Source organism: Miniopterus schreibersii, assembly GCF_964146895.1.
Source record: "Miniopterus schreibersii genome assembly, chromosome: 1".
NCBI lineage: Eukaryota > Metazoa > Chordata > Mammalia > Chiroptera > Miniopteridae > Miniopterus > Miniopterus schreibersii.
In genome coordinates this window covers 58,532,840-58,604,928 of record NC_138101.1, presented here as the reverse complement: position 1 = coordinate 58,604,928, position 72,089 = coordinate 58,532,840, and the positions used below count along the sequence as shown (strand labels likewise).

General features: G+C 35.8%; 1 pseudogene across 1 annotated transcript; it reads right to left on the bottom strand.

Moving 5' to 3' along the window:
- Positions 1–34,597: 34,597 nt before the first annotated feature.
- LOC308564790 (large ribosomal subunit protein eL30 pseudogene) lies at positions 34,598–46,170 on the bottom strand (annotated as a pseudogene). Its single transcript has 2 exons — positions 46,146–46,170; positions 34,598–34,947 (listed from the first exon to the last, which is right to left on the bottom strand). The product of its transcript is annotated as a large ribosomal subunit protein eL30 pseudogene (transcript).
- Positions 46,171–72,089: the final 25,919 nt, after the last annotated feature.

The window sequence follows — 72,089 nt, the reverse complement described above, 5'->3', positions numbered from 1 at the left end:
TTTCTGAATATGCTTTTCTCCCTTAATTTAAAGTCAGGATGGTTGTGTTTTGCTACTGTTCTCATTCTCAGATTGCTAGCAGGCCCTGGGTTGTAATTTGCCTGAGCCCCCAAACTTTACCTCAGTTAATTCTTACTTTATCCACTCCTCAAATACTTAGGGCTTTGTTTATTATTTTCTTTCCTTATTGAAGATCACTACTATCCTTGCTACAGAAGATGTAAAAAGTATTATATTTGATAGTTATGTGCTCTCTATGCCGTTAGCTTTTTCCTATACTGTATACACAGGACTCAGTGCCTGGCTCAATGCCTGGCAGATATTAGACAACTTGAAAATAAATTTTGGTTGAATGGATTATAAACCTCTTATTATCATCTATCCTCAAATATAGTTTCGTTGAATCCTTATTACCCCAGTTTCAAAGATTTATACTTTTTAAAATTCCCTAACCTCAATTTTTTTTTAATATCTTTATTGATTTCAGAGAGAGGAAAGGAGGGGGAGAGAGAGATAGAAACATCAATGATGAGAGAGTCATTGATCAGCTGCCTAGCCCTCAACCCGGGCATGTGCCCTGACTGGGAATCGAATCCCGATCTCCTGGATCCTAGGTCGATGCTCAACAGCTGAGCCATGCCTGGCTGGGCTAACCTCAATCTTTAACTTGCCTAAAGATAGGTTTTTAGAGAGAGGAAGGGGGAGAGAGAGAGAGATGGATGTGATTGAATAGGTTGCCTCCCATATGAGCCCCGGCCAGGGATTGAACCCTCAACCTAGGTATGTGGCCTTACTGGAAATTGAACTTCCAACCTTTTGGTGTATGGATGACACTCCAGCCAACTGAGCCACCAGGCCAGTGCTCAACCTTAAACCTTTTGACAAGCTTTTAAAATACCATCACTCTGAAATTTTAAAGCTATGTGTCCATTTTTCCCTCTCATGTTTAATAGGTTTTGCTCTAGTAATCTCTGTGAAGATTGACTAGCCTGTGCTAATGCTACTTAGGAGCATTGGTGCTTTGGAAAAGGGGCTGTATTTCCTACCACTATAGGAAGGGCTAAATGCAGTTAAGCTCTATATGTTGGCACATGGGGGGGGGGGGGACAGAAAAGAAGGTGAGGTTCTCATATTACTTTCCATTTTGTCCACATTTTTTAAGGAAAACATGGCATGGTCCACGGAGTTAAGGTCACACTGGGCTACACCAGTCTATGGAGCATATGCCCAAACACTCTACATTTATAAAGCTTTCTAACCCTTACATACTATTGGATTTGTACCAGACTGGCTCAGCTAGGTGCATTCTCCAGAATGGTGCATTATTCATGTGCCTACTTCCCACCAGCCTCCAGAAATGCCATGTTTCCCAGTTCTCGTTGTTTGGATAGTGGAACATCAATTTCCCCCCTTGTCTCCCCTCAATTTTGCCCTCTGTTGCCTGACATCACTCTTCCTAGTGATCATCTCTGAGAACCCTTTTTGTAGAATTGACTCAATCAGAAGTGCAACTCAAATTTAGGTGGCCTGACCTAGAAAACCTTCTTTATCTTAATATAGGTATTAAGGTCAACAGTTGTATGCTTTACTTATGATAGGCTCCCTGGAGCTTCTGGGGACAAAACTGAGGGGAGGGGTTGGTAAGAATGCATGAGGTTAGTTCTTTGTAATGTGGCTTGGTGGGGATTTTTAACTTTTCTCTAGCTCAAAGGCTGATTGCACAACTAATCACTGAAAAAAAATTAATTACAGCCAACATTTGTGCACTGAGTAAGGAATCCCTACTAATTTACAATTATTAAACAGTGTGCTATTTATGACTTTGCTCAATAATCAACTAATGATTGATTATCCAAAGTGGACAATTATTACTTGCTTGGAAACAACAGTGAAATTTCATCCATGATGGTGATACTACTGCTCAACGTATTCTTTTGTTTCACATTACATCTTAAAACAATTATCTTGAAAAATAAAATTTAATGGAGTTCAATAACATTCTGACTCATTCAGGACCCTTTGTTTTTCTCTCAGAATATCAATACCTAAGACAGCACTAACAGAAATGGATATTGGCAGGTACTAATTTGTTTAATGCATGGAGTAAACGTAGGCATGCAAAATGGAATGAAACAGGACAAAGGCATAAGTGCAGTGAATGAAATTTCTAAAGACTGTTATAAATGTTCCTGAAGTATTAAATGTCAGGAATAAAGTACTTTTGGAGAGCCTTTAAAGGCATAATATGTCTCAAAATACTTGAAAGGGATTGAAGAGATGAAAGAAAAAGTGCACCTATAAGAAAAAAAATCAGAAAGTATTATGGATTTGATACATGCATTTTAGAACTGCATTAAAGAACAATACTCATACATAGACCAACTTCTTAATGTTCTCTCTCTCACTTTCTTTCCCTCTCTCTCAATAGCTGTTCCTTCTGTAATTTAAAGGTTAAGTGTAGTTCACTGGGTTGACTTGTAGCCCACACTTTTTATTTTGCTTTGCTTTTTGGTATTTAAGGACAGATTTATTCAAGCATGAACACTATACAGGTGGGGTTTTTTTATAAGGCAAAAGAATAGTTTACCAAGTTGTCTGACAAATTTGTAACTACAAATTTTATAGCTTAACCTAGATTGCTTTTACATTCAGCTGCAACACCAAAAAATGATGTATTATTTAAACCCTCACTTCATTCTTATATCTCTTTCTTAATAGATTCAAAACATGAAGTGAACTACAATTAAGTAGTGCCTCTCAAAACTTCCACATTGAAAAACACACATTCCAATCGTATTATATTGTTATTATAAACTTTATATTAAAATGCATTTCTATAAAAAGTATTATGAGAAATGTGTAAATAATGAAGAATTAATTTTATTAATAGCAAACAACTTACTCACTGGTCAATTTGCAAGTCCATTGATTAGACAGTTCTCATTTGCAGAAAAATAAGTAGATGATGTATATCCCCTTAAACACCTTGCCTAATATTTTGCCAAATTCCCCCAAACTGAAACAGAAATATATCTCTTTTGTTTCTGACAAGAATTCACTTTAGCACTAAACAGTACTTAGAGATGTGGATTTTCTTGCAATTTTTTGCTAAAGGCATATTTACTTATAGCCTTGTTACAAGTTATTTCTCTTTATTCTCGGGATACTTATGAGAAGCTATTTTTCCTTATACTCCTAATATTTATAAATATTTATTACTCTTAATTTACTGGCACTTAGGAGTTGCCTCCACACCCTTATGGAAGAGGTGGTTAAGTCCTCATTTGAAATGCTGGCAATAGTGCCAGAAATCTAACTTCTAGTTCTTTTGGAGTCATATTGACTTCAAATGCAAATCTCCCTGTAATTCATGCTGAGTCTGACATCTCTAAACATATTATTCTTCATTTTCTCATTTGAGAAGTGGAAATAATATTAAAATTATTTTGAGGATTACATTATACTATCTATCTATCATCTATCATCTCACACAATACATGGATGCAGAGTAGACAGATTCAATGATTAATAGACTTTAGATTTTTTTTTATTATTGCTCTTAGTTTGAGTTAATGACCTGGCTAACAAATAAGTTAAAATCCATGCTTCTATCTAGATAAAAACACAACAAAAGCCATTAATTCAGCTGGAAATAGTCCTTTTAACATTAAATGATAAATGTATATATTGATCCCCTTTAGAAATGAGCCAGGAGTTTGCCTATATCATAGAGCAAATCATCGGATTGTCTGTTATTTATTGTAGAGAAAAAAAAAATTTTACCTTTGCAAGGTAAAAGGGACTTGCCCTTTAAAAATTACAGTAATGATGCTTATTGATTGTGAAGAAACTGTGGATTCAAATAAAAGAGATCACATTCTTAATTGGGAGTCAAAATGTGTTGTTATAAGCAAAACGTTTAAAAAATGTTGGCCAGACCAATAAGAATGGGTTCAAAAATCAGGAAGATACAACAGGCCAGCAGAAGGCTAGTAGTAAACAGTGGAAAGAAAACCCAAGCTAGTTCTTTTAGTGGAGTCTATATGAATGAAATTCAGAAAGTAATTCCAAATGTGTAGGCCTTCCTAAGTATAATGAAGTAAACATTGGTGAATATAATAACATTTAATTTACATAACACATTATTAAATTATTTCTCTTTATTCTCAGGATACTTATGAGAAGTTATTTTTCCTTATAGTCATAATATTTATAAATATTTATTATCCTGGTATTTGTGCAAACCAGCTCATGAAATGATAGTCTAAGTAGCCATTTAAAAGTCAGAGTGGAGACAGTTTACTAAATAAAGTTCAGGCAGGTATATTGTCAGAAATAGGCAGGGTCACGAGAAGTATTTTCAGAATTAAAGAAAGAAAAAATATTCACCAGAGAAATAAAATTCATAGGAAGCTAATATAGAGAGGATTGATGGTGCATGGAATTTACCTACTGGCTACCTGCAATGAAGACTAGATTTCTCTGCAGGCAGGTCTGAGCCTATCTATGATAGTCCATTTGGTTGTCTCTCAGAGTTTGAGGACTGTAGCAAGATAGGATCCAAAAGCTACTATAAAAAATACTGTTTGGATTACAGGGTCTTTAGAGGCTTTATCAGCAGTCTAGATGCTAGAGCAGGCCCTTAAGTAGTCCTCAGTAGTCAATCGGCCCCATGGACAGTCAGGTTCTCTTCACCCAGACATACGCACCTCCAGGTAATGAATTCAAAATGAGAATTTCCACCTGGATTGTCTTCATTCTCACCCTCAATCATAGACTGGTTTCTTATGCCATTACTCACAGAAAGTGCCTTTTTCTGTAGGTAGCACTCCCACAGACACTCCCCCTGATGCACTTGAGAAGGGTCAAGTGGGGATAAAAACTGGCATTGTTTACTGCGTTAGTATATAAATAACCCTCTAAAGCCCGCTTTATTTACAACTTGTATGTATAAGTCAAGAAATAGGATATAGGAAAATGCAAGAGCATTGATATTTATGAATTATAAGCTGACTTTTATTTAATTATCTAGATAAAAGCAAAACATTTTGTTATTCACCTTTTTGTTTGTTATCAGAACAACAGAGTGACATCACTCATTATGTGATAACCCTGCAGTCACTTCAGATAAAAGGTGTGTGACCACTGGAATGAAAAAACCCAAACAACTTGTTGAATTAGATGGCTCTCCAAAGTCCATTTCTCTCAGAACACCAGAAGTTTTGACCAAGCAAAATAGACCCTCATAATCCCTTATCTAAGCATTGTAGTTTTTTAAAACCAGTTGTGTGTTCTTTTCCATATATATATAGCTCAGCAGGGAGAGAACATCTCTGCATAACAAGTGTGATGTGTCCAATTGATGTGCATCTGAGGCATCTTATAGGGATTCGGAAGTGACTTTCATAGAGCTGAGATTTTGTTCTCTTACTAAAGGAAATTAAGCACCTTTCTGCCTTTAGATGCAGACACAAATGTATTTACTTATTTAAGCTCTAGAATAGTTGTGGGCATGCTCAGCAAAATCATGCTGTTGTATTTCTATCCTTTATATAGTTTAAAATGTATTAAGCTATAAAACGTCCAGTGCACTTTTGATAACAACTTATATGAATATTTATTTCCATTTGCAAAGGTCCACTGACCATAAAGCCCAGGAAAAATTACTGCTCTAACATGAATCCAAGATATAGTTTGGCTAAAATTTCATTATAGTTTTTTTTTAATGCTTGCTCTTAGATGCAATTTGGGGTAAAACTTCTAAAAACACTATGTAGGGCCAAATCAGATTCCTAAATGGTTGCAGAGAGATTGGATTAAAAGGTTTAAGTTCACTTTTGAAGAGAACTTTAAAAAATAATAAACCTCGATCACATTAGTTATATCTTTTTCATACTTTTATGACAAGTAATATGCAAATGCTATTTATAGTCTAAAACATAAAAGCATGTCTCCATCATCAACTAATAGTTTTGCTGGATTCTCTCAAATTCAATTGTAACAGAGCAAGTACTTAAAATTGTCTGGAATTAAGCTGATGTCTAATCCTTTTATATTTTCCCAAACTAAGAACTAAGGGGGAGGATCTATAATAGTTCAATGAATGTCTGTTTACCTAGTTATAGCTTCTAAATGTGCCAGCCAAAACTGAAATATGTGTGCAGAAAATTAAAAAGTGTTTGTGTCATAGACTCAAATCCTGATCGGAAGCAGGTGCCGCTTCTCTATTTCTTGTTAGTTCATTTGCAGAGTTTCTTTTAAGGATCCATCTCAGAATTCTAAGTGTTGGGTCCACCGGGGTTTACACCATTTGTTCAATCTATTTATACTGAGTTAATTAAGTGATAATCCCAAAGTATCAGAGGACATATGAAGTAATAAATGCCTGCTTCTCTCACAGATATGCTGAGACCACATGGTGAGGAGTCCTAGGATAGAAGACTGTTTTATTACCTAATGCCATATTCTCCTGCATAGGGAGCATTGCTATTAAAAAATCTGTTCTCTTATTTTGAGAGGTTTTATGCCTTTCACTGGATAAATATTCTTTTGCCAACTGATGTGATGCTTCTGAAGGAGGTCCAAGCCAAAGGCATGCATAAATGAAATGCTACAGTTTAAGTAAGAGGTTGGCCCCTATTTAGTAAATCCATTGCCAAAGTAAATCAAAATATAGCTTAATTTTCTAGTCTTCAAAAGATTTCCAGGAATAGATAAAGAAAAATCTCCAAGATGCCTTTCCTTTGAACCCCAAGTTGATCCTACATGTGAGTGCAAACACACCTGTGCACACAGAAACATAAATTTTCCATTTTCTAGTTTAATATACCTGGTTGCCTGGTTAAATGTTTATTAATGTTATCTGTTTTGTTGACTAAGAGGGCAGGAGGTAAAATTCATTGTCATTGAATTAGCACTAAAGATAGTTAGCAGGATAAGAAATATCAAAAGATATCTATGTATTAGAAATCTCATGAGTGATTTTCTGCTATGAACTAGATGGAAACTTATTTACAAAAATTTTTTAAAAATTAAAAAGATTGGTCAATCTAGAAAGTTTACTGTTACATTGAGAGACATTTAGTTTCCTGATAAAATAATTAGGAAAAAGTCTATTCAAAGGCAACCATATAGTAATCCTTCTTTAAAGATGAAGGACTTTCTTCACACCAATTTAAAATGCTGGTAATAAAAAACAAAGGTGCTTAAATGATACTGACAAGTTTATAAATGTGTGAAATTGGGAAATTTGGGAGTGAGTCAAGTCCTGGTTCTGCTGAGACTAGTTTCAAAAATATTAAACATTTTACCAGATAGGTCATAAATATTTCTCTTTATTAAATATGGGGAGGTTACATTATTTGAAATTTGGAATTATGAAAAACACTTCAATCTCATGCTTATGATTATTTGAATTAAGTATGGCTTTTTAAAAAGTAATAGCTATCAAAATGAAGCTCTGAGTGTGCAAAATAACTAAAAATCACTCAGGATTTTCCCCAATGTAATTATGAATACTGGATTATTTAGTTTTAGATGACCAACTAGTTCTGTCCATTTTGATTAATATAAGTTGGCCAGAAACCTCTGGAGCAACATTACAGAGTAAGAACTTTAGAAGTGGTTCATAAATACAATATGTTAACATTGTATCTATTATTATTGTTAATCTCAGAAGGGAATCTTCAATAAAACAAAGACATTTTTACCATAGATAATAAAATTCTATACTAAAATATTAACAAATAAATACCTTTTTGTAAAATAATTATTAGGTATGTTTCCTTGCAATAGGCAATATTGGTTTTTTCCACAATACAGATTTCTGTGTCACATCAATAAATATATTTCATTTGTTGCATGATGAAATGAAATCTGAGGCACAAAATAATGTTTGCTAGGTGAGCAGTACTGAGTACGGATCCACGCTACCTTCATTTCTAATGCGTCTTTGGGAATCTCCCCATCAGAATATAAACTCCATGAGCAGATGTGCTGGTTTATTTTTTCTGTTCTGTTCTTGCTCTCTTCCATGTATACCAAGTATGTTCAGCAGTGCCTGCTACATAGTAGACACTGTTTAATATTTAATGGATAAATATTCCTCTTAAGAATATTGCTGCCAGGCTGGGCGTGGCTCAGTGCTTGAGCATCAACCCAGGATCCAGGAGATCTCGGTTTGCTTCCTGGTCAGGGCACATGCCCGGGTTGCAGGCTCGCAGCCGATCGATCAATGACTCTCTCATCATTGATGTTTCAACTCTGTCCTTCTCTCTCTCTGAAATCAATAAAAATGTATTTAAAAAAAGAATATTGCTGTTAGTTTACCCATGATTAAATATTTTAGAATATTCAGTTAGAGAAAATAAAATTACTGAAAGAAATGGTTCTCCGAATGAAAAACCATAAAAATAAAATAAAATCCCTGATTCGAAGAGTATCATAGCCTTGGATATTGCATGACATGTGTGTACCCAAAGATCATGAAAACATTTTTGTTAGCATCTTAACTAAATTAGCTTATTTAATTCATTAAAGGTAAAAAGGATGAAACCCACTATCTCACTATTATAGAATGCTTTCACACACCAGAATTAGTGCGCCTTCACTCTCACCACATCGCCCTGAACCAGGCTGGGTATGAGCTTGCACTTTAGCAGGAGGGATCCGGATCAGCAATAGCACGTAAACGCCCAGCAAGTAAAGAAACAGGATTGGGATCATCTGAATTACATTTGATGTTATTTACAACTTAAATAAGTAACAAACATAGAATTGCAAACATTTTTTGGTACATTGATGAAATCTCTCTTCCCTGTTCCCAACCAAATTTAATAACTCCAACATTGGGTATTTGACATTTTCTTAATGATGACATTACAAAAATGTTGAACCAAAAACAATGAATAAATTTCTGGCTTCTGAATTTCAAAATAGATTTTGGAAACTTGTGGCCAAAACGGTACCATGGCAAAAAAAATGGTTTCTGTTTCAAGAGCTCTGTTTAGAAAAGACTATCTGATCTAGAAAAACAGAAGCTCAGAAGAAAAGCAGGATAATTAGGTGCTGGGGTCTGTATTTGATGATGTCATATGTAACTATTATCTTTCTAAGTAAATAAAAATAACAGACTGTAAAACAGTTTTTAGAGTATGACCATATTTGTATTTTCAAAAATAAATAAATAGGGCCTCCGTTATCCACTTCAGGGTGCAGGGAGGTGGAGGAGCACACCTCCCACTCTTGCAAGAACAAAGAGCTGCATGATGAAATTTGTATCATGATCCCAATGTAAGAAATATGAAAGCTTAGAGAGGCTAAGCTTATTTAAGGTAGTCCGAGTGTTACATGGGAAATCATTTAATAAATTATTTCTCTTAATTCTCTACTTCTTCTGACTCAGAAATAATAGCAATGAATTATCAATGGTAAATAGTGCGCAGCACAGAAATGCCTCTGGGTGGGAAGCTGAGGCCACCCAGACATAATCATCTGGCTCACCTTGTGTGTTTCCCTTCTCTCCACTATCACAGTTCTCTGCTTAATGTCTCATACTCGAAATGCTTTGTCTCACATATTTTACCCTGTTTCATAGTAGTTTTCATAAAACAATCAAGTCTGTTACCAGTTATTCTGTCATGACTGAAACTAGGGGTCCCACTGTAGTAACATATAACAAACACAAATAGGTCTTGTCTCCTTCTTGATTAAATATTTCACTGAATACCCATTATACTTAGAATAAATCTGTATTTTCTACCAAAGCCTATTAGGTTCTGCTGGTTTATCCCCTGCCTTTTTTCTAGCATCATCAAATAAAAATCTTGCTCACTCGACTTCAGGCATGCTGATTTCGTTCAGACCTTCAACACACTCAGCTGGTCACTATTTCAACGCCTTCACAAAAGATGTTCTGTCTGCCTGAGATGATTTTTCCTGACTCTTTGTTTACTAACTATTACTTCAATTTTCAGTAAAAATGTCATTTTCTTTTTGGAGTCTTTCCTGACCATCTACCTGACCTATATTTCTTTCTCTGATAACATTCTATTTCTTTTCCTTTGTAGTCCTTACTTTTATGTTGTCCAAATAGTTATATGGGTGTTTATCAGTAGATAATGTACACTCAGTGTATTAGTCAGGGTTTTCAAGAGAAAGAAGACCAATAGTGTGTGTGTGGGGGGGTGTGTGTTTATAAGGAACTGGCTCACATCATTACAGAGGCTGGCAGCCCCAAGATCTGCAGTCAGCAAGCTGGAAACCCAGAGAGGTGAAGGTGTTGTCCCAGCCAGAACGCATTAAGCCCAGGAGAGCTGAAAGTTCCCATCTGAGCGCACATCCAAAGGCAGATTTATGTCTCAGCTCAAAGACAGTCAAGCAGCGAGGACAAATTATCCCTTTCTCCACCTTTTGGGTTAATTCGGGCCTTTAATGGATTGGCTGAGAACTACTCACAGTCATCTCAGCAGTCTACTGATTCAAATGTTAATCTCATCTAGACTCACCCTGAAAGACACCCCGGAATAATGTTTAACCAACTATCTAGGGACCCTGTGGCCCAGGAAAGTTGACACATAAAGTTTTATGTGCCATCATGTTCAGTAACTGTTTGTCTAATAAATGAAAGAAGTTGAGATCTAAAGGATGCAGGGCGCTAGTAGTATAAACTGGTAAAGACAGACGAATCTACAGGCAGTGGCTGTACTAAGGAAACGAAGGCTGTCCAAGGCGGGGCGCTGAGGGAGTCAGATGGACAGTGTCGTGTGACAAGTTCTGAGAGGCTGCAAGGGGCCAGATGACGTAGGACTCCACGGTTCCTCCGTGTTCAGTGTGGTTCTCAAACCATATCAGCATTAAAATCTACAGCTTTTGGGTGGTGGGCACACGATGCAATACACAGGTGATATATTATAGAAGTGCACACTTGAAACCTATATAACTGTATTACCCAATGACACCCCAATAAATTTAATTAAAAAGAAAAAAATCAAGTTGAAAAAATCTACAACCTCAAAACTCACCTAAATCCACTTCATCAGGAATTTTAACAATATCCCAATATGATACGTATACCAGATATGCAGATTTGATAGGACATGGTGATGGATTATGCACTGGTGATGATGACTTAAGGACAACTCCCAGATTTTATGCCATGATCAAAGGATTAATAAGCGGGCCAGGTCCTGAGGTGGAGAGCACTACAGGAAGAACAAATTTGGCAGCTGCGTGTGTGTGTGTTTGGTAAAGAATTCAGGTTTTCAGTTTTGCCTTGTTATGCCTGAACTGACAACGACATCTCTGAGGCATGATGTGCAGCCTGCAGGATATCAAGGTCTGGAGCTCAAGAAAGATCACAGAGTCTCATTAATAACAGAGAAGTAAATTAAGAGCGTGTAAATAACTTAGAATATTAAACTGTTCAAGCAAATGCCAGGGAGAATCTACAACTATTACTTAGAAGTAAGAATTTTAAAAATAAAAATTTAACATATTGAACTATAAAAATATAAAACTAATTCAAGGTAGGAAAAAGGGCAGAGCAAATGATCAAAGATGACTTCAAAATGCCCACCTGCATCATTCAGATAAGGATGCGCTAACAGAGAGAAAACACAGAACGTTTGGGAAGTAGCACTAAAATGAGTGGCGTGGAAATTTTCCAAATACTTCATCATGTGCCAGCCACCTTCAATTATGAGGAGATTCTGATAAAAACACACCATGGTGCTTCCACTCGTCATGCATTGTAAACAGCGAATTAGTTACAGGGCATGTTTTAAGCACAATTCCTTGCTTTAGGAATAAAGAATTTCCAAAGGTATAAGATAGAATAAAAGCATAGAAATAAACCATAATAACACCTGGGAAGAAGAAATATTTAATCCAACATTTGCTCCTCCAAAAGCTTTGCTAAGCCCAACATGCTACATTGTTTATGACTTTTATACTCGCGTGTGGAGTATGCAGTTATTTCTTCAACAAATAGCACCTTAGGCGTTAAATTGCTTATCCATTTTCACAGTCCAAATACAACTCTAAAAATACATCATAAGGTTTCATATGTTCATTTTAAGGGAGGAAATGTTGTAGGCTGGATTATGTAGGATAGGAATGAGCAAGCAGAATAAGCCAGTAAAATTTAATTAAGAGGTTTAGACTCCGTAAAAGCAGCAGCACAGGAAAGCGGGGAGTCGCTGCAATTCCCACCTTTCAGGAACCCAAGACGGGGCGCTGACTGCGGCCAACAGACAGGCTATTTCTCCACATAGCAAATTTAAACACGGGAGACACTGAAGCAGCCTGCACAGGTGAAAATCCCGCCCACTGTGTTCTTTAGCTTTGCCTGGTGCAGGTGGGCAAAAACAATAGACAGGGATGTCACTTTGTATACAGCAAAGAAAAGATTGGGGTGCTAAGACTTGCGCTCTTACATCTAGTATAACTAGACAGGAAAATGGAGGAAAACTTCATTCGTTAACCATCCACTTTTCAAAACTATATGTCTGCCACAAGTAATCATGAGCTAATTCCACTGAGAGACTGAAAACGAAGAGGAGCTCAGGGGTGAAAAACATAAGGCACCTCCGCCTTAAAAGAACCTCCCAGGAACAGCATCCTTAGCTCCCACAGCAATCATCTCAGGAAGCTGACCTGCATGTTCCTGCCTCAGGCTTCTTGTGATACCAGGTTTCTTTTAAATAAAACCTGGTTCTCAAGGTGCCTGTAACTTGGCCATTTCTGAACTTATTTCCTATTAGTTTCCAAAACTTTCTCAGAAATTCCCTTCAACTGAAGTTATTTTAATTATTAAAACATTGAAATTCAAACATCAAAATTGAAATCTTTTAATATTTAATCAAGTACTTCATCTTGGGTTATTTTACCTCAATGACATATTCAATAGAAACTGCAAAATTGCATCTTGTTTATATAGGCTCTTAAATGACTTGTTTTGATTTCCTGGTCATTATTTTTAATTTATAATGTGCATATTATATAATTACATATTGCTCTTTTATTTTAATTTATGATTTAGTTTATGTTTCTGTTATCACGTATTTTATAACTTGCTTTAAACATTTATGGTAGAAGACAAGGGATAAGAAAGCGGGTATGTAAATAAAGATCATAGTATTTCTAAATAGAGCAATTAACATCAAATTCAGTTTTATTTCCCCAGTTTTTGAACAGCAGATCATACACTGTTCTTCCCCCAGCTATCTCATGGGCCTTAACATAATCATAAACACACAATACATAGTATTTAACTTATTATATGGATCAAGCCACTCATCTTTCCTTAATAAGCATTGCGTATTTTATTCTAACATCTTTTTAACCAATTTTACTTTCTTTTAAAAGTGATTATTTATATTTTATTTTAAAATAGTTTTAAACATATAGAAAAGTTACAAAAATACTACACAAATCTCCATATTTTATCCACTCGGATTTTCCAGCGGTTAACATTTTACCACGTTTCTTCCATCACCCTATCTCTTTTCCTTGGGAGGGTGATGTAGCCACAATCTCCAGAATTCTATTTGCTTGTTGGTAAAACAAGGACACTCTACCACTTACCCACTAGCAACCATAATGTAACCATTACATCTAGAAAATTATACACCACCATTAAAGTGTGCCAGTTGTCTCAATGAGTATATTTTTCCTTTCTGGCCCAGGATCCTGGATAGGACAGGTTGCCTATTGCTTTAGCTCCCTGCATTCTGGTGCAGCTCCTCAATCTTTCTTTGTCCTTTGTAAAATTGACAGCTGTAGAGAATATCCCTTTCATACTTTATATATCACAGCCTTTTGATAAGTGCTGTGGGATGAGATACTCCTAAGAAAATCCTATCAGACTTTTCAAATGCCATACCTGTTTCTCATCAAGTCTCTATCCACCAGCTCTAGCATCCATTTATGACTTCTGCCTGAGTCAAACACCAAAATGAGAGTTGACAAATGGAGATTTTTCTATATCAATCATTCATCCTACATTTTTATTTGACATTTTACTCTGAGGAAGAGCATTCTCCTTCTGCCTGTTTATATATTCTTTTACTTGTATCCATAGACCGAGATCTGAGTGTTCAGTGTGCGCATTCTCCTGTGGTGTCACTGCTTCCACGTCTCAGACATAAGAAAGGAATGACTAGACTGACAGTAGGAAGATTTAGTTAACATTAGACAATCTTCATACCCCAGGTATTGACCTATATAGTTTATATGTTATTCATTAAACCCTCTTAATCCAATGAGGAACATATTATTCTATTCTATTTATTTTGGAATAATTGTATAGTTTTTTTTACATTCTTATAAAAAGCTCACAAAAATAACATACGGAGTTCCAGTACACTTCTCATCCAGCTTAGCATCTTATACTACTATGGTACATTTGTCAAAACTAACAAACTGCTGTAGGTACATTGCTATGAACTAAACTCTAGCATTCATCAAGGTTCACTGTGTGACAAACGGCTTATGGTGAATGTGATCTATGTACTTTGACACATGCATAGAGACATGCATCTGATTTCCCAGTACCATACAGAACCATTCCTTAATCCTGAAACTTTCCCTGTGCATTCTCTTGTAGTCAATTCTTCCTTCCTCCCAAAACAGACAACCGCTAACCTGTTCTCTGTCCCTGTAATGTTTGCATTTTCCAGAATATCACATGAATATTATTCTACAATATGTAGATTTTTAGGTCTATCTTCTTTCAGTTAGTAAAATGTATTTAATATTTACTCATATTGTTGCATGAATCAATAGCTCATTACTTTAATCTCGAAATAGTATTGCATTGCATGACTCTTCCACAATTTATCAGTTCTATTGAAGGACATATTGATTGCTTCACGTTTTGGTCTGTTGTAGAGAAAGCTGCCCTCAGAGTTTCTGTGTATATAAGTTTTCAAATCTCTTGCATAAATAGCTAGGAATACTGAGATTGCTGGGTTGTATGGTAAGATTTTGTTTAATTTTATAAAAACCTGCCAAACATTTTCCTAAAGTTGTTCTACCATTTCATAATCCTATGAATGAATGAGAACTCCCTTGTTCCACATCCTTACCAGCATTTTTTGTAGTCAGTTGTTTTTGTTTTATTTTTTCATTTTAGCTATTCAAGTAGATGAGTAGTTTTTCTTATCTCATTGTGGTTTCATTTTATATTTCCTAATGACAACTTATTTTGAGCATTTTTTATGCCATTTTTTTGCCATCTGTATGTTTTCTAGTCATCTGTATGTGCACCCAGTGAGGTAGCTATTCATTTTATTGTTGTTAACTCCATTTGCAAACAAGAAAACCGAGAATCAGAGCAATTAATTACTTGCTTAAAGGTCATGAAACTGGTAATAGATTTGCACTACTCTCCTTTTAAGTAACATGTCTACAAAAATTAACAACTCAATTACAGAAAAGAATCAAATTCTATGATACATATTATTGTCTTATATTCCCTTCCTGACCTCCAACTCTTAAGAAATACCACACAAAATCATAAATCAGAAAATCGTTCCACAAAATAACAAATAAATAAGATATATAAAACCTGTGATATTAAATCTAAATAGTGCCGACCTCCTAGTAACAACATGAAAGGATAAAGACATAGCTACTACTTTGCAAAAAAAGGTATGTACTGGGCATTTTCAATTAAGTTCTATACTTTCAGTGGCTTTTGAGAAAAGTATTAAATGATCTACATCATGCTAAATGTTGTGCTTAAGTAACACTATAATTATTCCTGGGCATTTCCTGATGACATTTGCAAGCCCAATACTTTATTTTCTCTTCTGTTTCTTTTGTCTGGCCACTTATAATGTGAGATATGCCAGTAATTGCTCCAGAATGAAATGTGATGACACTCTCACTTCTTAAATTTATTTGTTTGAAATGAGGGGCACTTATACAACTATACATTCACACAGGCTATTTTAAACTTTACATAATTTAAATGAGGGCTCAAGTTGAATTGATTATCTTTGATTTATTTTAGTCGCATGTATTGAAGATGTGGTCATCTATGCCTTTTATGTTGATTAGCTTAAATTAAGAAAAAAATAACCTTTGTAGCTTTTTGCATTATAATTTTCAAACAAGAATGCTGGGTGTTTTCCTAATATGCTACAAATTCGAGTATCTATATTTATTTACAAACCTTGAATTGTACAAAACTCTGTTTCTTTGGGTCATATACTCTTACAAAAAACAATATATTACTACTATCTACAATCATACTCTAAACATAAAAATTTAATGCTTAATCATAAATGTTAAAACTTCTCATTAAATATTTTTAAACCAGAAATTTACCGGTCAATAAAGCTGTACTAAATTAGTCTTTTATACATTTTATTACTTCATTGGTAGTAAAGAATTATTTATTTTATGATATATTCAAAATATATCTGAACAAATATTTACCAGTTCTCTAAATTACAAACTGATTATTTATTAAATTAACTGTATATATTTTGGTCTGTTTACTCAGGCAAAGATATAATTATTAATAAATATTTAATAAAGATTTTATATATTAGTTTATCATAGAATTATTCTAATTTTATTAAAAAACAATGAATTAGCCCTGGCTGGAAAGCTTAGTTAGTTAGAGTGTCTTTCTGATATGCCAAGGTTGAGTTTGATCTTTGATCAGGGCACATACAGAAAGCAACCAATGAATGCATATATAAGTGGGACCAACAAACCAATGTTTCTTCTTTTCTTTTCTTTTTTCCTTCCTTCCTTCCTTCCTTCCTTCCTTCCTTCCTTCCTTCCTTCCTTCCTTCCTTCCTTCCTTCCTTTTTCTCTCTCTCTCAAATCAATAAAAAAATCCTGTGAATTCACTATTTTATAGGAAAAGCATGTAATACAAATTCAAATGTAGACAGAATAATTATATTTCTTTTTAGTATTTTCCTTCCTCACATTATGCTTCATTATTAGTTTTGGCTTGTTTGTTTTCATCAATGGATTATTAGAGTGAGTAAATGCAAATGAGGATCTTACTGTTCAATCTTAAGAATTATACTACATATTGCCACAGCCCTATATAAACTTTCTACAAAATTTCTAACATTTTTTATTCAACACATAGCAACCTGTATTTTAGAAAACTGTCAAATGCTTTTCTAAAATTATGTATACTTTCATTCATTTCCACAGTGTACCATAATTTATTCCAACAAATACAGGAATGACATGAACAAATTGATCTACAAAAACATTTATTTGCAAACCACTATTTATTTTTATGACATATAACATACAATAAAATGTGGTCAGTGATTTGTTATTTTAGTTATTTTTATTCACTCCCTTTTGGTTTCAGAAGAGAATTAACTACTTTATTGCTGTATTTGATTAGTTTTCTTTTTGTCTATGATTTCTCCTGAAAATATGTGTCTTGTCCTCATATAATAAAATTCAGCGGATACTGATAATATTTATTTTTTTTCCAAAATATAAATTAGTCTGAGAAGGTATACTAGCAGGTGATAAATTGTATGTTCATTAAAATATAATTTAAAAGTTTGGAATGAATGCTATTTACTTTCATGTGATTCAAGTGGATGATACAAAATAACTCAGGATTAAAGAAAAGGGTAACATTAAGTATGTGGTAAGGAGATTCAATCAAACCAATGTCAAATGGCATTAAGTCCATTTCTAATGCCATTAAAAATAAACATGTAGGTAGGTCTTGATAGATTATTTCACTTAAACCAAGAAACTGAGATAACTGTTCTCTTCACTAAGCAAGAACAACATTACAAATGTGTGACACTAAAGAGATTTTTTTTAAATAGCCAGAAAAGTAAGAGTCAGAGGTGTCAATATGGGGAAGAATGACTGACTTCTTAAAGAACAAGATGACGCAAATGTCTGAAGTCCTTGGGGACTTAAAAATATGATGGTATGTGGTTAACACAGAGTTTCTACCAATAAAAGTGAATTATTTGCATAGAGCTTTTGTGTTAGTGCATGCCTGTCAGGGGTGGGGAACTTTTTTCTGCCAAAGGCCATTTGGATATTTATAACATCATTCAAGGGCCATACAAAATTATCAACTTAAAAATGACCCTGCTACATTTGGTCAAACATTTAATTAACTCACTCCCAATGTGATAGCTGGAACTCCTACTCTTTGGTGAGGCTTTGGCAGGGCCAAACCAAATGATTTTGAGGGCCATATACTGACCATGGGCTGGATGTTCCCCACCCCTGTATGGAAGGGGGGAGATGGTTATAAGAGGTATAAAGATAGCACATGCTTTTATCTTGTTCACATTCAAATGGAAATTTTAGAAAGAATCACACAAGTTATATGCCTGCATCAATCTATTATTTACTAGCCAGTGTACCTGGTTAATCTATGAAATCTACCTTGTAATTCAGATAACATTTACTACAAAATGTAATTACAAGAATGAATGGAACAAAAATTATAAAATACCTAGAACACTGGGAAACACTAGTAAGTATTCAATAATTTTTTTATCTTTTTTCTTTTTCTTCTCTGCTTATATTTTTCTTTGCACAGGGGTGATAGCTTAAAAATCTAAATATCAGATTAAGATTTTTAATGGAATAATTTAGAATTTAATTTATTTAGATTATAATTACTACAGATTACTGTTTAACATGGGAAAATTATTTTACAAAATAAAGAGGTTACTTAGAGATTAAGAGGCCATAAAGATTGAACAACTTTTCAGAGATTATAGTTACATCATGTCAGAACTAGATTAAAATCCAATTTTTATAATTTTTTAATTCTTCAAACTTTGTCTTCAGGGAAGCACCAAAATACATAAAGCAATTCTAACAGAACTAAAGGGAAAAACAAATCAAAATACAATCATAGTTGTGGACCTTAATACTCCATTGAAAGACCTAGATATATCATCCAAACAGAAAATCAATAAAGAAATATTGGCCTTAAATGACACATTAGACCAAATGGACATAATTGACGTTTACAGAGTCTTTCATCCCAGAACAGCAGATTATACATTCTTCTCTAGTGCACATGGAACATTCTCAAGGATAGACTATATGTTGGGTCACAAAACGAGCCTCAACAAACTCAGGAAGGTTGAAATTATACCAAGCACATTCTCTGACCATAATGCTTGAAATTAGAAATGAACTGTGAAAAGGAAATAAATAAACCCACAAATATGTGGAGATTAAACAACAATTACTAAAAAATGACTGGATCAAAGAAGAAATAAAAGTTGAGATCAACAGATACAGAGAGAGCCCTGGCCAGTGTGGCTTGGGGGTTACAGCATCAGCCCACACACAGAAGGGCTGAAAGTTTGATTCCTAGTCAAGGGCATATTCCTGGGTTGCAGGTTTGATCCCCAGCCCCTGTCAGGGCACCTGCTAGAGGCAACCATTTGATGACATCCCCACTCTCTCTCCCCTCTTTCCCTCCCTTCCATTCTCTCTGAAAAAGCCATGGAAAAAATATCCTCATGTGAAAATTGAAAAAAAAAAAGTTGTATATATAGAAATGAGAATCACAATACATCATATCAAAACTTCTGGGATGGAGTGAAAAGAGGGAAGTTTATATCATTACAGGTCTTTCTCAAGAAACAAGAGAAATCCCAAGTAAACAACCTGACATCACATCTTAAAGAACTAGAAAAAGAAGAGCAAGAGCAACCAAAAGTCAGTAGAAGAAAGGAAATAATAAAAATTAGAACAGAGTTGAATAAAATAGAGAATTAAAAGACTATACAAAAAAAATCTATTTGAATAGATTAATAAAATTGACAACCCCCTGGCTAGACTCACTAAGAAAAAAAGATAAAAGAGTCATATAAAAAATCAGAAATGGGAGAGGAGACATTTCCACAGAAAACACACACTAGAATACAATTAAATACGACATGCAACCAAATTCAATAACCTAGAAGAAATGCATAAGTCCCTAGTAATATATAATCTTCCTAGACTGACTCATGAAGAGCTGGAAAGTCTAAGTAGACTGATATAAAGTGAGGAAATTGAAACAACCATTAAAAAATTCCCCAAAGTAGAAGTCCAGGACCAGATGGGTTCACTAGCGAATTCTACCAAACATTTAAAGAAGATTTAAAACCTATCCTTCTCAAACTCTTCCAAAAATTTGAAGAAGAGGCAATACTTTCTAATACATTTTATGAGGTCAACATAACTCTGATACCAAAACTTGGCAAGTATAACACACACACAAAAAAACTGCAGACCAATATCTCTGATGAATACAGATGTAAAAATCCTAAAGAAAATACAAGCAAATCAAATACAGCAATATATTAAAAAAATAATACATCAGGATCAAGTGAGGTTTATTCCAGGGACACAAGGATGGTTCAGCATACAGATATCTATCAATGTAATACACCACATTAACAAAACAAAACAAAACAAAACATAAAAATCATATGATCTTATCAGTATATGTAGATATATTTGATAAGATACAACATCCATTTATGAGTAAAACACTCAATAAACCAGGTATAGAAGGAAAGTACCTCAACATAATAAAGGCCACATATGGCAAACTCTCAGTCAATATCATACTCAATGGTGAAAAACTGAAAGTTTTTCCTCTAAAATCAGGAATAAGACAAAGGTGCCCACTTTAACTACTCTTATTCAACATAGTTCTGGAAGTCGTAGCCAGAGCACTAAGGCAAGAGAAAGAAATAAAATGCATCCAAATTGAGAATGAAGAAGTAAAAGTGTCACTCTTTGAAGATGACATGATTCTATATATAGAAAACCTTCCAGACCCCACCAAAAAACTATTACAGACAACAAACAAATATAGTAAAGTTGCAGGATACAAAACTAATGTATAAAAATCCAGTCCTTTCCTATATACTAACAATGAAACTTTAGAAAAAGAAATGAAAAGAAGATTCCTTTTAAAATTGCAACAAATAGAATAAAATTCCTAGGTATAAATTTAACAAAGGATGTGAGTGACCTATATACTTAAAACTACAAAGCATTATTAAAAGAGATTGAAAAGGACACAATAAAATGAAAAGATATTTCATATTTATGGATTAGAAGAATCAACATAGTTAAGATGGCTATGTTACCCAAAGCAATATACAGGTTTAATGCAATCCCTATCAAATCACAATGCCATTTTTGGTATAAATAGAACAAGAAAATTATCAGATTTGAGTAGAACTACAAAAGACCCTAAATAGTCAAAGCAATCCTGAGAAAAAGACTGAAGCCAGAGGTATCACACTAATTTGATTTCAAATTATATTACAGAGCTATGATAATCAAAACAGCATGGTATTGCAAAAAAACAGACATACAGACCAATGAAACAGAATTGAGAGCCCAGAAATAAAACACACACACACACACACACACACACACACACACACACACACACACACATATATATATATATATATATAGGCAAATTTTTTTTTACAAAGGAGCCAAAAACACACAATGGAGAAAAGAAAGCATTTTCAATAAATGGTGCTTGGAAAATTGGAAAGCCACATGTAAAAGTAAGACACTAAATTACAGTTTGTCCCCATGTACAAAAATTAATTTTAAATGGATCAAAGACTTAAATGTAATATCTGAAACAATAAATTACATGGAAGAAAACATAGGTGCTAAACTTATGGATCTTGGTTGTAGAGAACATTTTATGAATTTGACCCCAAAGGCAAGGGAAGTAAAGGCAAAAATAAATGAATGGGACTATATCAAACTAAAAGGCTTCTGCACAGCAAAGGAAACTGACAATAAAACAAAAATCAACCAACTGAATAAGAGATGATATTTGCAAAGAACAGCTCCTACAAGGGGTTAATATTCAAAATATAGAAAGAACTCATACAACTCAAGAAGAAAAAAACACCAAAAAAACAATCCAATTGAAAATGGGCCCAGGACCTGAACAGACACTCTTCCCAAGAAGACATACAAATGGCCAACAAATGTATTGAGCTTCCCTAGCTATTAGGGAAATGCAATTCAAAACTACAATGAGATACCACCTCACACCTGTTAGAATGGCTGTTATCAACAAGACAGGTAATAACAAGTGCTGGAGAGGCTGTGGAGAAAGGGAACCCTCATTCCCTGCTGGCGGGAACGCAGACTGGTCCAGCCACTATGGAAAACAGTATGGAGGCTCCTCAAAAATTAAAAATAGAGTTACCACATGACCCAGCAATCCCTCTTCTGGGTATCTACACCTAAAAAACTAAAAATCATTTATTCACAAATATATGTGCACTCTGATGTTCATTGCAGCATTATTCACAGTGGCCAAGACATGCAGTCAGTCAAGGTGTCCTTCCATAGAGGCTGAGAATGGCACAACATGGAAGGACCTCGAGAATATTTTCTAAGCAAAGTAAGTCAGCCAGAAAAAGCTAAGAACCATATAATCTCATTCATATGTAAGATAGAAAACTGAAACTCATAGACCCAGACAACAGTAGGGTGATTACCAGAGGGAAGTACGTGGGGGGGGGTAGTAAAGGGTTAAAGGGACCAAATATAGGATGATGGGAGATGATTTGAATGTGGGTGGTGGGCATGGAAATGTACACTTGAAACCTATATGATGCCATTAACCAATGTCACCCCAATAAACTTAATAAAAAAACTTTGCCTTCAGATGTGTTAGATTAAGTGAGTCGTATACTAGCTAATGTCCTAAGCACTAATACGCAAATATTCTCAATATAAAAATTAATTAATTAATTGGTTCTTTTAAAGTAGAATTACATCTTTATTTCTGTGGGAGCCAAGAAGAGAAAGGACTCTAATCATGTTTCAAAGTTATTTTTTCAACCCTATGTGATACACTTTAGTTGAAAAATATTCATTAAGATCCATTAAAATTAAATCTGAAAATTAAGTTATCTGATAGGCAGATAAGCTTTCATAGTGATACTATAATAGCATAGTAATAATCAGGATGGATACAATTAGCCGTTTCTCTATTTTTATTGTGGAATTTTTATTTTTGTCCAAAACTTGTCAAAAAACAACAACATAAAAGTAAATGATGATTATTTTTTCTAATATTGTATTTTGTCAGCAAACTATTTCTGAAACAAAACATATTCAGAGGAGAAAATAAATGGAAAGAAGGAGAAGGAAACGTCAAAAATAAAAACGAAGAAATAAGAGAGTAAACTACATTCTGAAAGATATTAAGTTATAGCAGCTGAAGTACATTTTAAGATAGAGTAGTTCCAAAATATTTTAGAACAAATAGAGTGACAGTCTACTTATGACACATACCCAAATGGACAAAAATAAAGCTAATTAAAAGATTATTTCTACAGGTAGGCCAGAACAACAATGTGGGCAACGTTAGTGTGGCCAGACTTTGGGGTCATAAGTGAATATATCAGTAAGTCAAAGCAGATTTGTATTTTAGGGGAAAAGATAAGGAATGATTCATGATCCAAGAAAAAGGGAAAACTTGAGAAAGAGTCACAGAGCTAGTAATAATGGTGTGGTTGGCTTCGACATTGTGACTTAATTTTTTCAGTCATTAGTCACTGCAACTTCTAGAATATTCTGTGATTCATGAGGGCTCACAAGGTTAGAACTTCCTACAGTTTATCTCAGCTTCTCTTATCCACTGGTGTAATGAGGTGATAGTGCTTTGCAGACACTATGTGGTCAATGAAAATTTAAAACATGGAGGAATTAATGGATAAACAAATAACCAAAATGCATATAACCTTAAGGAAGTAATTCACTTCTCATATATGACCAAATAACCCCTTTATTAGAAAATAATTAATCAATTTCATATAGTTCTCATTACATACAATATTATAAACAGAATATTTATTTACATCAATATAGAGAATATTTATAAATATAAATAAAAATTCACAAACAATTGTATATGGTATCAATATAGAAGGTACTTATTAATATAGATTTTCTAGAAACATTTACCAGATGTACTCATTTGTCAACTCACTTTAATTTTGTTTTTCTTTTAGCACTTTTAATTGTAATATTCCTGAATGACAGAAACTACATTATTATTTGGGAAGTATATAGACAGAAACAGGAAAAAATGCAGTTAGTAGTTATGTTAAACACTTTAATCATGTTAAAAGACTTGTTTTTTTAATGGACTATATAATACTATATTGAAGACAGTCTTTCCAGAATCTTGTAAGCTGGGTAAGTCTTTATAGAACAGATATTTTGGTCTTATCAATCGTGATTTTGTTTTAAAATAAACCCAACCATTGTATAGCTATTGGAAGATTCAACTCTAGAATTCTAAACTTTTTAAAAAAAAGGCTTCTGTCTCCATCTCCATAGTCAGGTAAATTTATATTGAAAAGGTCTTAAGTGAATGGAAGATCACATTTTGGCATTAGTACTTTTTATTTTGTTTAGTTGCGGAGATATCTGATTAATATTTTCAGGGTAATAGTTGAAGAAATGAAGGCAAAAAATAAAAAAAGAGAACTCATCATGGACATGGACAACAGTGTGGAGATGGCCAGGAAGAAGGGGGGTGGGGAGGTGGCGGAGGAGGGTCTATGGGGGATATATGGTGATGGATGGAGACTTGACGGTGTGGTGAACTCACAATACAGTGTACAGATGATGTGTTGTAGAATTGTGCACCTGAAACCTGCATAATTTTGTTAAACAGTGTCACCTCAATAAATTTAATAAAAAGGAAAAATATAAAAATTTAATAATGAAGGCAAAATAAATCACTATATAGGTGGTTGATTTGCCTCAATAACGAGGATAATGTTATATGCTTTCAGGTACTAAGATAGCTTTTAAAGATGTCGTGCTCTATAACAAAGAGGGAATCACTGAATACATGTAGATCGCCCTCTTAATGAGAGGTTCTAAATTCAGCACCAATGAATGCGACAGTCCTGGAAAGAAAATCGGCAGCAACTGAGGGAGATATTAACATTAGATGTATAGCAAAAGAAAATGGGTGGTTTCAGAACTTTTGGACTGAGCCTCTAGAAACCAAACTTAGGTTAAATTACGAGCCCTTACTTCTTTAGTATTCAGTTGCAAAAGCTACCTGACAATCATTGGGTCCCTCCTGCTGTTTAAAATGTCCAAAGGAAAGAAACATGACATTGTATCTTTTTGTTTCATTTCAGTGAGTTTACTTTAAGGTCCTAAAAATAGGAGGAAATATGACAAAAATTACCAATAGCTTTTAAATATTATTTGTCTATTTACTACCTGCTTTTATATTTTCTCACAAAATTTCTTTTTGTCATCTTTTCAACTAATTGCTGATTGTTTAGATGAATACAATTCTGCTAAGAAAAACTCATATTTAAAACCTGAAGTTTCCTGTATATAATAAATAATATAAGATGACTAAAGTAAACCTGTCCATTACTGAGTGTTTTTTTAATGAACTTATAAACATTAATAGCCAATATTATATAATCCACAGCAAGGACTCAGTATCCCTTGGATAGCATTCCCTTATAATAAATCACAATTTTCTGATTACTACCTTTATATAAAAAATAAGGAATATTTTGAATTAAGGACAGAGAAAAACAGCTTAGAAGTGGATAGGATAATAAAGAAAAGTTATTTGATTTTAAAAGGTAGAAATCACTCTAAAGTAGATGATATATATATAGACTTGACCATGAGTAATGGCATAGGCCAATACCTTAACAAATGAGAGTAAAACCAAAAACTAAACTTAAAAGGGAAAAACTTCAAATAGAATATGCATTTAAACTCATAGTGTAACCAATAAACATACAAGGTTAATAAAAGGTAAACCTCTAGAATGTGTGTGTGTTTGTGTAACCATCTTTAGAGCACACAAATAACAACAGTGTCCAAGTAATGCGTGCTTTAGCAAATATGAATCAGTAGAGCCTTCTTCTTAGACAAAGGAAAATATGTGAATGACCACTTCTGAATACTTTCACTGCAAAAAGAGAAGGCACTTGCTCCAGCATTCTAGTTGTATGATTCATGAATTCCTTTGAAGTGTAATGCCTGAAGCCTCAAAATAGATTTTTAGTCATTGTGGTGGAAAACACTGAAGTGCCAGAAAAATGTACTTAAACCTCAACTGTCTTTAAGAAAAATTCATAAAATAAGTTGGACTTTATTTCATATATATAATATTAGAATAAAATGGATTTTCATATATATTCTATATTCTATATATATTCTAATATTCTATCTAACATAAAAAACTAAACTTAAATAAATTTTTTCTATTATAATTATCTTTTAAATAAGTTTATTATCATTCTATATATTCAATAGATTTACATCCCTTTCTACAAGTTAAAGAACATTATTAGAGTATTTTTATGAAACGTAGTAACTCCTTTTACAATAAGAAGATTAGACTTTCTTTTGTAGGAATCTGAATTTCAGGAAATATAATCAATTCATTGGATTTAACTAGGGTTTTTAAAAATATATGGTTTATTATATATATATGCATATAGGACAGTGTGAAGTAGTACAGTGATTTTTAAATATTTGTTTAGCAGAAGATTAAAATGTGCTAGATATTGCTATGTTATAATCAAATAAGTTAGAAAAAGGCAGGATTAATCACTTCAAATGATTTCCTTTCCTGCAGGAGCATTACAAATAACTAACTTTCTTCAAAATATTCAAAATTAATATATCTTCTAAAGAGTTTTACAAGCTCATTTAACCAATATATCCTTTATAGGTGACATACGATCAGTATTCAGCAGAAGTCTCTTCAGGAAAACATAGAAAAACTCCTGGCCAAGCAGTACTTAGTACTGTGTTGGGTTTCCGTATCTGGCACTGACTTCCTTTAGGACCTAAATTAGTCAATTGACTCTTAAAAAAAAAAAAAAAAAGTCAAACCACCTTCAATTATTATAATTTTGGAATAAAAGAGGAAGATTGTAAGTAAATAAGATTTAAGGAGACTATGCCAAAATTAATTATGTTGCCTGTTAAACTGAACTAACATATTCTTTGTCCTATGGTCTTTTTGGCACCTCAACATTCCAGACAAGCTGCACATTAGAATCACTCTGGAAATTTAAAAATAATCAATGTCCAGACCCTTTCCTAAATCAATTAAATGAAGATCTTTGGGTTGAGGCCAGACATTGATGTTTTTAAAAGCTCTCAGGATGATTCTAATGCACATTGAAGGTTGAGAAACCCTGTGGTAGACTATATCCAAAAGGAAAGAACTCAACGCTTTGAGCCCAATCAGAATAATTGTCCTAAAGGAATATTGTATCAGGTGGTGAAACATGCCCCTTATCTTATAATACCTGTTATTTCACTCAATCTTATATCCGACGCTAGTTGCTCTAGCTATTGGGGTTCATCTGGTAATCCATCATGGTCTGGAACAGAATCTGGGGACAGGAGGTGAACAGCAGGGGTGGCAGGCAGCAAGTGTTGGCTCAGCTTGGCATTAGGGATGGTGGGAGGAGGCAGAAATTTAGATGAGTGTTTCTCAGTCAAAAAGGGTGATATGGAAGAACGTTCTACAATCTTCCAGGAAGTGCTTCTAAGTATTCAATCTATTTTCTTTTCCCCCTACACACATCCAACTGCCCTGGGAATTTTGTGGAACTCTCATCTCTGCATTGAGAAAAGTTAACCTGAAAATTTTATTTCAAATTCAGGATCTCTGGTAAACACCATTCATATTGGTTAAAATGCAGCTAATTATGAAAATGCAAATACTATGAAGAAGGGTAATATTGCAACTTATTTTTTTAGCTTGATATAAAAAAATAGGACAAGAAAGAAAGATTTTAGAAACTTTGAAGGCCAGAGAAGGAAAGAGAATGAATAATGAGTGAACATGGGATGTGAAGGACACAATGGAATATATTTCAAGAAGCCTGAGATATCGAAAATATTTTTACTATTTGATAACTTTCCATCCACCTGAGCATTATAAGAACAGTCAATGAGCAGATATATAAAGCCATAGAGAGAATAAAATGTACATAAAAGAGTTTAGAGCTGGAAAAGATGTAGCGTCTACTAATTTTATATATCCTTTATTATTTTTAAGGCTCAAGGTCTGGTTATGTATGAGATCATGTGTATCGTGTTCAGAAGAATATTACCAATGGAATTATTGCAACAAATAGTTTAATTGTCTTGGACACGGTAGTAAGGAGGTCATTTTATCAGCATAGCTGCCCACCTTTTCAAAACTAAACAACAGCCACTATTAATTAAGTTTATTTTTTTCTAAGTTCCTAGCAGTACTCTGGTTCAGTGTGAGTTAAATAAATTTGTTCTCTTAACGGCTTTTTTCTTCAAATGATTTTCTTGTTCAAAATTGCTGATATCTGGAAACCCTTGCTCTTTCAGCAAGCCCTCATACTGTAGCAGCCAGGAATCAATCGCTCATATTGGATTTAGAGAAATACCGACTAACCCTATTGCTACAAGCCAGGATTTGCTTCTAACTAACAACTAAACTGTCATGTAGGCTAAAATCTATCTTTCAAAATCATCATCATAATGTTAGCTTATTTGAATCCAGATTTTCAAAACGTACTTACTGTTTAAATATACTGTTATTAAAAAATAAAATTCACAAAACTAAATTGAGGCTTCCCCATCTCTAGCTTCTATTAGTCAGGTCACGGGAGCCTAGAAGGACTTTCTTAATGCTCTGAGAGAGCAGAGGTGAGTTCTGGGTGACAAATACAATAGAGATTTACGGACTTTAGTCCATGCTGGGGCTCATTGCTCAGTCTGCCTTAGACAGAAGTTATGTGTTTTAAGATATGAATGGAAGAGTACAGGAGGATATGCCTGAAGCTGCAGACTGTGATGGCTTAAAGGGTATCGGAGAATCATAGAATAACAGCCAGCTAGTAGTCCTGATGAAACCTTGCCTCATGATACCCACTCTCAAGTTAGGGAGTGATTTTCCTATATATCTGCAACATTTTTCCAGATCTTTCCAAAGTATTGTTGAGCTGACAAAAAAATTTCATCTGCAGTCCCTTTATAAACATTCAAACTAAAGTTGAAGCTAGTGTTCAAGAGTAAAACATCTCAAACATTGCTTCTTTTAGTTCTTTGAACATAGTTATATCAGCTGCTTTGAAGTATTTTTCTATTAAAGCCAACATTCAGGACAGTGTCTTTTTTCTAAGTATGAGTTATACTTTTATGTTTGTTTAATTATCTTTTGAGTTTTTGTTGAAAGCAACCATTTTAGATAATATATTGTAGCAACTCTATTCTGATATTTTTCTTTTTCACATTTTTTATTGCTGTTGCTTACTTCATTTATTTATTGTTTAGAAACTTGTTAGTACTAAATATGTCACAAACAGAGAACTAAACTTAAATGGGTTCTTATTAGTCAAATTTGGCATAATTTGGGCATCAAAATAAATATAATGACAATATATTAAAACACACTAATCTAAATAAATTGATGAGCCTATGGAAGATAATTACAAGAGGGAACAACACTCCTCTTTAACCACACAGTGTTAAATAAGTTATAGAATTAAAATATTGCTATTTTGCAACTACCAATTTAGTGAATTATTTAGATTAGAAAAGATTGTCAATGAGTAATGAAACCATTGTTCAGTAAAGCAATCAGATACCATTACACAATTGTTAGAATGGTTACATTTTTAAATGACAGTATCAATAACTGACAAAAAGAAATCGCATCTATTCCTTATGGGGATGCAAAATGGTACAGCAACTTTGAGGAACAATATGACAATTTTTTATAAAATTAAACATAGTCTTACCATATGATCCAGCAATTGCATTTGTATTTATCCAACTGATTTGAAAACGTATGTTAATCGAAATTCTACATGTAAATATTTACAGCAGCTTTCAAAAATGGAAGCATCCAAGATGTCCTTCAGAAGATGAATGGATAAAAAATCCGATTATACCTCCATACAATGGAACACAATGCAGCAATGAAGAGGAATGAATGCAGAAACATAAATGAATCCTAAATGTACATTGCTAAATGGAAGGGGCCTGTATGAAAAGGTCTATCTCATATCATTTCATTTGTATGACATTTTAGAAAAGGCAAATATAGAAAAATAGAAAACATATCAGTGGTTGCCAGGGCTTTGGGGAGGACTGAATAGGTGAAACTATTCAGTGTAATACTATCATGGTACATATAGGACACCATGGATTTGTCAAACCTGTAGAACTTTATAGCTGAAGAGAGAGAGTTAATGCATACAAATTTAAATTAGGAAGTCAGGGGATCCCAGGATGAAATGAGAATTGTGATAAAATAATCTAATTTTATTACAAATGTATGACATCAATAAAGGAGGTGAGAAGTAAATGGGCCAACTCAAGTGACTTTGAAAACGAGTGAAGAATGTAAGACGAAACACAAAAAGAACTGTGCATGAGCATTGTACTGTAGTTGGTGAAGTTGTTTCTCATGGGTCTATGAATTAGCAAATCTGAAACCACAATACAGGTATACTGGGACTAAACTAATTGCATAAATGAATTATGGATGTTGGGAGCAAGGATAGAGGAAAAGCTTACAGACATTCTAAAGAGCAAGGCAAAATGAATCATTTAATACTGGATTAAATTTGAGTCATGAGTATAAACTGATGTTTGTCTAAACATTGATACAGATGGATAGATATAGAAATAATTATAGATATAGGTTTATAACAATCTATATGATTTACATAATATCTATATACTTATTAATCTATTTTTAGATTATTACATTAATCTACATATACATAGATATAATATTTCCAAGCTCTTTATTCTGAAAGGGCCCAGAAGCAATGACATCACAATAGCAATGAACACATCCATAACCAGATCTCAGTTTCTAGTAGAAGGAATGAGGGCTTCTTGGGGGAAATGGATGATTATAAGTCTGGGACAAGAAATATACAAATAAGCCTGGAGCATCTTGTAGTACAGGAGAGTAAGGAAGTGCTTAAAAAACAAATCAATGCAATGTGTCAAAGAAACACAACTGAATTAGCTTTTAGTGACCAAAGTTGGCACAATTTGAGCAACAGAATAAATAATTTAGCATGGCACCATAACCTAAAGTAAAAATAAATATGTATGAGTCCATAATGACACAAATAAATGATTGAATAAATACTTAAAGTGGGAGAATAGACAAATCTCCACATAGAAATTACCAAAATAATATATTAAGTTACTCCTTGCTTCAGGAAGTGGAAGATAATGCTTATCCCCTTAATCACTGGGCTGCGCAGAGTGATTTCCTACCCGAGGGTATGGAAAGAAAGAAAGGAGTAACTTTTCAGTGGTGAAACCACTGTGAACTCTGCCCTCCCCATGTGATCCAGCTAATATTAAGTCATGTTGACTGTATGTACTCCTGATACAATGTGATGCAAGTGGCACTTTACTTCTGTGGTTTTTCCTTCCCAAACCCATAACTCCACTCTCATCATGAGATAACCCAACTAAACCCAAATTGAGAGACATTCTATAAAATGCCTGATCAGTTCTCCTCAAAAACAGACAATAGTGTGGTGAAGCTGGGGGAGGGGGTGTTGTTGGGTGGAAGGGGTAAATGGGGAAAAAAGGTGAACATCTATAATACTTTCAACATTAAAGATAAATTTTAAAAACCTGTCAAGGTCAAGAAAAACAAAATATTTGAGTAAACAGCTCCATCTAAAGAGATCTAAGGTGACACGATGATGAAATATAATGTGATATCCTGGATGAGATTCTGAATCAGAAAAATAATCTTAGATTAAAATTAAATAATCCAACTGGAGTATAGACTTTATTAAGAATACATCATGCTGGTTCATTAGTTGGGACAAATATATCATCATGTAAGATGTCATATAAGATGTCAATAACAGGGTAATCTGGTTATGATAAATGTAAAAACTCTCCGTGCTAGTCTTAAGCTTTTCTGTAATTCTAGAACTATTCTAGAATAAATATTTCATTAAAAAGAAAACATTGGAGAAACTGTAGTGGGGAAAAATTGTTTATATAGTTCAGAGAACAGTCCAACAAATTGTTTTTCTTTACAAAGGAAAAAGGTAGCTTTATGATGGAGAAACCTAGATGATAACACTTTAGCCAAGTGATTGAATTTTTTATTGCCCAAAATTGAACAATTATACATCATATGCATCCTAATAGCCATATAGAGAAGAATGAAACATAATTAGTTCTGACAAAAATGTTTAACCTGAATCTAATCATGAAGATCCATTAGAGAAATTCCCATTAAGTGATATCCTGCAAAATTTCTTGGATGGCCAAAGTTTTCTTAGCTGGAGGGCTTTAGGTTAAATATTCAGATTTTTAACCTCATACCGTGTAACCATGGGGTGATTGAAAAGAGCATCTTAGAGTAAATGGAGTTAAGGATGCAAATCTAAAGATGTCTTGCATAAGACCACTTGGACTGAGTGGGAGAACAGAATACATGTTATGGTTAATTAATGTGTTATTGCATAAAGTAAGTGAAAATTACACAAACTCTCTAGGAATTTAGATCAAACAAATCAGAGATGAGCAGGAGTAGTGTCAGTGACATAAAGATTTAGTGTTTGAAGTTCACCTAATGTTGAAAAATTGTGGTGTTAACTCTAAATATGACTGTGACCAGATGCTTTCTTGTACTTCGTGATCCCCGGTGTAAGCCGTACTGAACTCCTTTTCTCTACTCTTATCAGAGTCAATATAACCACAAAGAAAATAATAAAGTAAACAGTTATGGAGCATACAATTTATTTTAGAATCGAAGAGGTCATTCATCCTTTAATATCTATCACATGATCTCACTTATATGTGGAATCTAAATTGCATAATAAACTGGTGAACAAAATAGATTGAGTGACATAGAAACATGGAACAGACTGAGGAATCTCAGAGGGAAGGTGAAGGTGGATGGGGGGTGGGGAGAGATTAACCAAAGAACTTACATGGCTGTATGCATAACCCATGGACACAGACAGTGGTGTGGGGAAGGCCTGGGGTGGGGGGCATGTGTGGGGTAGAAGGGGTCAATGAGGAAAAAGGAGGACATCTGTCATACTTTCAATAATAAAAATTTTTTAAAAAGAAACATAAAAAATATATATGCATCTGACATAGTCACTTTTTAAATATAAGAAGTAGTTTTGAAACCATTTAACAGAAAAAGCAGATATGAAAATCTTGGTTGACAAAAAGTTGAGACACTACCCTGTGCCATTATTTTTGGTTGACTATGCAGAAGACTTTGTAGGTTTTGACTCTGACCACTCTACTGTTTGTTCATCCATTCCAGTATCATTGATTACATTATTAAAGAATCTGTAAACAGACAAAGGTGTAATAAAGTTCTGTAACTGGAAGATAAAGCCCTCACTGTTTTGTTTTTGTTTTTAATTTGGTTTTCAGTATTGTCTCACTTCAGTTAAGTCTGTTAGAAAACCCATATATTGCCCAGCCGGGCGTGGCTCAGCAGTTGAGCATCAACCCAGGATCCAGGCGATCAGGGTTCGATTCCCGGTCAAGGCACATACCCAGGTTGCGGGCTAGCCGATCAATGATTCTCTCATCATTGGTGTTTCTATCTCTCTCCCTCTCCTTTCCTTTTTCTGAGATCAATAAAGATATATTTAAAAAAAAAAAAAGGAAGAAGAAGAAAAAAAAGAAAACCGTATATATTTCACACATGCTGTAAACAATGCAATCCTGGAAGGTAACAGAATTTGCATTATTACCACCAAGCACTGCATTTGTATCGTTGTTCTTGAAGCCAGTTTTTTTCCTTTCCCCCAACTCTGTGATCTCTTTTGTAGCAACTAACTACTGTAAATTTCTGACAGAGCCTCCCAACATAGGTTGACTGTGTTAGCAGACCTCCCCTAAGCTTTGCAGGCCCCCTGTGGCTGGTTATAAGAGGCAAAGGGAAATCAGAAAAATGCAGTTTGCCATTTAGGAATGAGGAGAGAAATAGCGCAGACACTTTGAGACTCATACTCAATTAACCCTCCCTGCCTTCCAGCGTTTTTGTGGCAGAACCACTAACTTCCACAAAACTTTCAGTCAATTCAACAAATATTTACTGAGCTCCTACTGGGTATGGAGCACTCTGCAGGAGCAAGAAGGAGAGGGAAAAGGGACGTAGGTGACTGATGAAGAGAAGGGATGAGTCTCAAAGTCTAAATTTTGGAATTAAATGGGTTCAAATATTTTCTAACATTTTCTCTCATTAACCTGTTAGGGAAGTTAACATCTTTAATTATTTTTTTCTTATTTGGATAAGGCTAAAGATAATTAAATAAAAGTAGAATTATGTCTGAGTAATATTCCATTGAATATATATAGAATTCCATATATATATAAAACACATTTTATCCATCCACTCTTCTTTTGATGGACACCTAGCTTGCTTCCATGTATTGGCTATCGTAAATAACGCTGCAAAGGACATAGAGTACACACACACACACACACACACACACGTAATTTTTTTAAAAGAAGCTCTGGCTAGTTTTATTAAAGGAAATTTTTGCATGATTTACTTTTCCCCAGACTGTTCCAGCATGCTTCTAATGATATCAGAATTACCTGGATCAATAATAAGCAGTGTGCACACTCTGTAGTATTTTTCAACACTCTTTGTCCGATACAATATTATTGCCACCGTAGTGATGACCATCAGCTTTGGCCAACATGGCATAGTACTCTCAGATTTCCAGACTGGACAGCTTTTGGCAAGGATGACAAGTTTTACATTGCCTTGTCTGATCATTTTCAGAGGTTGCTTGTAGGCCAGCAGGTACTTTCCACTTTTCGTAACAAGTTGGAGCCTAGACTTGATCCACTCCAGCAACTTTTTTGTCTTTTTTGTGGCCACTATCTTCCCATCTTAGGTGAGGAATGGCCTCTAACTGAGAACAGCTGCCAAGATGGCCAGGGAGATACAAAGGCAGGGGCACATATATCTTTTCGAATTAGTGTTTTTATATTCTTTGGATAAATATCCAGAAGTGGAATTGCTGGGTTGGTATGGCAGTTCTATCTTTACTTTTTTGAGTAAAGTTTCATAGTGTTTTTCATAGGGGCTCTACCAGTTTGCAATCCCTCTAATAGTGCCGGAGGGATCTCTTTCCTCTACATCCTTGACAACAGTTATTAAATAATGAAATCTGGCCATTGCGACAACATAGGTGAACCTATAGGGCATATGATAACTGAAATAAGTCAGACAAAGAAAGACAAATGCTGTATGATTTCACTTGCATGTGGAATCTACGTAACAAATGAACAAACAAAAAAACAGAAACAGACTCATAGATACAGAAAAAAGGCCGGTGTTTGCCAGAGGGGAGAGGGGTGGGGAAGTGGGCAAAACAGTGAAGGGGATTTAAGGGTACAAAATAAACCATGGGGATGTAAGGCATAGCCTAGGGAATAGAGTCATTAATATTATTATTACTTGTACAGTGATAGATGGTTACTGCACTTATTGTAGTGATCACTTTGTAAGGTTTATAAATCTCAAGTCATTATGTTGTACACATGAAACTAACATAATATTGTATGTCAACTATATTTTTAAATTAAAATTAAATACATGAAATTTTAAAATTTGAATAAGTCAGTAACAAAAATTAAAATTAAGTGAAATAGAGTGAATCGGTATACTATTTTAAATTCTTTGCCTGCTACCTTATAAGTGATTGAAAATAAGAATTGAATTAAACCAGTTCTGGGAAGCAAACTGGAGTTTGGAAAGACTGGCAAAACTTCTAGAGAAGAGAAATTCCTATAGACTGAGATAGGTTTGGATTCAAAGTCCAGGTTGTCTGATGGAACTGAGTTATGCATTTATAGACAGTTTACCTACAAGATACCTTGATGGTGGCTGGAATAGATCACAACATTCTTTCACGGAAGTGCAGTCTAGGAGAGAGAGCCGAATTTTTAATAGCAAATTATAAGAAAATACAGGATTAAATAAGTATTAAAAAGAGGTATAAACAACACACACACAGAGGGAAAACCTAAACAATTTATTCCAGCTAAGTTGGGAAGGGTAATAGGGGAAGGTTTCATAGGAGAGGTGTCGTTGAATTGGGTCTTAAGGATAATAGTGGTATCAGAGGCAGAGAATGGGGAAACCCTTGATCACTGTCAGCTGTGTGAGAGCACAGGGAGTGTTACAGAAATACAAAGCATTAAAGAAATTATGAATACACCAGAGGGTTGGTCTATGTGAATTTAATTGGAGATGAGTTTATATGCACAGAGGGCAGGAAAAGCTGTACAGGTCCCCAGAGAGAAAGTTTATATAAGGAAATAAAATGAGAGCTGCACCCTGAACTATGCCGATATTTGGAGTCTGGGAGAGGAACTAGAGCTAGTGATGAACAATGAAATGAAGACATCTGTGTGGTGGGAAGCAAGTCAGGAGCATATGGAAACTAAAAAGTCATGAAGAAAGTAACTCAAGGTTAGGAATCGATCATCTGTATCAAATGCTGCTAAGGTTTAAGTAAAAAGTAGGCAGGTAACTGATACTGAATTTAGCGAGATGGATATCTTTGGATTAGAAAAGAATGACTTCATGGTTTGGTGGGGATGATACCCCTCTAACTCCTAGAGAGAAGAGAATATCAGGAACTGAAGACATAATTGATAAAATGTTAAAAAAATTTATTATAAAGTTGTGTTATATCCAATTATCCTAAAGGATAGCAAAGAATTGTGACTTCGAATGGAAGGGAGGGAGAAATTAGCCTGCATGTAGGCTGAGGGTGATAATCATTGTCTTTGGCTAGACTCAGAAGAATACACTCAGATGCTAGAGATTCAAGTCAGAAACCAATGTTGGAATGTTCTCAGAGAGTTATGATGCTGAGTCTGAACTAGAACAGCAGTGTTGGAGAAGGAGAGAAATGGAAATACTAGTGAGACAGTGTTGAGAGTAGGGATGGCCATTGACTTTAGAGGGAAGGAAAGTGGGAAAGATGATGCTGTGGTATTTAGCTTGTGTGATTTGGTGGATGCCATTGTTTGGATAGAAAACTCAGAAAGTAGGTAGTAATGGGTAATAATTAGAGTGGATGCCTGATTCAGCCTGATCTCACCACCTCTGAGGTTAACCTCCCTCCACTCATGTGAGCTTAAAAGGGCAGGTGTCAGTCAACTGGCCCACAGTGAGCTGATCAGATGAAATTCCCAGGATGTTGCAAACTAGAGTAGGGAAGAAGATGCAGCCAAAGCTTCAGAACTGGAAGCTTCAAGTATGAAAACAGGAGCTGTTCATAACCACCTCCCTTATCCTGTGCAGGGAGTGTGTTTTTATTGGGCTTAATAAAACCAGCACTGCCCCGCCTGCATGGCTCAGCGTTTGAGCATTGACCTGTGATCCAGGAGATCCCAGTTCGATTCCCAGTCAGAGCACATGCCTGGGTTGTGGGCTAGATCCCAGTAGGGGGTGCGCAGGAGGCAGCCGATCAATGACTCTCTCATTATTAATGTTTCTATCTCTCTCCCCCTCTCCCTTCCTATCTCTGAAATCAATAAAGATATTTAAAAATAAAAACATAAAAATATATAAATAAATAAAACCAGCACCTAGTAAAAAGCAGGGAAGAAAAATATACAGGGTCCTGACTATGGTTTGTCCATTTATACTATAGTATCTCTCTAATAAATTCTTCTTTACTCCAAGTTCATTAAAATAGAGTTCTGTGAAAAGAGTGCTATTGGACTGAGTAGAAAAACATACTCAGCTAAATTTTGCAAATATTAAGTTTGAGATATAAAAAAATCAATGGATTTTAGAAATTCAGACCTGGAATTACAAATGAGTTGAGAACTGCAGTCTAATAGTTTGGAACATAGAAGACATAGTCAAATTATTAGGCAAGATAGAGATTGCTCAGTTTGTAGGACTATTTTAAAAATATATAAATATATATATATATAACAATACTATAGAATACATACATGTAAAGAACAGATGACTAAAGTCCACAAAAAACTTCAAGTAATCAGTGACATAAAGAAAAACAACAATGCAGTGACATAAAAAGTAACGGTGGACTACAAACTTTAGGGAAGCGCTTGTAGTCAAGGGTGTCAGATTTTCTCAGAGAGATTAACTATGATGATCACTGTCACAAAACCACTGGATTTGATATTTGAGAATACAGTAGGAAACTTTGAGAAAGCAATTTCAGTTTAATCAGTGGAGGAAAGATAGAGAATAAGATGATGGAGTTCAGTCACTGCGTCTGCGTTGACAAAGGCAATCCTTAAGGGAGTAGTACATTTTAAGTGAAAGGTAAGATGAAAAATGGTAACTAGAAGGGAGACTCTGATGGATGAGAAAGATCTTACATAGCAGAGATGCCAAGCATATTTTTTTTTTTTTGCTGAAGATCGAGTGCAGGGGAAAGGGACAGATTGGAAAGCAAACACATAAAGAAAAGATGGAGCAAACCTCGAAATGCCAACACAGGGGCCAGTTAACATTGGAAAGAAGGCGGGAGGGTCATGTCTCTGTTGAAGGGAAGACGGTGGGAGTAACGAAATGCAGAGGTATTTTCAGGTGGGGAAGTAGGAAATTTTTCTGTTTCAAAGACCGCAACTGAGTGAAAAGGGATGATATCTAGAAATATGAAAATAATGACAAGGAAATAGATCAGCAGAAGTAGCAAATAGTGTAGAGAACTATCCAGAAATGCATAAGGATTGTCAGGTTTTTTTTCCTCCCTAGAACTCTATCCATGACCTCCAACTGATTTTAAACATGTAAAACACCCTGGGGACGACCTCATAAAGGGAAAGTATTAGAGAGAGCAAATACTGGGATTTTCTTTGGGATCCATATCCTGAGGAGGAAGGCTCTGGATCCTGCCCAGAAGGAAAGCCTTGGTTTCCCCATGAGAAGGATCCTTTCTACACTGTTAGCTTGGAATACTAGCAAGAGCAAAGGACTATGAATTTGCTGATAAAAATCTTTCCATTAGAGATGACTGATTTTAAGAGGAAATTCATAGTTTCTACAGGGCAGCCAACTTGGTGCTGGCCCACCCTCGTGATAAGGGCTCCACAGAAAGAACCACTGTCCTCCCTTACCGTGGAAACCTGTGATATCAGAAATACTTGGTTTGGAGGATTATAAATGAATATGCACATGTATAAAAATACCATCCATTTGCAAGTTATGGATCACTTTCAAGTTTATAGCTGGTTCTTTATTTGAACCCTGAATCAACAGAAAAGCACATTTAAGCTCCAGCCTATGGCTCTGATGCACGGAGACATTGTAATTGTTACACATTCCTGAGTAATCATTTTCTGATGGGTTTATTGCCACCTCTGCCTTATCAGGGCATGGCACTGTTATGGACCCTGGTGATAAATTACCCTTTAGAGAGGGATAAGACAGTGCCACTTTAACAAGTGTAATAAAGCGCTTTTTATATTGGGAGAGTTCAGTGCATTTTCCATTCATCATACACCCTCAGTGATTTTACACAGATTTTACACTGTTGATTAGCTCATTAGTGGGGTTTAATTGGATACATTAACTGGCAGAATTACAGCCTGACTATGAACCAGAGGCTGCAGCATTATAAATGACAGACAAACCACAGACATGCATGGCCAGCCTGAAGGAAGTTCTTCTCTTTGATTAACTTTCATTAGATTTTAATTCTTTCCCACTCCTCACTCCTGTAATTGATGCCAAATGAATATCTACTATGGATTGGATAAGTGAATAGATAACCTTAATGCTCATTTTTAACACTTTCCTCTCCTTCTAATATGCTTTTCTGAAAAATAAGAAGAAAAAAAGCAGTTTTAAAAAGTGATAAAAATAGTCTACAGTAAAACAAGAAATGGTTGTTATATAGAAGTTCAATAAATGTGCCTCTTTCAAAAGCCACAGCTTTACCGATTCTTTGACAATACACATAGTGTGAATTAATTGTTCCCTTGTGAGCTGCATATCAGTATCACGCAGAAAGCATTAAAAAATACAAGTTTCTGGACCGTACCCTAAACATATTAAATAAAAACTTCAAGAGGTATGTCCAGGCATCTTAATAATTGACTAATGCCCCAGCCGGTTCTTTCACAGTGAATTTGGCACTGTGGTTAAAATAACATGTTAGTTTGCATTGAATACAAAGCAATGAAGATTATTCACTTAAAGGACTTTAAAGGGCTATGTTATCATTTGGAGAAAGGTCAAGGTCCTTTAAGAAAGAAGATAAAATTTCTCCTGTAGCTCAAATTCTTCACCCGCACAGGCTCTAAAGAGTTTGTTGAACTCTCTATGCCTCTACTCTCATATTTTCTTTAAATTTTTACTTCAGCTAGTTGTAATTGTCTTTATGAAAAGAAATTTTCAGTTTTATTTCTTTCCTAAGAAATCATATTTGCCTCAGTGGAAACTATAAGTACAAAGACCATGTAGAATCTATGTTTTTTATTTGTTCATTTTCAGATAAGCTAGTAGTTGGTAACGGAAGGAGTGCTGGATGGCAGAGTTGGATCTGGGCTCTAGCGTTAGCCCTGTTACTATTTTCAGACACCTTTAGAAGTTTCAACTTCTCTGAGCTTCAATTTACTAGTTCTAGAATGGAATCAGTTACACCTCATGTACAAGGCTAGTTATAAAGATTAAATAAAAATTTACTGATTTTTGTGAGAATGGTACAAGTTGGAAAAGACCATCTCCAAAGGATGGAGAAAATAGGAATTTGGAAAATTAGGCAGCTAATTCACAAAGCAGAGCACATAAAAAAGGAAGAGTATTTTATCTGAACGACATGGACAAATTGCGCAGGTAAAACAAGAAAGCGGGGATAAAAGGAAACCTGCTCATGGTTATAGCTAGCTCATCCTTCCACCTGGTATTTTCAGGCTGAGAAGGGCAGCCATGCATATAAGCTGTCAGCTGGGGGGGCGACTACTGAATGAGCAGAAGGCAGAAGATAAAGGACTGGTTTGTAGTGGTAGGAGAAAAAGCACAGGAAAAGACTGGAGAGGAAAAAGAAAGAAATATAAAAATCTTCTTCTGTGAGTTTTAGGAGAAAAAAAAAAGCCAGAAAGGCCAGGAAGTGAGAGAAAAAATATTATATTGGTAGGGAGGGAGAGAAAGTACAGTGATTAGGAAGATCTACCTAAAAATGCATGGGAGCGGTTACCAACAAGTTACTGTGTAGTAAGGGATTTGACCAATGCTTTAACTTAATCCAAAGGATGCATTTACAGTGATTCTAAGTTGTGGAATTTAGTACTAGATTTGCATTACAGATCATGATAAAACTTTCATTTATTCTGCAAAATGTATCGAGAGATTAAAGACTGTTACTGAAATTCTACTCTGAAAGTTTGAGGCAAATGCTCTCAGTGGCTCTCAGTAGGAGTGATGTAAGGCTTTTAAAACATCAGAATTTTGTTAACAAGATAAGGTGATATGTTTAGGAGGCGTAATGCCCAAGAAGTAGCAGATCAAAACACTCCACAAGTGCCACTGACTCATATGTTTTAGAAACTTGAGGTGTTTTATAATTTTTCAGAAAACTTATTGTTTGTACTATTTTGGGGAGGGTGCCCTTGAGCACTTACTGTTTCTTCCTAGGTTATACAATTTTTTGTTTTTGTTTTTAAATACATTAATGAGCTTTTTGGTAACAGCAGCTAAAAATATGACAACGCTGCCTCTTAAAACTCAAGAACTAAAAAGTGTCTAAATACATGTATTTTAAAAATAGTCTTTGTGTTGTGAGAGCTAAAGAAAATGTAACCTATTCGATAAAGCTCTTCCATTTCAATCAGGTCTCTTCCTTTTTCTAAACTTGTATAACAGGCTGTTTATGCACCTTATGAGGTACTTATCTTATTTTACCTTCTGTCATAGTTATTTGCACATGAACTTTATCTTTCTTCTTAGACGATCTATTTCTGGGGGAGAGAGATAGTGTTTAATAAAATATAAAATAGCCGCACAGTTAATTATTGTAATTCTCATAATACCCATAAAGCTCTATTGAGAACAAAGAGTGAACCAAGCAGAACACAGAATGAAACATTCATTGATTGCAGCTTCCTTCAAAGTTCATACATTGAAGTCAACAGATCTCACAGCTTGGAGCAAAAGTTATGAATATACATTAATATTGGATTAACCATTTTTATATCTTACTGGAGTCTAAAATGATAGAAGTAAGGGTCAATAAAATACATCTTTTAAGGGTATTGAAATGAGAAATAAAATATTCTGTTGAGTATATTGTAGGTTACTCTTAGTCATGCTGAGATATGAAAATAACTTGAAGAAAAATAGACTAGACAGAAATTGAACAATGTATTGAAATGAAATCACAAAGTGAAACAAAATATTCTGTTTAAATATGCATAGCATAGAAGGGAATATTGCTTTAATATTGTTGTGGGAAAAAATTGAGAACCAATGAAGAGTGCTAAAGAGCAGACAAAGTTGAAAATGTATTTAGAATATAGATAAAATATCTCCCTTTGTATTTCTCTAGTGACACATCTGAAAAGTCTTATTATTCCCTGTTTTCTTCAGTGGAGCTTAGGTCTTGCACCTCTTGATTTAGACTACCTGAGCTATCACATAGGGCAAGGAAAGCAATGGGAGAAGAAATCCTACAAATGAATGGAGGCTGGAAATCATCCTATTGCTTTTTATCTGCTACAGAGCCTGAGTGGGCACTTTGGACACAGAAAATCACAGTTTTGTCTGTCTACTATGCTACATAGGTGTGACTTCCTTCAGTTCTTGTTCAGAGCACTCATTGCCCATTGCCTCTGGAGCCAATACTTGAATTTCAGGTTGCTCAGCTGGAGCCCTGTCCTTGTCAAAAGCTGCCACTAGTCCTCTCTTTCTAAGGCCAGAATCTATCCTGAACTTATTTTTCACTGTTGGCTACGATGCGTCTCCAAACAGTATAAGTCAATGAGAATCGTGATGAGTACCTGCCTGGCTTAAGCTTTTCACAACTTGTGATTGTTGCTTCAATTGAACTCCATTGAATTCAGTGCCAATGTGGCTTCTAAGTCATCACACCCATTTTAATACTATAATTTAAAGAAAAGTAAGTCAATGACTCATCAGTTAAAATAGTAACATATTATCTTGAAACTCAACATGTTCATTCATGAGTCATTCATTCCATTTGTTCATTTCATTGAGCAAATTTCCTATAAATTAATACAAAATAGTAATAGCAGAGTTATCATTGCTTGTTAATATTCACAACACTATAAGCATAGATACATACTTGCAAAGAATGGTAACAGAACTCAAGCTGGCTAGCTGCAATTTGTAATTTATATCTTCTTTCTCCAGAACTTTTGGACAACTACATTCCCTAAAATAAGGACTAACCCATACTAGGCACTCTATAAATATTTGTTGCAAGGATAAGTGTGTCTCCCCAAGCCAGGAGGTTTTAGTAAATAGAAATTAGACATGTAAATAAAGCACAGTGGCTTCATATAATAAATGAACAATTACAGCTGAATCAGAACCCAAGATGCAGTATTAATTTCCAAAAGCACAGTATGGTAACAACAGAATATATGTGTATTCCTTTTGTCTTGCGCCTTAGTCAGAATTCTGCAGAGAAACAGACCAATAAGATATAAAAGGAGATTTATTATGAAGAATTGGCTCATGTGATTACAGAGGTGAAAAGTCCCATGATCTTCTGTCTGCAAGCAGGAAGCCCAGGAAAATCAGTGGTTTAATTCAGTTCAAGTCCCAAGACTTGAAAACCAGGGCAACCACTGATGTAAATCTCAGTCCAAGGGAAGGAGAAAATGAGGTAAGATGTCCCAGCTCAAGCAATGAGGCAGATAAAGGAGACAAATTCCTCCTTCCTCAGCTTTTTTTCTACTCAGGCCCTCAGATTCAATGATGCCACCCACAATGGGGAGAGCAATCCACTTTACTGACTTCCCTGGTTCAAACGCATATCTCATCTAGAAACACCTAACAAGTACACCCAGAAATAATGAGTTATTGACCACATATCTAGGCATCCCTGACCCAGTCAAGTTGATATATAAAATTAGCTCTCATACCGGTTTACGGTATTTAGATAGTTTGAGTATAGTATCTGAGTAGTTTAATTACAGTTCAGTTATAGTATATAGTTTAGTTAGTTACAATATGTTATAAAGTTTAGTTAGCATGTAGTTAGTGAGAGTAAAGAGTATATTGATGGAAGTGTGCATATGTGTTTTCACTACATGATACATGCCTCTGAACCCAGGACAAATAGATTCCATGTTGCTTACCAACTCTGATTTATTGGGAGTGCTTACCTGGAGGATTACCCTGAAAAAGACTATGATGCTGACTTTGGACTCAATAGAAAAGTTTCAAGCTCCAGTTTCATTATCTGTCACAGTCAGCAGCTGCAGGGAGAGGGAAAGCATATGTGCAGTGTATTCTGATTTCTACACTTCACTGGAAATGCATGTAAGCTATCTTAAGTAAAATACTAGATATTGCGATTTTATAATAAATCCCTACCCTTAAGCAGCTTTGAGTTGTAAATACAGCTTGGATATAAAGGATCTTTAATATCAAAACTATTTATGATATTGCTTATGCACGAGACTCAAGATGGGAATAAAAGTGAATAAGAAACAGTCACTGGTCTCAAGGATTTTATAATTTAGTAGATGCTCTTGGCTACAAATAGAGCCAGCCTAAAAAGTGTAGAGAGCTTAATGTAAAGGCTGTTGGTAAAAGCTGGCCTTTGACAGTATAATCTACATATATAAGTCAGTATATATACCTACTTGCAGTCCTCTGAGACAGGGGAATTAGAACATCTAGCAGAGCCTGATAATAATTCAGGCAGTCTTGAGACAAAACAACCATTTTATGTATTTTCCACACCATATTTTCTTCTGGAATTGTGAATGCCTCTTTCTTTTACTGCTAGCTCTTGACTGCCCCAGATCACAGTGCTTCTTGAAGGCTGCTAGTGAATGAACAATTTTGTTTCTATTCCCCGGATAACATCTATAGGAATATAACTCAGGCAGATATGTTCAGTTATGCAAGCAAAAACTGCTTGTTTTTTATCTGCAGAAAGTCATTTGAGGTATGGCTATGCTGCACCTGCTAAGAGGTTATTGGGTGTTTTTTCCCTGTTAAGAAGATGTGGTTCTGATGACGATAACTATATTGGAAAGAAGGAGGGTAGTGATTAGGTGGTTATTGTCTCCCATTGGAACACAGATTTCTGGTAGAGACATTTTACTTCCAATACAGCTTGTTTATGTAAATAAAGAGAATGTCACAGTCACAAAAATCCTTGAAATAAAATGGCACACACTCAGCATTTCAATCTAAATTTTATCTTCCCCAGAACAGATTCATCTTTATAAAATGTCCAATCAGTCTTTCCAACCCTTGCTCTATTTTTCTATTTTTATTAAACACCTTTTCAATGGCATTATCATATTTCGCTATGTTAATTAAATTTATATTTCATTCCATTGCCTCTTGTGAAAAATATTTTGTTGTAAAAATATAACTGAGTACTGAATATGTTAAGCTTTACCATGTCACTTTTACTCCTTAAGTGTGTTAACCATTTAATAGCCTGTGAATTACTTAAATTTCATCATCGGCCTTAGTTGAGACTGTCGATAACCACCTTCACAGCTCTCTACGATCTTGTATTATGTCCAGTTGCTGTCTTCTTCGCATTGTTCTCTAGACAGGTCAGCCTTCTCACTTAGTTCATCTGGGCTTCACTTGGTGTCCTCCTGCCCACATGGACTCCTCTCTGGGTTGAATAGTTTGCACTTGGCCCTAGAGTCTCACTTTCCATTCTTCTTTTTCCTACTCTGTGCACCAGTCTTCAACTCAGTTAAACTCCTTGCACTTATGCTTTCCAGTTACATTTGTCCAGTAAAAATCCCAATGGGAGATTGGTGGGTGTGAAACCAGAACTGCTATTATATTGAAATGTATGGCACCCTCTGTTAGCCTGTGGGTGCCAACGGCTGGTTTCCTTACTGTGAGTCACAGCCCCACTGCACAGTACCTCCTGTAGCTGCAAATATTGTCATGGTCGGTCCTAGAAGCAGCAGAAGTCACCAGCTGTTGTTGTTCCACCTTCTTTCTTGGTCTCCCATAACTGTGTCCACACAACTGTAAATGTCCTTTATGAAACTTTTTTCAACCACGTTTTATGAGTATGACCCACATCTTTCCTGCCTAAACTTTGCTAGATACACTGTCTCCCCAACCCTAACCAACATCAGCAGACTGAGTAAAGAGCAAATGGAAAAGTTAAAAGTCTCAGTAAAGAAATGGAAGACATAGAGAAGACATAAATGGAAATTTTAGAACTGAAAAATGTAACAGCCATTAGGATCACTGCAAAAAGAATACATGGGATATCTCTGTATTATTTCTTACAATTGAATGTAAATCTACAATGATTTTAAAATAAAAGTTTAATTTAAAGTATATATTTTAGAAGATGAAAACATGATTTTACTTGGAAAGTATTAGTATTCAGGATAAAAAATTCCCCAAATAGTAATCGTTTTGCCTTTTCAAACAGCTTCACTGGGGTATAGTTGATACATAAAAATCTACACATATTTAATAAATACAATTTGATGAGCTTTAGTCATAAGCATATACCCACGAAACTGTCACAACAATCTAGATAATAAACCTATCTGTCACCTTTCAAAGTTCCCTCATGCTCTTTTGTTGTTGTTGTTGTGTGTGTATTTTACATAAAGCTTTTAAGCACTAAATCACAGTATTGACATTATTTTTCAAAGATACTTAACAGATCTCTATTTCTTATACCTATACTCTAAGTCTTGATATTGTCACAGCTTATTCCTTTGTTAAATAAACTTTCTCATAAAAATAATTGCTATTATTCCTTAATTATTAAGCAATTAGTAGCAATGTTTGATGTATTAAGAATACTGATGGGTAGCCATGGACCAGACTAGGCAGGGTCTTACGGGACTTGGACTTCATTTTGAATTTTATTGTAAATGTGAGTCAGATTAAGATTGAGACTAGGGTAAAGTCTGAGTGAGAATTAGCCTGTTATCTTTATGTTGTCCTTTGCCAAATAATATTTTTTCATATTATGTAATTTATTCTATGTGTGAAAATGTACACTCATGATTGAACTTACCTCAATGGCTTAAATAAGTTTTACCCACCTCCAGATAATATAAACATTCTCATAGTTCTAAGATATTAGTAGCTGTTTTAAATTTACAAGTACACCTTTAATCCATCTAACATTTATTTTGTTATGTGTTAGAGAGTGAAAGTTTATATTTTTGTTCTTCTGAATAGAATATTAGTTACCCTAGTACCATTTTGAAACACTCTGGTCCCCCACTTGGGGCACATTATGATTATCATTTTATTATTTCCACACAACTATTTTGATTAATTTCTTACTTTCTATTATTTCCACTACCTCTTAGACTTTTACTGTACAAATATTATTCTGTTCTGATTAAAGAAACTTGGTAGCCAAAAGACAGGTTTCTTTTCACTATTCCTTTTTAAACTTGTTTAGCAATTTCATACTAATTCTTCCATACACATTTCAGAGCCATTTGCTATACAAAAAGGTTCTTTATAATTCTGGTTGAAATCAAGTTAAATGTATACATTTAAATAGATAACTACTTTATAATGTTATGCTTTTCCTTCATTGCATCTATTTATTTATTCAGGAATCTATATCCAATAGAGCATTTCATCTATCATTTTTCAATTTTTAAATAAGGCTTTGATGATAGGATCATGCCAGCATTATAAAATAAGCTAGGAAGTTTTTATGACACTGTCTTAAGTGTGAAATGTTTGTCTCATAAACCTATGTTAAAATTTATAGGTAAAACTACCTGGGACTGGTGGTTTTTAAAATCATACACCTTTGAGAAATCTTCTCTTCTAAAGTTTTGGAATGTTGAATCTTCTATCTCTTCTTAGGCCAGTTATAATATAAGTTTTGCTGGAAAATCATGAAAGATGTTATGCCTTTGCATAGAACTGTCATGTAATAATTTATGTCATTTTTGTGTCCATAATTTCAGTTCCTCTATCCTGAATTACATATTCGTGCATTTTCTTTTCTTTCTCTTTTCTTAAATGAGATTGGTCTTTTAGGGCAAGAGAAGTTGGCTCTATTTAGGATTTTATCTTAATCTATTTTCTACATTAACTAAATCTAAGCTTTTATTATTATTAACTTCAACTCAATTTTTAGTTTGTTTTATCTCTAACTTCATAAAATTAATACAGCACATATATTTTATTTCTCAAAAATAAAAGTATTTAAACAAATACAATTCATTTTTTATAAAAAGCTGTTAAGATGTGTTGTCTCTTAAATCTCTTTCATTTAGAAATGATATCCATTTTAAATTTCTGTTTAATGTTCAGCTTGTTTTGTTGTTGACTTCTAGATTTATTACTTTAAAATCTGAGAACATGGTCTTTACAATAAGTTTTTTTTTTTTTAAATCCTCATCTGCGGCTATGTTTTTATTGATTTTTTTGTAGAGAGAGAGGAAGGGAGAGAGAGAAACATGAATTGGTCCTGCAGGCGCCCTGACTGGGGATCAAAACTGCAACCTTTTTGGTGCATGGAAAGATGATGCTCCAGCCAACTGAACCACCTGACCAGGGCTACAATCACTGTTATTTACATTTACTGAAATAGTATTTTATTTAATTATTTAATTTATTAATTTATTTTGTTATCTTCACCTGAGGATATTTTTCCCATTGCCTTTCACAGAGAGTGGAAGGGGAAGAGAGAGAGAGAGAGAGAGAGAGAGAGAGAGAGAGAGAGAGAGAGAGAGAGAGAGAAACAACAATATTAGAGACACAGGACCACTGGTTGCCTCCCTTACACACCCCAACTAGGCTGCGAATCGAACCTGCAACCCTTAGGTGTGCAGGCTGATGCTCTAACCACTGAGCCACACAGGCCAGGGCTGAAACTGTCTTTTTTACCTAAGTACAAGATTTATCTTGGTACAGGTTCCATAGATAAAAGAAAAGAATGTGTTTGTGTTTTTTTGTTGTTTTTTTTTAAAATATATCTTTATTGATTTCAGAGAGAGGAAAGGAGAGGGAGAGAGAAAGACAGAAACATCAATGATGAGAGAGTCATTGAGAGAGCCCGCAACCCAGGCATGTACTCTGACCGGGAATCGAACCCTGATGGCCTGGATCCCAGGTCAACGCTCAACCGCTGAGCCACGCCCGGCCGGGCAAGAATGTGTTTTTCTGTTTCATGATTCAGACATCCTTTTACCTTTGGTTTACATTCAAGTTTTCAAATTACTTTTCCCTACTCTTGAAGTGACAGTGATTGTAAGGATGGGGAAACACCTATGTGAGACAACAGATCAACATCAGATGCTTTGTGAAGTGACGTGCTGTCCTTGTTGCTGATTGTAGTCCTACAGCTATCCTGCAATTTGCACTATATAATGTGATTTTACCTGCCTACTCTTCTTTTTGAATTGATGTTTCTTTCTATTGCTATTAGCTAACATGTTATTCAAATTCCAAACATTATTATGTTTCTCTCTTTTCTATTTCAGATCAAACCTTATTAACAAACCTGATTCCTACTCAGTCCCCTTAAGGTATACCCAGCAGTCTTCAGGCTTTTAGAAAGGGGAAGGGAACACAATTAGTTTACCAAGAACTGACACCTTAAAGGCATACTGTTAAAAATATCTATAAATCAAAACTCATAAAACACATTAACATTTTTAAGCAGAAATGTCCCAAAGGCCACTTAGAGGGGGATGGATATGGGCTTTCTTTCCAAATGCCTCATATCGTTTCTTTTAAGATATTTTTCTCTTTGATATTTTGGCAGGGAACAACCATGCCATTATATGTCTGCTTTATAAAAGCCACTTAAAACAACTAATGTGAGAAAAAAATCAATCTGAACTCACAATCCATTTTTAGTACCATTATAGTAAAACGTCTATATTCATATAACATAGGTGCCCATGTTTAAGATGCTTGAAGAAATGTACTACATCCATAAAAGATATAGTTGATGTAAAAGTATTGATTTTTTCAAAATATAAAGAGAAGGATGTGCATTATTGAGTGGATATAATTTCTAAAAATTACCTGAGTGAAAATTCAAGAACAAGGATACATTTCTGGGATACCATTTTATGTAACTTTACTCATACAAATAAGAAGTGGTTACCAAGCAGCAGCCTTCCCCAATATACCCAGGAGGCCCATCATGTCTGAGAGGAAGAAAAGTGGGTCTGTTTTAGTCTCTGGGCTTGAGGTGTCTATGAGAGTCCAGAGAAATCCCTAACAGAGCTTCCTCCTCTTATCTTTATATCCAGATGTAGCTTAAATTTCTTCCATAAGACCTATAATATTTTATTTCACTTGGATTGGTTTAAACTATTAAATGTAAAGCACTCAAAAGCAAGGACTACTCAGAATCTTGTATATTGTCTGACACATGGTATGTGTGACAGGATGTCTACCAGCCGTTTATGTCTCAGAATTTTCACAAAGGCTCAAGGGTCAAGAACAATACAGTAGTTTCCATGTACCCCACATTCTCAAGCAAGGTTCTAGATACTTTTGTAATACATTTAAAGGGATTGTAATAGCTAATATTTTGCGAGGAAAAACCGCATCTCTTCCTTTTGTTGTTGTTGCTATAGATAGGGTTGGGGTATTGTACAGGGCAGGGAGTGTGATTCTTTTTGAAATGGATTATTGTTGGAAGGCTACGACATATGCTCTCCCTAACGCATGCAGGGGAAGAATAAAGTGCTTCTCTGTCATTTCAAGTCAAGTGAGTGGGGCTTCAAGAAATAGTTCAGAGAGCCTGATATGCATCTTCTTGAGGAATATTGGGTTTGAGATCTGACTCCTCAGTGATAAGTCAAAAGGTAAAACACATTGGTTACATATGTAATCAAAGCATCAAGGCAAAGCATGAGAGGGCTGTGATGGAGAAAGCTCCATTTTTCCTGAAGGTGGGGAAAAATATACGTGCATTTTAGGACCTGATGAGAATGCTGAAGGTAGTTGGCTGAGGGCCATCTGAAAAGCAATAACTTTAAAAGGGATAAGTTACCTGTAGACCAAGTGCTGAGTGGGGTGGTAAAAAGGGAAGTAGATTCATTACAAGAGAATTATAGGTACAAGTTACTTTGGGAGGATCTCTGAGGAACCCATGGAAAGCCAAGGGTTGTTCCTCTGTCCCCATGAGGATGTTGAGACCTAATTAAAAGTTTAGCAAGCTAGTGATGTATTTGATATCTCTTATCTTTCCTGTACCCACAGCAGCCCCATAAAAGCCAGCAAGTGAGGGGGGAATAGAGAAGTGGTTTTCTAAGTATGATCCTGGACTAGCAGCAGCAGGAGCACCAGGGAGCTTGTTAGACATTAAGTTCTCAGACCTCACTGGGCCTCCTGAATGAGAAATTCTCAGGGTGAGGCAGAGCAACCTGCCTAAGAAAGTTCCCCAGTTTATTTTGATTCCTGCTGGACTCTTATAACCACTGAGTTAAAGAAACAAAGAGGGACATTTCTTTCTTGTCCATTGCAGGCCTGAGCTGTGGAAGGAAAAGAGCTCCCAAACAGATCAGTATGAGTTTTTGATAGGATATGACGTTTAAATAACTAAAATTGAGGCTTTCTCTTGCACTACAAAGGAACTGAAGAATTGACAGCTTATGATGAAAGAACAGAAAACAATGAGCTTAGGGAGTGTGCTTGATAATGGAAGGGGGAAAATAGCTTTACTTTCTGATTGTTCCCTATGGAGCTCAGTTCATTCAATAAACTTGTCAGGAATATCAAATAAATGTGTCTATGAATTTGAGTAAATGTACATGCCTAAAGCTCAAATGACAAGTCAGAGGAAAAGATAATGATTTTGTTGTCTATTGCATATGGATGCTTGTTAAAGCCATGAGAAATATGGAAAATTGTAGAAAGGTTGGGGAACCAAAGGCAGGACTCTGGAAACCCCAATTTTTAAAATGAGAGTTGGAGGAAGATGATTTCACAAGGCAGGTGGAAAAATAATTGTTAGAGATGTCAAAGAAAAGCTGAGAACTTGGTAAAATATCCTACTTTGTGAGAAGGAAAATAAATTCAGCGGTCTTAATTTTCCATAGAGACCCAATCAAATACGTGAGAATGTGAAATAATTTTCTTTCCCAAGAAGTTCAACAAGCCACAAAGGAGAAATAGGCCAACAGCTGGGGGCTGGAGGTTATAGGTGAAGGAGGAAATCTTTTAACATTAGAAAGCATGTGTAGATATTTAAAAGTTGCAGGTTAAAAGCCATTATCCATGAGGAGGCTCAAAATTTGGAATAAACTGTAATGACAGAACACCACCCAGAACGACTAGAGGAAGGAAGGGCTAATGGGCACATGAAAACAATACATTTTATTGATTAAACAGCAGTTTGTGTAGATAGAATTTTATAATGGTTCATCTTGACAGCAATTGAATGACTATTAAGTATTGAAGTGTAATATTTAGACAGTAAATGGTTCTAGAAATCATTTAGCTAATCACCTGAAGTAGCACAATTTTTTAAAATAATTCTGTTTTATCTTAGGAAGTTTAATGCTACAAACTATTAGTTTATAATTCTTTATTATGCCCATGCATTATTAATTTCAAACTATGGCTACCTTTTCTGACAGGAGAATTTAGTTCCCCATTGACCTCTCCCTTTTCATTTCTATTATGGCAGGAGGTGCAATAGAAGAATAATACCATCTCACAATTCATATCCACATTGCTCCCCTTTCTTATGTGGGTTTTGGCATTTATATATCTAGTGGTGACTGGAATAAGGGCTATGACTGTTTATCAGATAATTGAAAACAGTACAAAATTATGTAAAAAATTTTCAACCTGTTGACTTGCAGCTTTTGTTTACACTGTCGTTTACTTATTAATTCTTTAAACAAACACGGATTATGCCAGGTACTATTAGCTATGGTCACATAGGAACAATAGAACATACATGTCCCTGTCTCCATAGGCATTCAAGGGCCATGAGGAGAATATAGGAGTTAAAGAAGGAGTAATCAAATAGTGAAATGTTTGCTTGGATGGGGTGATGACCTGTTGTGCAGCTGCACAGACAAGTGGCTGGTTGAGGACATGAGAGGGAAAGCTAGAGAGGATAGGGAGGGGAGATTAGAGAGGGCATGAGTCTGAGGGGGTTTGGATCCACACCTGACAGTAATGGAGATTTAGTCACCAGTAATCGGTGCTCCTAGAAGGCAGGTAGAACAGAAATACAAATTCCCCAAAATTATATTGAACAGTCTGGAGGTAAGTAAGTAAGTTAAGGGTTTGTTTTGATAATCTTTTTTTAAATGTGTTTTTATTGATTTCAGAGAGAGGAAGGGAGATGGCAAGAGAGAGATAGAAACATCAATGAGAGGAGAGTCATTGATCACTGCCTCCTACACATCCCCTACTGGGGATCGAGCCTGCAACCTTGGCATGTGCCCTGACTGGGAATCAAACTGAGAGCTTTTGGTTCACAGGTCGAAGCTCAACCACTGAGCCACGCAGGCCAGAAAAGTTTTAATAATCTTAATAAAACCAATGGTCTATATTATATTCATTACAATGAAGATAAAGAGAAGTAGACAGGTGTGAAAAAAGTTATGTGTTGCAATTGAAATAATTATTATTCGACAATACTGGTGAGTTCAAGGAGCTCCTTAAAGACAAGCTCTTGAGCCTAGAATACTGATTGATCTTATTGAAGAATGACAACAATTTACCCTCTCAGCCTCTTCTCCAAATTCGATGGTTCAATTCAGGATGCTATAATACTACTAGGCATTGCTGGCCCTGGATCTGAAAAGCAAGGATGGAATAAGCCTCAAACCAATGACTGAGTTTGGGTAATAGTGTCCTCCACTATTATTATTAATTTAACTGAAAGCTTAGTGCAAAATATAGAGAGAAAATTAGGAGCGAGTACAGATATTCTGGAAGATAGAAAGGACCCCTCCCCCCCCAAGTGTAACTGTCTCCCTTTGAGATTAGAAAATAAAGTATAAGGTCCAATAGGATTTCATGCTGGGGTCACTAGCAAGCCAACATCTTGCCCTCTTACTGACATGATGACTCTGCCTACACAGAGGCATTGACTGTTGAAGGTGGAAGCCATTGCACAAATTGCAGCACTGAGGAGACATCTCTTTTTATAACACTGGATTCTCTTTCTTACTCAGCTAACATAATGCTGGTCTGACTGATATAATGCAGGAGAAAGGCAGAAAAATTAGTATTTTTTATAAAATATATTGAGCATGTATTTATATGTAGTTTCACAGTTAAACTTGAGTAATGACCAAGTTCAGGGTTTGGCCAAGAGCATGGGTATCTGAAGTGATGCCAGAGATTATGGTTATTTGAAATGTCAGTTCAAGGTACTGAGAATGCCGTGTATTGTGGGATTTTATATGGATACTTAACCACCCAGGATGGTAGTAAGAATTTGAATGGCAAATAAGACAAGAGAACCTAGGTAACAAAGTTATCACTGAAAGAAAAGAAAATGGCAGGAACCATCAGTGAAAGCATGAGGAAAGATAGCCAGTGGCAGAGCCAATTGTCATAAGCCTCAAATGCACTGGGCTACTTTTTACATGATAAGTTAGCAATAATGGCTTGGAAAAGGCACCGAGGAACGAACAATTTGTTAAGCTCAGTTGACACCCATATGGTAGTGCAGTGTAGGGAATGATAGTTTCTTCTTGAATCTTCTGCAAGGAAATCTATATCCATAAGACTACAAGTTTAAAAGGAGAAGATAATACTGTAGTAGATTTTAATTATGGAATGAGAGTTTCCGAATATTTGAGAGCATGAATAGGAGGAAGGGAGCATTGCAAGAATATAGTGATAGACCATGACAAAATAATTTAGGAAAGAGCTTACATCTTGGGCACTGGTCAAAGGTTTCAAGGATGTGAAGAATGGTAGAGAGTAAGCTTTGTGTAATAGGGTGCATTTATTAAGACGTGTGTGCAAAGAGAATACTTTGCAGAGTTGGTTGTAAAGAAAACCATAAATGTTGTTATAGTGAAGTTGTAAGACCCTCTCTGCAATGTCATATGTTAAGAAACAGATTTCAAAGGTATTTTGAGTTTTATATGCCTTTAATAAGCTTATGAAGCCACTAAACTTATGGAAAAATGTAATTATAATACCATGAGATATTTTCTTCTATGGAAATATTTTTAGTATTTTATATTCATTAATCATTACTATTTCTATACCGATAAAGGATATTTTTTTACTAGTCTCAGAGCTCAGGCTTTTGGCTAAGAGAATAGACATTCTAATTCTATAACCATTAAAATTTTACCTATGTAATGGTTTTTCTCCAAGGTTACTATAAAATATTAATAATTAATATTTAGGATCTTGCTATATAATTATCATTCTTTTGCTCTGTCAAACAAATCATTTTATACATACAATATATTCACTTTTTGATTTTCCAGAAATAATTTCAATAAATAATATTTTAAAATGTGGCAGCTCCAAGGCACATTTGCTTTTTAAAATGTGGCTTGAAAACTTTTTAAATGTAATTCTTTATATATTTGGCTTTAATATATTTAAAATTTTCCAATTAAAATAAGGGAATTGCCAGGGTAGATAGGAAGGAATGAATGCTCACCACATGCAAACAATTCACATTTATTCACAATACATTTTTCCCACATCGCCACGGTAGCAGCCAAGTGGGTTGGCTGTCTAGGTAACATCATTGATGGGAGGTCCTTTCCTATACAGTCTAGTAAATGCCTGTCAGGAATATGCTTAATTCATTGACTTACATGCCAGGTTAAGCCAGGAGCTATAATTTTTGCAGAACTAGGGTCCATTTATAGATATATATTTTGTGGGATGAAATGACTCTCTCTGTCACCGGAGTTCATTTTACACATCAGGAACTTCAAACTTCTAGGTAAATAAGTTTGTGTATCTAGGGACAGATGGGAAAATTGGACTGTGCTGTATCATGATAAAACTGATAATGGAGATTTTGAATAAATATCCTCAAATTTCATTGTTAAAAACTTTTTACCATCATATCACTTAAATTATATTGAATGAAAGTAGATATTTTAAGTGGTTCCTATTATTTTTGCAGTGTTTAACTTAATTTTATTTATTACATGACCATCTACTCCGCTATGCCTCTTCCGCCTCCACACCACCCACCCCTCAGTCACCACACTGCGGTCCGTGTCGTGTCCATGACTTCTCTCTTTCTGTCCTTTTTGCTCAACCCACTCCCCAGTGCTCCCGTTCCCCAGCTCCACAGTGGGGTGCCTGCTCTCTATCTCTGAGTCTCTCTATTTTGCTTGGTGGTTCAGCTTGTTCACTTACATGGGAGCGAGATCATGTGATGTTTGTCTTTCTCTGACTGGCTTATTTCACTTAGCATAATGTTCTCCATGTCCATCCATGGTAAACATAAGGGATTAAGTTCATTACGACTTGAGTTTCTGTTACGATAGGCTTTAGATATAGAAGGTATGCTATCTTCTCAACACCCTCCATGCCTCATCACTACGAAGCAGCACATGAGCCTGGATGTATGTGCCTTCTCTGACACGCATTGTTAAACTGGTAATACCAATATCACCAATATTTAAGGACAGTTGAACATTCTATTGTCTATATCTCAAATTAATTAATATTTCCTTACTCATAGCCATATTGTAATGAGATATTTATGTATTTCAAATATGCATAGTTTTACTTATATTTATGACAAAATAAGCTGCTTTTATGAGTCCTGATAAATGTTGTTTAGACTTTACCTACTGAGTTAGAGCAAGAAAAGGGTAATTATTACAACTTATAAAAAAGAGAGTTAAAAACACACACACACAGAAACGGGCCTTAAAAATGCAGGGACCGAAGAGGAAACAAGCTGGCAGCGTAGGTAACAGCTGCGCCCGCCGCCTCCCGCAACCACATCAAAATCACAACTAAAATACAGAACCACCGTCACTCAGAGCCCCCTGAAATCTGGCTGCACAGAAGCCCCACAACCAGGGAGCTGAAGGAGCATCGAGACGGGGAGGAGGGGCGGAGACACGGGTGGATCGGGGCTGAATCCCAGAGATGCAGCTGCGGGCCCACACCCGGTGCCGCAGTTTAAACCTGGGAGGGAATCTCGGCGGAGGGGGTTTCCCTGAGGAATGAGGGGTCCCAGCCCCACAGCAGGCCCCCAGCCCAGGGATCCAGGGCTGGGAAGAGACGTCCCCACACCTTCGGTCTGTGAAACCAGCTGGGACTGGGGCTGAGGGTCGCGGAGGCTGCGGGAGCCCCAGCAGCTCCTCTCAAAGGGCCCACGCACAGTCCCCACTAGGACGTGCTCCCTCTGAGCCCAGCGCCGGGCAGCAGCCTGAAAGGACCCGGGACACTCGGGGAGGAACTAACCTGCCTGAGATCCGGGCGAGAGGTGGAGGGGCGGCTTCCTCCCAGGCAGAAGGGCTGGCAGAGGCCATGGCTCCTGTGGCGAGTCCTCCCTGCACACAGCCCGCAGGCAGGCGCCATGTTTGAATCGTCAGCACCTGACTCACACCTTTGGCCCCGCCCCGTGATTCCTGGAGGCCCCGCCCCTCCCCACCTGCAGCTCATCCAGGCCATTTCCAGGGGCTTTTCTGTGTAAGTGGCCTCTCCAGCCTCATGCTCAGGACTTTCCTAAAATCTCTCAAACAAGCAGCAGCGGGCCCCATACAGCTTGATAAGCGGCCTGGCACTAGCGGCAGCCTGCACTGGCTCATAGCTTGGCCTCTCCTGGACACCTCCAAGCCCAGCACAAGGAGCAGCCAACTACAGTTTGCTGAATAGCTCATTCTGGGTGGCCCTGGGCAAGGCACTGGCACAGGCTGACTTTTCACCTCTCAGGAGGCCCCAGAGTCAGTGCACCTGGTGGTCAGACTCGACCACGTTGGATTACAACCCTACCACATCCACGAGTGACACTCAAGGGGTGCACTTGGTAAACACCAAAGCTCCACTGAAGTAAATCCTGCTGCATAGGGGTGTCTCCAGCACAGCAGCTCTCTGGCTGTAGTGGCAGCTGGTCCTCACAGCCGATTGGCCTGGGGGTCAGTTCCTCCCAGGGACGCCAACAGCAACCAAGGCTCAACTACAACAGGACAGTGCACACAGCCCACACAGGGGAGCACCTAGAAGGCCCAGCTCAGGTGACTGGGGTGGCTGAGCCACTGGACCCTAAAGGACACCTACTACACAAAACCACTCTACAAATTCCAGGAGACATAGCAGCTCTACCTAATACATAGAAACAAATACCTGGGAGCAGCCAAAATGTGGAGGCAAAGAAACATGTCTCAAAGGAAAGAACAGAAGAAATCTCTAGAAGAGGAACTAAATGAAATAGATCCAAGCAAGCTAACAGATACAGAGTTCAGAACTTTGTTTACGAGGATGCTCAAGCATATTATTACGAAAACAAGTGAGAAAATCGATGACATAATAAAGTACCAATTTGAAGTGAAGGCTACACGAACTGAAATGAAGAATAATTTACAGGGAATCAACAGTAGAGTAGAAGATAATGAGAATCAAATCAGCAATTTGGAACATGAGGAAACAAAAAACACCCAACCAGAAGAGCAAAAGGAAAAAAGAATCCAGAAATATGAAGATAGTATAAGGAGCTCCTGGGACAACTTCAAGAGGCTCAAAATTCATATTATTGGGATGTCAGAAGGGGAAGAAAGAGACCAAGAAATTGAAAACCTATTTGAAAAAATAATTACAGAAAACTTCCCCTACCTGAGGAAAGAAATTGACTCACAAGTCCAGGAAGCACATACAGTCCCAAACAAGAGGAACCCAAAGAGGCCCACAGCAAGATACATCATAATTAAAATGCCAAAGGTTAAAGACAAAGAGAGAATCTTAAAAGCAGCAAGAGAAAAGCAGTTAGTTACCTAAAAGGAGCACCCATATGACTGATTTCTCAACAGAAACTTTGCAGGCCAGAAGGGAGTGGCAAGAACTATTCAAAGTGATGAAAAACAAGGAACTACAACCAAGATTGCTCTACCCAGCAAAGCTATCATTTAAAACTGAAGGCCAGATAAAGAGCTTCACAGATAAGAAAAAGCTAAAGAAGTTCATCACCACCAGATCAGCACTATAGGAAAAGTTGAAGGGTCTTATTTAAGAAGAAGCTAATGAACAAAAGAATCTGATGAACTAAATAGGTCCAGAGACATTGACACATGCAACAGATGATCATATTTCAGAGGAAAGAGGGAAGGGGGGTGGAGGGTGGGAAGAGATTAACCAAAGAAGTTATATGCATATATGCATAACCCATGGACACAGTCAATAATGGGGTGAAGGCCTAGGGAGTGGGTGGCAGTGAGGTGGAGGGAGTAAATTGGAGGGAAAAATGGGACACCTGTAGTACTTTCAACAATAAAGATAAATTAAAAAAAAAATGCAGGGACCATGTAACTTCAGCAATTAAGAAAATTTGCATTATCTTTAGAGACTGTATTGTTTTAATCATGACTAAAGACTGTCTATTCCTGAGCATGTCTGCTTCAGTTAAAGTTCTGAGAAAAGAACTGGCTTAGCCTGAGTCACATGTGTATCGTCTATACAGGAGCACAAATTCTGTGCTAGGTGGCTTTACCAGAATCACACTGAACAGAAGGCATCTCAGGAAAATGGAGCCTGGACTAATAACACCAACACAGTTTATTTCTATTATTTCTTTTGAGTTTTATTTTTACCATCACACATACACCCTCACACACACACACAGACACCTTTCCCCCCCACATATATTTATTTCCAAACTGTTCTTGTCTGAAGAACTGAACCACTTATAATTACAAACATACTCACTGACTTGCTAAGGGAAACAATGTAAAAAATGTCTAGTTAAAGCCTACAAAGGCCAATGTCATGGGTTTTTTTTTCTCTAAATCCACTATCTTTAAGAGTAATATGAACTTATGGAGGACTCAGTGTTAAAACAAAAATATCACCTAAAATCATGCAGTGGAAATTCAGAGGAAAGACTGAACTCCAATCCCACAGCCTAAAGCCTTCTAATAATTTAATTTTCTAGCCCATTAGTCATAACGCATGTATTAGTGGAGATCCTGACCCCAGGCCATCACTCCTTTTAAGGAAAGTAGAAATGAAAATATAATGATTGAAATTTTTGCCTAATCAAAGAATTTTCCTTTTGTCCTCAGGGACTTCCTATTAATGAGGCTGCAAAATTCCAGGTGCCCTCCCTTTGCTGTGTCTGCACATTTTCAGAGCCATGTGTAACTGGGACTAGCTTTCCATTCCTTCGTTAACTGGCCTGAGGCACTCCCCTGACTTCAGCGGCTGGCAGTGAGAAAGTGGTATCTATGAAAGGCACCTGAGAAGCAGTCACTTGCTAATGCAGGTAGGATGTTCTTTCGAGCCGCCCAGGCCTCCCTTACATCTGCCGAGTCTGTCCCATACCACAGTGTGGATGCACTTTCCCCACTTTACAGCCACGTGAGTGAGAGGCTGCTGGGTCCATGTTGTCACCAGAGATTGCATGTTCATCTGCTGGACCAAGGATAAATGTGCTGACTTCCGCTGAGCTTAGTGATAAACCAGAATCTGGTCCTCAAACCACCTGCAAAGCCTTCCGCATGAAACACTTTCTGAAACTCTTATGATTCCACTTTACCAATTCTATGTTTTCTTAATTTAAATTTATATGACCTTTGAATTGAAGTTACCTGGTAAATAATAATATGAGGAGTATGGCATAAGAAGCAGGGTTAATTTTTTTCTAAAGCACATTTCTGAAGTACATTACCTTCAACAGATAAGGCACAATAAAGATAATTCTCAAAGGCATAGCTTATATTTGATGTTCTGTACATTTTTAACCTAATAGATCAATAATTGAATTTCTGAAAATCAAAACATGACACCCATCAACCACAAATAATTCTGAGTTTTAATGATTTTATATTTATATATATATATTTATTTATATATGTATATAATTTTATTTTTCCCACTCAGAGGACCTTAGGGAAATGGTTGAACTGCCCTTGGAGTTAATCATTGTCTAGATTTATTTTACCTGTAAAAAGGAAATCTAAACTTTTGTGACCTAATGTAAAGATGATCTTTTTTCACGGTCAGAAAATTGACAGTAGAGAGAACTATTTTAAAACAGCATGCTTGTTTTGAAATCTTGTCTTACTCATAAGATAAAAAGTGATGTATTAAATATTTTTATAAAGAATATGTTCAGCTGATCAAGTATACTTTGATGTTTCCTTAAATATTCATCTTATCAGAATAAAAACAAACTTTAAATAAAAAAGGCTCAGGAAAACTTGGCCTATGGGAGGTAGAATGTGTCTTGAGTGAAGAAAATAGCAGGTTTTCAGGCAACTGGTGCTCTGAGACCTCTCCAGATACGCCAGAATGAAAACCTTTAGATGTGACTTCAGAATGCTTTATATCTTTACAAAAATGTTTTACATGTTGCAAGTTTAAAAAATATTAACTTGATAACTCAGAAACTGAATGGAGATAAGTGGGTAGTAAGTTTTTGATCTCACTAGTTTTTCTTGAATGTAAATTTTAAGGGACAAATGAAAGCTAAGCAGGACACATGGTTGGGTCTTTGAGAAGGTTATGTTTCCATTCTTTGTGTGAACTGAGCATTGTAGATGTTCCGGGTGGAACACATTTTAATAATAAATTTAGTAGTTTTTTCAGGGGTGCCAGTATGTGAGGCATCTTTGCAGTACAGGGCGTTGACTACACATATTTACTCATGCAGCAAATATTAACAGACATTATTCTAGATTCTGGGGAACCATGCTTCAAACAAAGCCTTTTTTCCTCATAGAGCTTACTTTCTACAGGGGGAGAAATACAGGAAAAATAAACAAATATATTATAATATAATGACAGGTAAATAGACAGATAGTACGTATTTTAAGTTAGTTAGGGAAAGGCTCTCTAAACATGTGTCATTACGTCCAAACAGGGATGTACTAAGAGACAAGGCCTTGTGAGAAAGGGAGAGAAGAGCATTTGCAAATGACCTGGGGTGGGGGAAAACTTAGTGTATTCCAGTAACAACAAGAAGGCAAATGAGAGCAAAGCCTAAGTTAGTAGAAGATGAGATCAAGAAGTTGGGCAGAGGCAATGTATTTTAAGACACTGTAAATAGTATGGGTAAGGCCTGGGGGGGGGGGTGTGAATTGGGGTGGAGGGGACTAATGGGGGGGGGAAATCTGTAATACTTTCAACAATAAAGATAAGTTAAAAAAAGACATCATAGGTTGTGGTAGGGTGTTTGCATTTATTTCATTTTGATGGGCAGGCAGTAAATAGCTGGAGCAGGAAAGCAATGCAAGATTTGCATTCTCAGAATATGATTGTAGTCATTGAGTTGTGGAGTCAAGAGTGGAAGTAAGGAGACTAGTTTACAGGCTCTAACTGCCCTCGGGGGGAAGGGTGGCTCAGGGAGCAAGTTTAGTGCTGGATACTGTTAGAGTTGGAATATATTTTTAAAGAGCTGATAGAACAAATTGATGGGATGGGTATTGCATTACTGTGTTATTCTTTTTAGTAAAGCACAAATCTTTAAAAGTAATCCTATTAAATGGTCTATGTAAATATTTAGCTAAATAAGTGAATGTAATAAATAAAAAAAGAGAACAAAAGATGAGCAAAGGTGGGGTCCAAGGAAGGTTGTAAATTGTTTGTTGCTTTGGTTTGGTTTTAAGTTGAGAAATATTGTAAGATGTGTCTGTGAACTAAAGGAAAACAATTCAGCAGCATAAGAAAATTTATGTACAGATGAGAGAGAATAATTTTAATAGCAAAATCCCTGTGAGGCAAAAGAAATTCAATTCATTGCACAATACATTGCGATAGGAGGGAAGACAGAGTTTATGGAAGCGCTTATGAGCGGGTTATTAGATTTGTTGGTGGGGAGATAAGGTAATTCTAATCTGATGGCTTCTGTTATTTTGGTTGTTCCTTTATAATGAGACTGCAGTCTTTTCATGGTATACTTTCTAAAATATTAGTTTTAAAGCTTTATAATGGCACAAAGCTTTCCCATTGTAGATTTTATTTTGTGCTTATCTTAATACTAGTGGTTTTATTCCTTGTTTGTAACCTTATGAGATTTTTTTTAGCAGAGTAGTATAAAGGCTGAGGATTCAAATATGAAGCTGTAAAATAAAATTGAAAAAAGAAATTAGTGGAATTTTTCTTATTCCCAAAAGGTTGTTAAACCTTATGACTATTTAAAACAATTTAATATGCATCGAATGAAAAAAGAAAAACTAAGAAATTTAAGGTATGAGGCTAAAATTATTGCTCTTTCATCCTCGTATCTTCCTTTTCTTCCTCTATTTATTTATTATTCTGGTTACGTGCCTTTCGTTGCTCTATCAATCACCTTTGAATCTATAGGTTACTCGCGTAGAGGTAATTCCAAAGATAAATTACTAAGGATTTCTCATACTTTCATCTTCTGATATGCTGTCAGATATTCAAGTTATTTTTCCAGAATTTAAATTAGTTTTGAAAGATGAAAATTGAATTATCTATTCTGAACCAGGGAAATGGAAAAGCAAGGAGACATTTCTTAGCTCTCCCTTTGAGAGATGCCTTATCTTTCTGAAATCATTCTGGATATGGCATTATTAACCTAGAACAAAGGTGGATCATCAAGATGGACAGCCATAGGTTAGAAGTTAGAATACTGGTTACCATTGCAGGATAGAGGTGGAGAGTGATTGGAAGGGGCTGATAAGGTTCTAATTCTTGTCCAGGTTACTGTGTCTGGTTTGTGTTCCACCCTGGTCAGACTCCTCAAGGACAAATCAACCTGCACCCTTTCTCTCCTCGCTGTGCTACTCTCCATTACATCTATTCAAAGAAGTCCTGCCACATGCACACACTAGGTCTCCTGTTAGACTTGTATTTATGGAACACCCTTCTCTAAATTTAAAGATCTTGAAAGGGAGAGCAGAAGGGTAGAGACAATTTAAAATCTCTGACACAGATACATCACTTGTGAAGCAAATGCATGTTGAAATGTTTTCCCTTAGAGTGAGATTTTCCCCCAATTTTTCATCAGTCCTTCAGGCAACCAACTCCCTGATAGCAACCTAGGATGGAGAGGGTTGGGGCTTACAAGAGATTCTCTTTAACCTTATAGTACTTTTGTGTCTGTTGTTTTAATACTTGATATGAGGTCACAAGGTTGCCTTTTGCCCTTCAAGCCAGGATAATATTTCCCAATGTTTTGTGATTTCCATCAGTTATAGATTATATATATGGATTCTTGGAAACTCCATATAATTGAAACATTTATTCTGGCTACCCATCTTTATTATCTTTTCTTCCTTCAGTAGCAATTTATAGATTGCTGAACTCTAGACCTAAAGTTTGTGAGATACAGCTAGTTATATCCAGGGCAATACAAAGGTTAGAGGTATCAGATAAAAATCACTTCACATATTTTGATGACGATGGGCACACAAGATATGAAAAGCAAATCATCCTATTTCGGGATAGTTATGTTCTTATTAATTCAATCAAGTTAGCTTGAAACATATATTTTGGTGGAAATGAAGGGGGTTATTATTTTTCAATGTTTAAAAATGTGCTGCTTTCCTGGCCAGTGTGGCTCAGTGGTTGAGCATTGACATATGAACCAGGAGGTCATAGTTTGATTCCCGGTGAGGGCACATGCCCGGGTTGCGGGCTCTATCCACAGGGAACGTGCAAGAGGCAGCCGATCAATGACTTTCTCACCATTGATGTTTCTAGCTCTCTCTCCCTCTCCCTTTCTCTCTCTGAAATCAATAAAAAACATTTACAGTAAATAAAAATGTGCTGCCTTTCAGAGACTTAATGGTGACATTGTGAAGAACACATGAAAAATTTCAAACTGAAAATGCTATAAAAAATTTATCTTGTAGATAATGCTAAGTTTGACCGGAAGGCTTATCTTCTGTCATGGCTATGATGATGACATTGCACCATTTTAATGCATCTGCACTGAAATGATAAAACATGCAAAAATATTGGTTCCACAGAGAATTTCAATAATTGCTCTGACCCTGAAGGGTAAAACATTAGGAACACGAAGACAGCCATAGGGCAGTGGTAGTGCCTCCAAGCAGAAGATATGCCCTTTTCATTAAAATCCTATAATTTCCTTCTATGCCCTTTAAGTGTAACCATTGATGGCAATAGTCTAATGTCACTTTTATAGTTCTAAATAATGCAAATTATCACAAAGCACATTTAACATAGAGAACGTGAAGTACAATTAGTCACTGATTTATGGCTACAGTGAATGTTCAAGTGAGGATAATAACCTTGCAACTTTTATAATAGATAGAAATTATGTCATAGTTACTGGGCTTGGGAACTAAAAAGTGAAGCAAAAGCCTAGACTCTACCTGGTGTCTTATTTTATTCCACAGGATCTATTTTTTCTAAATGAGGATTATCTACAGACTGGATTTGCGTATACTTCTTGACAGAAAATTACCAAATGTTTCCAAATTTTGTTACCCAAAGGAACGCAGATAATTAACAGACTGATTGTTTTATTTATTGGTGTACAATTTTCTCACAAGATTGTTTCACCTGCACAGCAGATCTGCTTCACACTTTTAAAGAATCTAATTTATCAGCCCGATCTATCAGGCTATCATTTTTATGCAACTTAGCTATCATTATCATTATTATTTTTATTTTTAATCCTAACCTTAGGATATAATTTTTATTATTATTACTGATTTTAGAGAGAGAGGAAGGGCTAGAGAGAGAGAGTCATCGCTGGGTTGCCTCCCATACATGCCCCGACTGGGAATAGATCCTGAACCCAGGTATGTGCCCTCACCTGGAATCAAACCCGCAACCTTTTTGGTGTCTGGGAGGACACTCCAGCCCACTGAGCCACGCCATCCAGGGCAACTGTCTCATTATTTTAATTCATAATATGGATTTAGAGATCAAGGGGATGTTCTCTTCAGTCCCAGCTGGTTTGATATTCTGTATTCCCCTCCTCAGAGCTGGATCCTTTTGCACGCCTTGTGCACATTTGCACACACACTTGTTTTCCCATCATCAGCCCAGAACATGGAACACCCCCGATTCTAGGCAGGAGAGATTTAAGCAGCTATAACATAACACTCCGGAACTCAGCACTAAGACACTCTTGCTGCTTGTGTAGTTCAGATCTATTGGTTTTCATTCAAAAACTTAACTTTGTTACTTCCCTTAGTGGCTAAGCTTTGGCTCATTAGCTGGTTTCCCAGTTGATCCAGGACTCTCATTCTTTTTGCGAGGCTCTGCCCCAGACAAACTTCCATCCACTAATCTCCCCATCACCCCCACACTCCCCAAAGAGCATTGCTTACCAAAATATATTTTGGGAAAACTAATTTCTCAGGCTGATTCAGCACAAGCAGACGGTTCTATGATCAAATAAATTTGGTACATTCTACATACTATATGTATAGTTTTCCACATATACAAGAAGGCAGAATATGAAAGGAGCTTTGGTTAAATCATAGCACTGTCTCCACTTTACCAAATAACCTTATTTTCACTAAGTAACATCTATCAAGAACTTTAACTGGAACCTTAATCACATAGGGATAGAGTTTGCCTGATACTGAAAAAGCACTGTGTAGACTTCAGACATTACCTAAACACTTCATAATTCCCCATTTCCCCTGATGGCCTTATGGCAAATGTTTGATATCATTTCTATCCTTATAAAAATATAAATTAATAAGGATAGGATAACACTGAGACCTCTGAACATTTTAAGACTCCTGTTATTTGAAACAATTTATATTTATTCATCCCAAACCATCCAGCCCAAGGGGTGATGTATTGATTCATATGCTAATTAAATACACCATGATTTTCATTTTCAGTGGGTTAAGAAATTGGAGTCAGACCAGGTTAGAACACTGGGTACCAGTTATAATTAACCTGTCTGGTCCACAGTTTCCTTTTTCATAAATTGAAAGCTATTTCAGATTATTGAACGTTAAATGGATCAATGCTTATAACTTCCACTCTAGTGCCTCATACACCCTGTATGAATCAGTTCCCTTTCCTCCCACCCTGAAGACTTCCTTGATGTTGATTTCCTGATTACTGGTCTCATCTTCAAAATGTTTTTTGTTTTTGGATTCCTTGTTGCTATTTCTCCACTCCCCTAGTAGAAAAATACCATGCCCCATGTTGCAGCTCTCTGATGTCAAACTCTGTACGAAATTGTATTGCTATCTATGACCTTGCCCTCCTGTATCATGTTTTACCCACATGGCTAAGCTTCCTACTGGCACCTGCTGCAGTGTCTGTGTCTGGTGGTGACCTACCCTGAGGCAGATCCCACAATCTGGCCACCCAGCCTGCTCTGTCCTGTCATAGTTGAAGTGCCATCCCTTTTCCTGCTCCAGGATCAGACAGAAACTATTTACTTAACTCTTTATATGTATAAGAAAAATCCCTTGAATTATTCAGCACTTTTGGATTTGCTACATGCCACATAAGAAACAAACACAAACCTGTTTACCATTTCATAAATTCTCCAAAGAATTTGCATGTATAGAAAGACTAATAGTTCCCAGTACTGCTGATGAGTTTTGAAAAATTTAATATTTTTCTAAGTGGTAAGGATGGTAAGACCATTTGTGCAAATGCATCTCCTAATAATGTAAGCCTCATTTCCAAAGGACTTTAACTAGCAGATCATGTTAGTCTAATTTTCAAAAAACAAAACTATATGAACAATAAATATTTCCATTTAAAAATAATTCCTATTCCAGTTATTTGAGCTTCCTGGGGGAAAATAAGAACAATAAGCTGAAAAAAAGATTAAACACACATATGAGAACACTGTTTTGCCAACTTTAAAGATATTTCAGTGCATGTGAATTTGTTGTTACTATGTAAGCTTTTATAGAGACTTTTTTTTCTCCAGGGAATTTTTATTTGAAGCTTTTTGCTGCCTAGATGAAAATCTGTAGTACACACATTTTCCCATGTAGGGACTAGGAGGTTACTCATTATGTGGTCTGCAGAGAATATTGGCAGTATTTTAATGATGTTAAAATATTTCCCCGCCAGAGATATATTTCCAAGTCAATCATCTCTCATCCCCTGAAGGATCCTTAGGGGACCCCCGCACATAGCTGGATGGGCATCAAAGTAGACTTTGTGGCTATTTGGGTCCCCCCAATCCACAGCAACGCAGGGCCCTTGGCAGAAGCTGAACTGGACCGCAGGACGTTGACTTGAACTCTAGCGCAGCCTTATACTTCTTCCTTGACTCTCCAACTTAGCACCAGCACGTCAAGCCTGCCTGTGAGGAAAGAAAACACTGCCCATCCTCAGGGCAGGTGCTGACTACCTGGGCGTTGATAAAAGCAAAGCAAAGACACCACGCTTCCTTGTGCTCCTCAGGAGAGAAAAAAGCCCTGGGAGGTGGAGGCAGCTGAGCTTGTGCCTTTAGGGCATGGCTGATGTACCTTCTGGGATGTGGGTGATGAATTTCTGCCTCTAGGCCATGGTCTATTGGTGGAAAGTGGAAGCACAAGGTGGCCCTGGACTCTGACCACATGAAACAAAAGACAGAATGGGGAAGGAGACTGTACACATTTACTCCCAGTAGCCATGGTGCTAGAGAAGAGAGGGGACTTTAGTTCCTTTATATACCCTTCCTTCATTTATTCTTTACCTCTTCTAGTGGTCACCGCAGTGAAGCCAGCTGAGTGTAAACTTCACCCAGTGGGGTCCACAGACCTACTCACAGTCCCAGGTTGCTCTGAAGGAAAAATAAGTGTGCATTAAAGCCCCCTGAAACACATCAGCCACTTAATCTTATGTGTATATTACAATCGCTTGGCCACTTTTTGCCATTGCAACACTTTCTACCAAATATTGTACCATCCTATAAAAACTCCTATTGCCTGGTGATATCATAGCCGGGGAAGTGCCACAGTGCAACACATTACTGCTGATGCTGATGCAAACAAACCTACTGCTCTGCCAGTCACATGAAGGTATAGCACATACAATTATGTACAGGATAGAATACTTGATTATAACGCTTGATAATGATAATAAACAAGTTACTTGTTTATACTTTCTATTCATAAAAAAAAAAATTTGCTATAAAACCGTATGCTGTCTTGAGCCAGCAACAACCTCCTACATCTTATGTTTACTCTACCTCTTGATTGCAACAGTCTCTCTTGCGCTTGATTTAATCTTGTGCTGTTTGTACAGTAACATGCTGCACAGGCTTGTAGTCTAGGAGCAACAAGCTACACCATGTCCTCTGTGTGATTGTCTAAGAGCACTCTATGATGTTCACACAATGACGAAGTTGTCTAAGGCCACAGTTTTCAGAATGTAAGTCCATCAATAAGCAGCACGTAGCTGTGCTGCGGTAGGTTATGTTTGTGTGTGTTTCTCTATACAAAGTAGAAATGACCTCATGTATCACCTGCCTAGCATTTAGCTATTTAAAGCTTCCAGTAATATTCTATGTAGTCTTAAGTTGAAACGTTACTGACCTTGCCTAGGAAAATTACTAATTTTATGTTAATATATGCCTTACCTAATTCATGCTATATTACAGTTACAGTTGCAAACTATTCTTGAATTGCAGTTTTTCTTCTAATCAAATGTTTTATTTTTCCCTAAAATGTTATTTTATTTAAAGTAATGAAGGCTATCACATATATAGAAATGCACAATAAGAAAATAGACACACACATACCCACCATTAAGATTAAATAAATAACATATTTGCTTCTAAAAATCTAATTAAAATTAGAGCTAAAATGATACAGATATAAAGCTCCCTTGCCATTTCTCTCAACTTTTCCTTTCCGAGCAGTAAGAAGGATAACCAAGGTTGACATATTCCATTTATATTTATCTATTAGAAGTTACACATTTATATGTCATTATAATATTAACATTTCAAAACATATGTTTTGAAACATTATATAATTTCTTACTGCCTGCATCTTTATTCATTAGACCTTATAATTATAAAATCTTCACAATGATGAATGGATCATTTATTTATTTGCACTACTTTGTTTTTGTCCCATGTTTATCCATTTTAATCTATTTTTTGTACCAAGAAGAGGTTAAGTTACTTTAGTTTTTTATTTAAAATAGACTTCAATATTAACATTTTTTTTGCTCACAGGAAGATATACAAAAGTTTATTTTCTGGATCAGAGGATATGGGCATATCCAACTTTTTTGATATTGCAAAATTAATTTCAAAATTGTTCATAACAATTTAACTCTCATCAGAAAAGCTATAAAAGATCCCATTTCCGCATACTCTCACCAAATAACACTGTCATCAAGCATTAATTTTAGTCAATATGGTGAATATAAAATGATATATACATGTTCTAATTCATATTTCCTCCATTTCTCTTACAAACAATTCTGTTCATATCCTTTCACATTTTTCCATTCCTTCATTTTTTTCTTTCTTATTGATTTGTTGGAGTTCTTTCTCTAATTTCTTTGTCCTATTTGTACCCTGCCTAAAAAATATTTTCCTACAGTGATGTAATAAAGATCTCTCTCTCTCTCTTTTTGGTTTGAAGAATAATTTAATCATGACTATTTAAGCACAAATATATTTTGCTATTTTGCTTAAATCTAGTGAAGCAACATATCATAAGTTTATTTTTTAATTGTATACAATTTTATTTTTATTTTTGATCCATAATGGATTTGTGTATTTTAAATAAAGAGTAAAATTTCATGAATCCTATTATTCTCTTACACTTTTTAAAAGACATTTTCTTTTTGCACATTTATGTTTTTATTTAATCAAAAATTTATTTTGGCATACCATATGACATAGGGATCTTGTTTTAAGTGTGTCATCTTAGTAACCTTGGTCAAATTACTTAATCTCCCTGTGTTTTAGTGTTTTCAACTTTAAAATGAGAATGAGAATTGCATTTACTTCATGGGTATATTGTGAGGATTAAGTAAAACATTTTAACCAACATAATTAGGACAATCTCTACTATGTAGTGGTACAAGAGAAATGCTTGCTATGGTTCTTGCTATTAATATCTGTTTTGGTAACATACAGATGCATAAGAAACAAACCTAAATTTATGTGATGGTTAATTTTGTGAGTTAGCTTGACTGGGTCACAGGGTGTCCAGATGTCTGGCTAACCATTATTTCTGTAGTTGGCTATGAGGGCCTTTCTGGGCGAAATTAGCTTTGAATTAGTGGACTCAGTAAAACAATGTGCTCTCCCCAGTTTGAGTGAACAACATCCAATCTGTTGAGAACCCCAACAAAACAAAAAGTGGGAGGAAGAAAGAATTCAGTGCTTCCTGCCTTGATAGCCTGAGCTGGAGCATTGATCTTTACCTGCTTTCTGTGGTCCTTGTTCTCAGGCCATCAGACCTATACTGGAATTCAGACAATTTGCTCCCCTGATTTTCAAGCCTTTGGACTCTGACTGAATTACACAACTGGCTTACAGCCTCCATAATTACATGATCCAATTCCTTACAATAAATTGCATCTTGTATCTATAGCCTATTGGTTCTGTTTATCTGGGGAACCCTAATGCAACTTAGTACTGAAGACAAAAACTAATCATTATACTCATGGATTCTTAAAGTAAAAAAAAAATTAAAAAAATAAAAAAATTAATAAGGATATTGCAAATAGAATTTTCTCTGTTCCCTTGCATCCAAGGTCTCACTTGGGAAGACTCAATGTCTGGGATTGACTCAAAGGTCTAGAGTCTAGAATTATCTAAAGGTTTCTTCAATCACACGGCTGG